Here is a 72,089-nt window from a genome sequence, read left to right as displayed (position 1 = left end):
AGGTCCTTTACATCCCTTGTCAGTTGGATTCCTAGGTATTTTATTCTCTTTGAAGCAATTGTGAATGGGTGTTCACTCATGATTTGGCTTTCTGTCTGTTACTGGTGTATAAGAATGCTTCTGATTTTTGCACATTAATTTTGTATCCTGAGACTTTGCTGAAGTTGCTTATCAGCTTAAGGAGATTTTGGGCTGAGATGATGGGGTTTTCTAAATATACAATCATGTCATCTGCAAACAGGGACAATTTGACTTCCTCTTTTCCTAATTGAATACCCTTTATTTCTTTCTCTTGCCTGATTGCCCTGGCCAGAACTTCCAACACTATGTCGAATAGACGTAGTAGAGAGGGCATCTCTCTCTTGTGCCAGTTTTCAAAGGGAATGCTTCCAGTTTTTGCCCATTCCGTATGATATTGGCTGTGGATTTGTCATAAATAGCTCTTATTATTTTGAGATACATTCCATCAATACTGAATTTATTGAGAGTTTTTAGCATGAAGGGCTGTTGAATTTTGTCAAAGGCCTTTTCTGCATCTATTGAGATAATCATGTGGTTTTTGTCTTTGGTTCTGTTTATATGCTGGATTATGTTTATTGATTTGCGAATGTTGAACCAGCCTTGCATCCCAGGGATGAAGCCAACTTGATCGTGGTGGATAAGCTTTTTGATGTGCTACTTGATTAATCATCTGAGGCGTTTGATGAAGGCAAAGCAAATACAGAATGGGTAGTTTAAAAGAGTTATGAATATCAACAATGACCACACAACCAGTTACTTAAAAGGAAACTTTAATTGTAAGAAATCTTTCCTGCTTATTTTACTATGAATACATTTGCATGTGTATATATCTATGTATTCTTATTTCCTTACACTCTTATTGTCTCACCATGTAACATTAAGAGGTATTCATTTTATATCATAGGGTTCAAGTATTATTAATTTTACATGAAGAGGAAGAGTAAAAATCGCCTTTCTGGAGAATGAGTTAGTGTATTTTTGGTTGTACACAAGATGGTTGTTTGATATTAGGAAGAATTACGACATTTATTTGGAGATTATGGTTTATGAATATGGGTAGGGGTGCCAAGATGACAAAAAGTAGACTTGTGATAGTTATATGTATCAACTTGAGTGGGTTCCAGGGTGTGGTTCTGAGTGTGCTTCTGAGGGTTTTTCTGGATGAGATTAGCATTTAAATGGGTGAATTCAGTAATGTTTTCTCCCGAATGTGGATGGGCATCAACCAATCAGTTTAGAAATTAAATAGTACAAAGCGCAAAGGAAAAACGAATTGGTCCATTTGCTTTCTGCCTTACCTCTTGAGCTGGGACATCTCATCTTCTCCTGACTTTGAACTGAGATTTTCATCATTAGCTTCCCTAGTTCTGAGGATTTTAGACTTGGTCTGTAGTTTGTAAACGGCAGATCATGGAATTTTTAGCCTCCATAATCAGGTGTACCAATTTCTCATCATAATTTCTCTGCATATTTCTCTGTTTCTCTCTATATAAATCTCATATATCATATATAGCAATCATAAATATAAATTAATATAATAAATCACATATATTATATTCATATAAATAATGCACACATACATATGATATATTCAGCCTATTGTTTATGTTTCGCTGAAGAACTTCTATTAATAGAATCACACTAATTAGATTCCTGTATATTCTTTCTAGAGTTTGGTTTACAAATAGAGGTACCTGTAAATACAAATTCCTAGATCCCTTATATTTATGATATAAAACTATCAAATTATACACATTGCTTGTACTTTAATTTTTTCATGTTAACAGTTTTCTCATTCTTATTTATAAGTGCATTGCATTCCATTGACTTTGGTGTGCCATAATATTAAGCCAATAGGCTATTTGTGGTTATTTGAATTGCTTATGACCTCTTCTGATAACGTTTTAATGAATAAATGGTCCCTATTATTATTTTGCCTGTGAATATATCTGTAGAAAAAATCTCAGAAGTAGCTTTGCTGGACCAAAGAAAAAAAAAATGCATGTGTAATTTGAAAGTATGGTGACAAATTGCCCTTTTTGGGGGTTATGCCAATTTATATGCCCACCAGCAATGTATGAGAGTGCCTACTTTTCCACAGCCTTACCAATGGGTTCTGTTGCCAAACTTAAGATTTTTATTAAAATAATAATTTTTTAAAATTGCGTCTTGCTGTTATTTTAATTTGTTCTTCCCATAGGTAACATGTTTACTCATTATAGGGATGTTGACATTTTATTTTTGTAGGTGATCTTTTCATGTCTTATGCTTATAGTTTACTGTGTTATTGGCCTTTTATGAAGACCCATGCTTGGAACATTCTCCAAGATAGACTATAAGCTAGGGCACAAAAGAGCATCAACAATGTTTTAAAACATTAAATCAAATCATGTGTCTTCTCAGATCAAAGTCGAATAAAACCAGAAGTTAGTATCAAGAGAAACATTGGAAAATATACAAATACATGAAAAGTAAACAACAAGCTCCTGAATGACCACTGAGTCATTCAAGAAAATAAGAAGAAAAGTAAAAAAAGGTAAAATATAAAAATGAAAACACAACATACCAAAACCTTTGGGATAAAGCAGATGCAGTGCTAAAAGGGAAGTTTATAGCATTAAATGCCTACATCAAAAAAGCAGAAAGATTACAAATTACCAATCTAATGGCACACCTCAAAGAACTAGAGAAGTGAGAAGAAACCAAACCCCAAATTAGTAGAAGATGAGAAATAACCAAATCAGAGCAGAACTAAATGAAACAGAGACTGAAAAAGAATACAACAAATCAATGAAACAAAAAGTTTAGTGGTAGCAAAATCTCTCAGCATCTGCTTGTCTGTAAAGGATTTTATTTCTCCTTCACTTATGAAGGGAATTTAAAATAGCTGTTTTAAGGAAATGCAAAGAAATTCAAGATAACAAAAGAATTAATAATTCTATCAGATGAATTTAACAAAGATTAAAATAATTAAAGAGAATCAAGCAGAAATGCTGGAGCTGAAAATTGAAATCGACATAATGAAAAATGCATCAGAGTCTCGTAATAACATAATTGATCAAGTAGAAGAAAGAAACAGTGAGCTGGAAGAAAGGCTATTTGAAAATACACAGCCAAAGGAGACAAAAGAGAAAAAAAAAAAAAGACATTGAGGCACACATATAGAATCTAGGAAACATCATTGAAAGAGCAAAGTTAAAAATTAGTGGCTTTGAAGGGGAAGTAGAGAAAAAGATAGGTGTAGAAAGTGTATTCCAAGAGATAAGAACACAGAACTTCCAAAATCTAGAGGAAAATATTGATATCCAACTACAAGAAGGTTATAGAACACTAACCCAATTTAACCAAAGACTACCTCAAGGCATTTAATAATCAAACTTACAGAGATCAGGAATGAAGAAAAAAATCATAAAATCAGCAAGAGAAAAGAGACAAATAGCATTCAATGGATCTCCAAAATGTCTAGTGGAAGACTTTTCAGTGGAAGCCTTACAGGTCAGGAGAGAGTGGCATGACATATTTAAATTGCTGAAGAAAAAAAAGACCCTAGAATAGTACATCTGGCAAAACTATTCTTCAAACCTGAAGGTGAAATAAAGACTTTTTCAGGCAAACAAAAGCTGAGAGATTTCTTAAACACCAGAGCTGTCCTACTTGTAATGTGAGAACTTTAATTAGAAAGAACAGGACATTAATGAGCAATAAGTAATTACCGGAAGATACAAAACTCACTGGTAATAGTAAGTACACAGAAAATCACAGGACATTATAACACTGTAATTGTGGTGTGTTAATTACTTTTGTCCAAAGTAGAAACACTAAATAATTAACCAATCAAAAATAATAACTACAACTTTTCAAGACATAGTACAATAAGATACAAATAGAAACAACAAAAAGATGAAAAGCAGGAGGATGATTTTAAGGTGTAGTGTTTTAATTCGTTTTCTTTGTGTTTTTTTGTTGGTTTGTTTATGCAAACAGTGTTAAGCTGTTATCAGGCTAAAATAATGGATTTTAAGATAGTATTTACAAACTTCAAGGTACCCTAAAACCAGAAAACATACAATAAATACAGAAATAATAAAAAGCAAGAAACTAAATCATATAACCAGAGAAAATCACCTTCACTAAAAGAAATAAAAAAAGGAATAAAAAGATGGAAGACAGGACCACAAAGCAACCAGAAAACAAAGAAAAAAAAGTCAACAGTAAGTCCTTACTTGTCAATAACATTTAATGTAATTGTCTGAACTCTCCAATCAAAAGATATAGAGTGCTGAATGGATAAAAATACAAAACTCATTAATCTGTTGCCCACAAGAAGCACACTTTACCTATAAAGACACACATAAACTAAAAATAAAGGAATTGAAAAAGCTATTTTATGCCAATGGAAAACAGAAAAGAACAGGAATAGCTATATTAATATCAGAGAAAATAGATTTCAAGACAGAAACTATAAGGATAGACAAAAATGTCACTAATGATAAAGGGGTCAATTCAGGAAGAGGGTATAACAATTTTAAATATATATGCACCCAACACTACAGCAACCAGAAATATGGAGCAAATATTATTAAAGCTAAAGATAGAGATAGGCCCCAATACAATAATAACTGGAGACTTCAACACCCCACTTTTAGCACTGGACACATATTCCAGACAGAAAATCAACAAGAAACATCAGAGTTGATCTGTCCTCTTGACCAAATGGATCAAATAAATATTTAAAGAGCATTTTAACCAACAGCTGCAGAATACACATTTTTTTCTTAGCATATAGATTATTATCAAAGGTATACAATATGTTAAGCTACAGAGCAAGTCTTAAAATATTAAAACACATTACAATAACATCAAGCATCTTCTCTGATCTTTGCTGACCACAGTGGAATAAAGCTAAAAATCAATTACAAGAGGAATTTTGGAAAGTAAACAAACATATAAAAATTAAACAATATGATCCTGAAAGACTAGTAGGTCAATGAAAAAACTTAAGAAGACAAGAAAAAACTTAAGAAGAAAAATTGCTTGAAAAAAAAAATGATAATGGAAGCACCACATACCAAAACCTAGGGGATACTGCAAAAGCAGTACTAAGACATAAGGGTATAGCTATAATTGCCTACATGAAAAAAGAAGAAAATTTTCAAATAAAAATATTTAATGGTGCATCTTAAAGAACTAGGAAAGCAAGAGCAAATCAAAGCTAAAATAGATAGAAGAAAAGAAATAAAAAAGATTAGAGAAAAAACAAATGAATTTGAAATGAAAAAAATACAAAACATCAATGAAACTAAATGGTTTTTTTTGAAAAGTTAAACAAAATTTAAAAAACTTTAAGCTAACTAAGAAAAAAGAGAGAAGAGTCAAAGAAATAAAACCAGAGATGAAAAAGGAGACATTTCAACTGCCACTGCAGAAATTCAATGAAGCATTAGTGGCCACTATGTGCAACAATATGCCAATAAATTGGAAAATCTGAAGAAATTGGAAAAATTCCTAGACACATACAACCTACCAAGATTGAACCGGAAAGAAATTCAAAACCTGAATATACCAATAACAAGTAATGAAATAGAAACCATAACAAAAAGTCTCTCTGTAAAGAAAAGCCTGGGGCCCAATGGCTTCACTGCTGAATTCTACCAAAGAAATAATTAATACTGACCCTACTCAACCTATTACAAAAAAACAGAGGACAAAGGGATACTCCCAAACTCATTCTATGAGGCCACAATTAATCTGAAACCAAAGCCATACAAAGACACGCACGCACACATACAAATCTAGAGGGCAATATGTCTAACGAATACTGTTGTAAATATCTTGAACACAATACCAGCACACCAAATTCAATAATACGTTAACAACTTCATTCATCATGAAGAAATAGGATTTATCACTGGGATGCAAGGATGGTTTCACATATGCAAATCAATCAATGTGATAAATCACACCAGGAGAATAAAGAACAAAAACATATGATCATTTAAATGGATATTGAATAAAGCATTTAATCAAATTCAACATCCCTTCATGACAAAAACCATCAAAAAACTGGATATAAAAGGAATATATCTCAACATAATAAAGGCCATGTATGACAGACCCACATCTAGTGTCATGAATGGAAAACAAGTGGAAGGATTTCCTCTAAGATCTGGAAAATCACAAGGACACCCACTTTTACTACTGTTATTTAACATAGTACTGTAAGTCATTGCCAGAACAATTAGACACGAGTAAGAAATAAAGGACATCCAAATTGGAAAGGAAAAAGTCAAATCATCCTTGTTTGCAGATGATATATTTTTTTAATGTGGAGAAACCTAAAAAGACTCCACCAAAAAAAAAAAAAAATTACTAGAAGTGATAAATTCACTAAAATTGCAGGATACAAAATCAACATACATAAATCACTAGCAGTTCTATATGCCAACAAACAACAAGCTGAAAAAGAAATAAAAATGTAACCCCACTTGCATTAGCCACACATAAAATTAAATACCTAGGAATTAACCAAAAAGTAAAAGATCTCTATAATGAAAACTCTAGGACACTGATGAAGGAAATTGAGGAGAATCACATCATATTAAAAAGCTCCTACACAGCAAAGGAAGCAAACAACATAGTAATGGGAAAACTTACAGAATGGGAGAAAATACTTGCAAACTACTCATCTGACAAGGGATTAATAACCAGAATATATAAGAAGCTCAACATAATACTAGAAGTCCTGGTAAGAGCAGCCAGCCAAGGACAATAAATAAAAGGCATCCAAAAAGAAAAAGAAGAATAAATTATTTATGTTTGCAGAAGATATGATTCTATAACTAGAAATCCCTATAGTCTCTGTCCAAAGGCTTTTTGATTGGATAAATAACTCAGCAACGTTTCAGGATTCAAAATAATCAGGTCAAGCACCAAAGGAGTGACAATAAAGCCTGACAACAGTTTGCCACCCAGCAAGAAGTAGCACAGTTGGTTTGGGTTTGCATCGCCACAGTTTCCGAGTTAAAACTACAGGCCACACCGCCTTGCAAACCTTACACGGCCTCTCATTTCATTGTGAGCATATCCACTGGCGGCCCGAGCCGTTTTTTTCAGCTTATCCAAGAACTGGGATCCAAGTCTTCATGAAAAAGGCCCAGGCACAGTATTCACTCTATAAATCCGCTACCTAAGACGGTGAGTGCCAGCGCAGTTTTGTACAAAGTCTCAGTTTCCCATCACTCAGGGTAAAGTACTGGCGCTGCCGGAGGACCTGCCCCAGCAAGATTTTTCTTAAGAGCGAGACGCTATCAGCCCCGCCAGGCGGAAGCAGATTCTCGGCCCCTCTGGAGAGCAGCAAATAGGAGAAGGGAAGCCATTCTAGCGGCATCCTCTTCACGGCAGGCATGGCCAGGCCCTCAAGAGGAGCAGCCACAGTGGGTACCTGGAAACGTCCTGCCCCTTGAGGGAAATTAGGTCTCGTTTGGATTTTGTGGTGTTAGTTAGGGAATTATTTATTTATTTACAAGACAAGGTTTTAACTTCACTCAGACAAGGTGGGAAATGTAGTCCCTACCCCTTCCAAAGCACAGAGAAAAGAAACGAGACTGTTTAAATCGTAAGTCTCCAAGCTGGTGTTTAAGTCATTAAAAAGAAGATATTTGAAGAGAAAAAAATCAGTGTAGAAACATCGGTAGCATTCCTACATGCAAACAACATCCAAACTAAGAGCCAAATCAAGAATGCATTCTCATTCACAATAGGCATAAAAAGAATAAAACACCTAGGAATACAACTGACCAGGTAGGGAAAAGATCTGTAAAATGAGAATTACAAAATACAACTCAAAGAAATCAGAGATTACACAAACAAATGGAGAAACTTTTCATATTCATGAATAAGAAGAATTAATATTGTTAAAATGTCCATACTGCTCAAAGCCATTTACAGATTTAATGCTATTCCTATCAAAGTACCTATTACATTCTTCAGAGAATTAAAAAAAAAAAAAACTATTTTAAAATTCATGTGGAACCAAAAAACAGCTCAAATAGCCAAGGGAATCCTGAACAAAAAGAACAAATCTGGAGGTATCATATTACCTGACTTGAAACTATCATGCAAGGCTAAGTAACCAAAACAGCATGGTACTGGTATAAAAACAGAAGAATAGACCAATGAACAGAACTGAGAGTCCAGAAATAATCCTACACACCCACAATCATTTGATCTTTGTCAAAGTTGACGAGAACAAGCAGTGGGAAAAGGACTCCCTATTCAATAAATTGTTCTCAGATAACTGGCTAGCCACAAGTAGAAGATTGAAACTGAACTCCTTCCTACACCATATACAAAAATCAAGTCAAGATGTATTAAAGATTTACATGTAAAATGTAAAAGTACAAAAATTCTGAAAGAAAACCTAGTAAATGCAATTTTGAATATAGGAACGGTCAAAGATTTCACCAATGAAGATATCAGAGCAATTGCAACCAAAACAGAAATTGACAGATGTAACCTAATTAAGGAGCTTTTGCACAGCAAAAGACACTGTCAACAGAGTAAACAGACAACCTGCAGAACCGGAAAAAATATTTGCAAACTATGCATCCAACAAAAGTCTAACATCCAGAATCTATAAGGAACTTAAATTTACAAGCAAAAACAAACAGCCCCATTAAAAAGTGGGCAAAAGACTTGAGCAGACATTTCTTTAAAGAAGACATACATGCAGCTGACAAAAATATGAATAAATGATCGATAGCACTAATCATTAGAGTAATGCAAATTACAACCACAAAGAGATAACATCTCACACCAGCCAGAATAGCCATCATTAAAAAGTCAATAAATAACAGATGCTGGTGAGGTTGCAGAGAAAAGGAATGATTTTATACTACTTGTGGGAGTGTAAATTTGTTCAGCCTTTGTGGAAAGTATTGTGATTTCTCAAAGAACTCAAAACAGAACTACCTTTCAAATCAGCATTCCAATTATTGGGTATATACCCATAGGAATATAAAACATTCTACCATAAATACACATGCATGCCTATATTAATCACAGCACTATTCACACTAGCAAAGATATGAAATCAACCTAAATGTCCATCAGCTGTAGGTTGGATATAAAATATGTGGTAATATACACCATGGAACACTACACAGCCATACAAAAGAAAGAGATCATGTTCTTTGCAGCAAGATGGTGGTGCTGGAGGCCATTATTATAAGTGAGTTAAACGAAAATGGAAAACTAAATCCTGCATGTTCTCACTTATGAGTGGGAGATAAACATCAAGTATATTTGGACCCAAAGAAGGCAACAACAGACATTGGGGACTACTTGAGAGTGGAGGGTGGGGGGAGAATGAGGATTGAAAAACTACCTATCAGACACTGTGCTCATTATTTGTTGATATGGTTTGGTTGTGTCCCCACCCAAATCTCATCTTGAATTGTAGCTCCCATAATTCCCACATGTCTTGGGAAGGACCCGGTGGAAGGTGATTGAATTATGGGGCAGGTCCTTCTCATGCTGTTCTTGTGATAGTGAATAAGTCTCATGAGATCTGCTGGTTTTATAAATGGGAGTTCCCCTGCACAAGCTCTCTTGCTTGTCACCATGTAAGACCTGTATTTGTTCTTCCTTAGTCTTTGGCCATGATTGTGAGGTTTCCCTGGACATGTGAAACTGTGAGTCCATTAAACCTCTTTCCTTAATATAAATTACCCAGTCTCAGATATGTCTTTATTAGCAATGTGAGAACAGACTAATACAGTAAATTGCTACCAGGAGTGCAGTGCTGCTGTAAAAATACCCAAAAGTGGAATACGGTCACTCTGGGATCATGTCTGAGTAGGACCAGAGGGTATAAGTAAGCTTCATGAGAAGGTACCACAGACCTCCATATCATCTACTGTGCTGGCTCCAGCATCTTTCTTCAGCTTGCACCTATGGCCATCTGAAGGAGGAAAAAATGCCTGAGCTTGGTTTATAAATATTTCAGCTGAGTATGTGGGTTCTAGCTGAAAATGAACAGCACTTGCATTACAGCCAAACTCAGGGGTAGCCTTGAGGAAGCATAGCATCTGACCAGGGTATTAAACTGTAGAGGAGGTATGGCAGTGGGCCCATGACCATGAAGTACATGGTCATACTACATACTACACCATTCAGAAGCAGCCGACTTCACCGAGAGCTTGAATGGCCTACTGAAGTCACAGTGGTGAAGTATTAGGTCAGATGCAATGCTCTGCAAGATGGAGTGCTGTTCGTAAGATGCAGTATAAGAATTAAAACAGATATTTCCATATGGTGTTTTATCCTCAATAGGAAAAACACATATGCCAACAGGGATAGAATCAAGAGTGGCTCCACTTGCCACGACTCTCAAAATGACTCACTGGGAGCCCATGTGCTTCTTGTCACAGCAGCTCTGGGCTCCACAGAGTTATAAGTCCTTATCCCAAAAGGGGGACATAAAGCTTGCCAAGGGACATACAAGCGTCCCATTGAAGGACAAGTTACAGCTGTTGCTAGGGACCTTTGGACTCCTTATACCTAGAAATCAGATGTTGAAAAGAATCACCATTTTGAGAAGGGTAATTCAATCTGATAAGCAGAGGGGAGGTAGAGTTGCTTTTTGCAATGTGGAAAGGAAAAGATATTGGTGGAAGCTACATGATCCATTTGGGCTTCTCTTTGAATCCCTTGCCCAATTTTAACTGTGAATGGAGCCTGAGAAGATTACAATTACTAAGGGTTCAGACCCTTCAGAAATGAAGTTTCAGACTATAACACCAGATAAGACACATAGGAGAATGAGAGGAACTTAAGATGAACAATGTAGGAGACCAGACGGGACCAGCTGTGGCCCTAACATCAACTGGAAGGATAAGGACTGTAGTTTTTCCTCTACCCTTCCTCTTTTAAGTTTTCCCTAATAAGGAGAAGCCCATAGAACTTTTGAGGAGTGAATATGGATAAGGAAACAGATTTGTGCTGTGATGGTCAAGGGAAATTGCCGCTCAGATCTCACTTCAGGGGAGATTGTTTTCTGAGGAGTAGCATCAGCTGACAACCTCTGCTCATTTGAGATTCACCAATATTCAAGCTGCAGCTACACTCCCACTGGACTTCTCCCAGACAATGATAAACACTGTGAGAGTACCAAGGTCTGGGTATTTCTACCCAACACAGATTCCTCTAAAGAGCAGTCTTTGCTCTGGGCTCCCCATTGGCCTGGCTGAGATTTTCCCCAAGCTGCAATACAGCTGAGGCTCTTTTGTTTCCTTTCTCCTTTCATGGATGCCAGCTTGCATGGCAGTCTACAGTCTCTTCTTACCTAGTTCGGCTCTCTCTCCTTTTACCTTTCACAAGTGCTTCACTGAATAAGTCTTTTATACTTGTAATTATGTCCTTGCTTTTGATTCCTGGAGGATTCCTGATGTTCCAAGAGAGAAGACTGGGCAGCATTCAAGGTGTCAAGGGGAAGGGGTGGTGAACAGTGTAGCTGCCGTTTACCAACTGATTTAGAAATATTGTAGTATTTTATCAACCATTATGGCTCATTTAATGTGTACTGGCTGAATATTAGTATTAGTCCTAAACTTCATCTGTTTCTCTAACCTGTCATTGCTCCAAATACCACACCTCCGTTATGGGTAACCACTTTTAATTTTTTATTTTTTATCCTACCAGAGTCTCTTTATGCAAATATAGGCAAATGCAATTATATGTCATCTCTTCCCTTCTTTTAAAAACACTATAAATAACGTAGGATATCCTCTCTTTTGCACATTGATTTTTTTTTTCTCTTAAATTTATATTGAAGCACTTTCCAGGTCACTACATAGATTTCTTATTCTTTTTCACATTCACAAGGCATTCCACTGTGTTGAAGAACTGTCATATATTCAGCAAATCATTTAATCATGTATTGAGTACTAATTAGATGGTTTCTAAACTTTTCTTATAACTTTTTAAAGTATATGTCATATAGACATATGTAAAGTTATTAAATGGCTTAGAAAAATAACACCTCTTTGAGAATTGGATCTGAAATGTTGTCATTTCTGAGAGAAAACTGAAGTCAAGATTATAACCAAAAGGCAGAAAGCAGACTGGGTGAAATGAAGGAGACCTCCATACTTTTCTCTGTCTATTTCTCTCTCTCTTTCCTTCCATACTGGTATCCTGCTCTCAGGAAATAATATGACAAGTATATTCACAGAAATATGTAAAATGATTGAGATATGTGTGTTATTATCTCATGAACATTTTCAGTTTATCAGTAAATAAGTAAATAAAATAAGGAGAAAAGAAATAAAAGTAAATAATTAAGTTTAGAATTCTATATGTGTATGTGTGTAGAGGAGGTAAGGTATTAAAGAAAAAATATTCACTGACACTCATTGAAGATGGTAAGCAGACTTTCTTCAAAGGGGAGCTATCATGATAGGTATAGGGGCCATGGGAATGGGGTATTTCACTGGAGGAGAGAGAATGGGCTCAACTCTGTATATAGCATGAGCAAATAGTAATTTATAGCCAAAGAGGAGGGTGCCAGTCAGTGGATGGAAAATTACTGAGAAGTGACATCGGGGATAAGGGGGGATTCTGGCTATACTGACTTAACAGGATTCCAGGGTGATGAGAAATCACCTGGAAGATGGTGGAGGATAAGAAACCTGATCATATATTGAAGGATCAGTTATTAAGGGTGTAAGACTCTTGCTAAACTGATTTAGCACCTTTTTTGCTAAAACTGATTTTACAAGAGGGAATGCCTAGATAAGCCTAGGAGATGGTTCAGGGGTATGATGAAAGTTTGGCCAAACAAACAATTTTTGTCAGGGGTTAATATCTACGTATAGTTCTCTGTTTCTCTTAAGGGTGTGGAAGATGTACTTCCTCCCTTTCATTCTTTATTTACTTTTATTTTGAATGCTAAGTAAAGGAGAAATTTAATGAAATATGGTAAGAGTTTTGAAGGGGAGTACACTTGAACTCAGACTCAGAAATAGTGTCCAGACTGAAGCTTCAGAACATGGGGGAAAACACTAAATTATTTTGATCTGAATAATTGAGACATTTGATAAATAATAAAAAAACATGTCTATAAATCACTTCTGTAAATTATATGCAAAAAAAGCAGCTCTTGATACTCATGGAAGACTTGTTTTTATTTCAATTCCACAGAGGTAGAAATGCTCATTTGAGAGTAGCTGGTGCTTACTGTGGTAAGGCCATTCTGTGAAACCAAGTGCTCAGTTGTTCTTTAAAGCAGCTTATGAATCCACGGTGCTTCAGGCTGAGGAACAAAGTAGAAAAATGCAAATAAAAAGGAAGGCTTTATTTTTCTATTAATCAAGACATCTATGGTGTGTTAAGAATCACATGAAAGCACAGAATGTCATAGTTGAAAGGGAACTTGGATATAATTTTATTATTTCTTATTAAAAATGCAGATCCCTGGTCTCCACCCCAGACCTACCAAATCAAAATGTCTGAAGATATAATCTAGCCATATGCACATTCAACGAGCTCCCTGAATAATCTTAATGGACATTGAAGGGTGAGAAGTACCGAATGGTAGTCCAATCATCAATGTTTGTACAAGAGCCAAGGCCCCTCAATGTTACACTATTAGTCTAAACTTTCACAACTACATTAATGGATTAAAACTTTTAAAAATAAAAATACAATGTACAAAATGAAAATACATTTAAAATATCTTGTAGTCACCCCAAATTCCACCCACTAACACAATTATTTTTGAATTTGCATTTTAACGCATACTCTTTATCCACAAACATGAAGATTTCTGTTTAGTTGCAATCTTGTAGTATTTTTTCTTGTTTATTCTTCTTAGCCTTATAGTATAAACCTTTCCCTCTAGTTTCCTAGGCTCCATCATTATTATTTCAATGAATGCATACTAATCTGTTTCAGATCTTACTAACCCCCCTCTAATTTTATACATTATACAAATATATACATTAATTTATAAGTATACATAATTTTATACATTATACATTTATACCAAAGATTTTCTCTTATAGACAGTATTGCAATCATGTTCTTTATGCATAGAGTTTGTTTTTTCTTTTTATTTTCTTCTGAAAATTTTTTATTATATTTATAGGAGTGGGATTGTTGAGTCAAATGTTATTTTACCATTTATGACTCTTCCTACATATTCCCATATAGGCCCAGGGGAATGTCAAGCTGGTTTATATTGGTCCCCTTCTGAAGTCAGCAGTGAATAAATGTATTGCTGTCACTGAAGTTTCAACAGTTGTAAGATATATCTTACATATACAATACATATAAAAATTGTATTTTATGTATTGATATAGTTAATATACATAAGATTTATATATATATATATAGTCACATTACTAGGTGCAAAATGATATCTTGGGGTTGCTCTGATTACTAACCATGGTCAATATTTTTTCATGATTTTGCCTCTCATATTTATTTACTCCTGTATAAATTATCTATTTCTATTTCTTGATTTTTTTATTAGACAGATCTTGTTTTCACTCTCAGAAATATGTCTTTTCAAAGCACTCTTGATTCACAGTTCAGTCATTTTTTCTGTATCATTATGAATCCCAAACAATTGAAAGAAAATGTTGGCTTGTTTTATCCTTAAATATATGTGGAATAACTTCTAACTGTATATTACGATTTCGGAAAGGCACTAGAAATGTCACATTCTAGAGCATTTCACATTACCCCAAATTCAAACATTAAAAATTCATTCATTTAGATTTTGAGTTCAAGATCTTTAGAAGCCTTGATTAAACCATAGTTATTATGGAAAGAGTAACCAAAATTAAACTTAACGCCTTAGCGAGGAATCAGATTGATAGCTCAGAGAATGGTAGTGGGTGGTAGAATTTTTTTCCATATAGGAAAGAGTTTGAGTAACGTCTAGAAAATAAGACGTTTTCTATGAAAGACAGAGTTTGGAATTAGAATTTATTATTGACAGTTTGAGGTCAACAGAAAACACCAAATCTCACAGTTGGTGATGAAAGAGTTTCTATGCTTGGCCACAGCAAAGTAGCAACACAGTAACACAGTCAAAAAATAGGAAAAAAATTATTTGCAAAGTGCATACAATTTAAAAACGCATCAAAAAGTTATCATATCATAGGACAAACCAGAACTTCCTCCCACCTATTTTATAATTTAGTGTTTGTTTTTTATTTTATTTTATTTTATTTTTTATTTCCGTCTGTTATTGGGGAGCAGGTGATGTTTGGTTACATGCGTAAGTTTTTTAGTGGTTATTTGTGAGAGTATAAACATTCCAGAAGACAACATTGGAAATACCCTTCTAGACATTGGGCTTAGGCAAGGATTTCATGAACAAGATCCCAAAAGCAAATGAAATAAAAACAAAGACAAATAGCTGGGACTTAATTAAACTACAGAGCTTTTGCATGACAAAAGGAACAGTTAGCAGAGTAAACAAACGATCCACAGAGTGGGAAAGATTCTTGATAATCTATATATCTGACAAAGGAACAATATCCAGAATCTACAACAAATTCAAACAAATCAACAAGGAAAAAAACAAACAATCTCATTAAAAAGTGGGCTAAGAACATGAATAATATTTCTCTAAAAAAAAACTTGTTGTGAAGAGGCATCACAATATTTTCTGTTGCTTTTATTTCCCTTAGCCTGTCATCATGCTTATCATGCCACTTGCCAACTCTTTCTCCCACCATCCACTTTGACTGGCTTCTTGGCTGTAAACTCTTTTCTCCTTCAGTTAGTTTCATCCTTAGGCATCATGCTGTAATATTGCATCTCATAATATAATTTCACAGCCTGGTTCTGCTTTTAACTAGTTGCTAATTTTTGAATATAAACTTCTCCATTGTCTCTGTCAAAATCTTGCTTATCTTTTATAACCAAGCTGAAATATTACTTCACCTTTGTGGTATGAAAAATTTATGAACCGAACATACTTAAATTTGATATTATCTAGCTCCAACTGTGTTCATACAACTGCCGAGAAATTCTTTCATTCATTTTTTGGTAGTCCTCTAACAAATGCCACATTCACTTTTTCAACAAATATTGAATGCCCACTTTCTTGGGAATTTCAAATACATTAGTAAACAAATTAAAGAGTTTTATCATCATGCAGTTTACTTTTTAGCAGAAGATAGATACAATGTACAATCATAATAATAACTGAGCAAATTACATAGATGAGAAAAGAATGTAAATCTTCTTGGTTTTGTATAATATTTTGAGTGTTCCTATTTTCAGAGAAGGCTACTTTCTTTAGAGAGGACAACTAAAACAAAAGCTGCTAGAATTTTTATTCCCTAGGTGAAAATTTTAACTTCTTTGAAAGTAACAGACAAGCTTTTTATATCTTCATTGATTTTAACAGTGCCTGACAGAATATTTGCTCAAGGAATATTTATTGATACATGAAACATAGAAATAAAGATTGATAATTCTCCTAAATATGATAAAATTCCAAACATAAACTCTCAACTTATTACCAAACTTTTAAGTTAATCAGTCAACAAATTAGTTGTTAATCATCTTCTACATGCATAACAATATTCTAAGTGTTACAGTGGTTAGAAAGAATTAGAACACAGTATTAATATCAACCCAACAAATAGAGAGCAAAGTAAGTGTTACAGCGTTTTGAGGGAAAACTGAGCTTTGAAGAAGACAACTGGAGAAGAAGGAGAAACCCACTGCAAGAAAAAAGAGGAGTAATATAAATGAAGGCATAAGGCAGTAATAGTAGTAATAAAGTCTTACATTTGTATAATGATTTGCCATTTATAAAATCCTTTCACACCGTTTTTTAGTATTTGAATCTAAGAACAATTTGTTATACTGGGTAGGTTAGGTACTATATTTCTCATTTGCAGATGACTCTACCAGAATAACAGAAAAGGCTCCAATGGTGGATTAAATTTAAATTAATAATGAATTTAAACATTTTCATTTTTTCTGATCTCATGGAGCTTAGAAATTATTTGAATATAGGAGATAATAGACAAGAGTTAGGATGAAAAAATAGTCTGGGGATATACAGTTTGAAATGTCTACAAAGAAGTGAAAATTTAAGCCACAGTAATAGATTAATGCTTCCAGAGTATATAGAGAAGAGTCGAGGTCTAATAACTGAGTCATAGAAAACAACTTTGAGTTGGATGTAGGAAGAGGAAGAAGTTCAAGAATTGAACATAAAGAAACAGTAGTAGGAGAGGAAAAAGAAAAGTAGGAGCAAGAAAGAAAACCACAATAGTAGAAACTCAGGGAAGTTAAGGGAAGGGACATAGATTTTACAAAGGCAAGAGATCACAAGTTAATGTAGGTACAGACAAGACTGTAATATTCAGTGAGAGGTCATTGCAGGGAACTATTAAAAGAGCACTTTTTAAAAAAGAACTAAAGAAAAGGTACAGAAATGAAGAACTGAAGAGAAAAGTAAGGAAAAAGAGTAGGAAAAAGGCTACAAATATAATATTTAATGTTACAAAGGTAATTGGAAAATATATTAAAAACCAAATATAGGACCCAATTTGAAAGAGAGAATAAGAGAGAATGATGTACACAACCTATATCTTTATCTGTTGTGGAAGAAAACCAAAGGAAAATGTGTAAAATTGAGAAGTAGTCACATAAATATATTATTCAGAGATATGGAAATAACCAGCAAAGGAAATAAAAACAGAAACATATTAGTAGGCACTTATGTCTTTCTGTCTATCTGGGACATTCAGTTACACTGGTACTTGACTGTCACTTTATCAAATACAGTGAGATTGCTTCAAATTAAAACAATGCCAGTATTCTTTTTAATAGATAAAATCAGGTGGCCGGGCGAGGTGGCTGACACCTGTAATCCCAGCACTTTGGGAGGCCGAGGTGGTCAGATCACGAAGTCAAGAGATTGAAACCATCCTGGCTAACACGGTGAAATCCCATCTCTACTAAAAATACAAAAAAATTAGCTGCGCGTGGTGGCGGGCACCTATAGTCCCAGCTACACGGGAGGCTGAGGCAGGAAAATCGCTTGAACCCGGAAAGTGGAGGTTGCAGTGAGCCAAGATCGCGCGAGACTCCATCTCAAAAAAAAAAAAAAAAAAAAAAAATCAGGTAATGACAGTTTCATAAAGAAATGACCTCCCCAGTCATGATTATATATTGTGCAAAGATCTCTAACATGTTTCAAAAACCTTTAGAAATCATTGGTAGCCAATAATTCATGAATCCTTCTAAGAATAATTTCTTGTGGTAATAATTTCCATTCAATGTTACCATTATATTTTTGTGCTCTAGTGTGTCAGTCACTTCTACTATCTGGTTAGCCTCATATCCTATCCGTAGTCCATCAGTGTTACGGGGAGACATATGACCTATATCTTTCAGGCAGGCACAACTAAGAAATGACAAATTCATCCCACTATGCTAGCCATACAATTTGAAATTACAGCTCATCTAGTTCAATTTTTCATTTTAGAGATGAGAAATCAGGCTCAGAATAAGAGAGGGATTTACTTGCTTTATTTTATTATGAAGCAACATGTATCCCAGAAAAAAAAAAAAAAAAAAAAAAAAAGCATAAAGTGAACCAAGTTCGACAGTTCTTATGTGTTTTGCTTCAATTTGCGTTTTGACTGATTTCACCTGAAATAACTACTTCCTTGAAGTGCTTTCCAGTTTAATACAAAACAACAACAACAACAACAACAACACCCACTTTCCTTGAATAAGAACAATGAATCAACTTGCAGCCTCCTTAGTTTAGGTTTTCTGATTATTTAGTCTGTCTTCTTTTGACTCCTAATTAACTATAGAAACTGAAAGATAAGCTTTTTAATCAATTGCCAAGTATGGAGCATAATATCATGTAGCCTCTGCATGCTCAGAAAATGATAATTCCTCCTGGAAAATGAAATATGCTATCAATTAATTAATTTTATTGAGGAGAGAGTGGCAGTTAAAAATATTGATTGGTTTATTTGTTGAATTAAACATGTTCTAATACATTGGTTTCTTTTACATTGTGCTCATATAACTTGGATGAAATTAAAAGCCACATGCATTGTTATTTGAGGGATGTTGATAGGAGTGGTGCTCCCTGAATATGCATAATAAAATAGCAGATAATATACTAAACACATTACATGTTTCATTGTCCTATAGGTAAGGTCTTATTAATATCCCATTTTATACTTGAGAAAAAATAATATTCCAAGTGATTAAGAAAGATACTTTTGGGGAAAAGTATCCTGCTAGTAAGTGATAGAGCAAGGATTTAAATCCAAACTGTTTGACTCCAAAGCTGTATGCAGTAGCCACTAGATTATACAACCTGCATGGGACTTTCGATTTTTCAAATAATGTATTTAATTCTTTTGGGAAAGACATTAGGACATCTCCTTTGTTAACTCATTTCAGTACAATAAAACCTTGATTGTCACAATGCTCAATTTGGACACTGATGACAGTTTATTATTTACTAAGGACTAGTTTTTGTTTGTTTTAGTCCCTGTTAAAACTACTCTGTGGAGAAGATAATTTTCACTAATACAGACAGCCAAGAAACAACCAAAGAAATTATAGATGTATTTGACTATGTAAAAATTTAGCATTTGTGCACAGCAAAATACACTGCAAAATAATTACTAGGCATGAAAGTTAGGGAAAATACAACAAGGAAGACAGATGAAGGAGTAATACCTATAATATGCAAAGATACTTTAATAAATGCAGGAAACATAAATAACCCATGTGAAAAATGGTCAAAGAATACAAAGAAATAATTCTCAAAACATCAAACTTATGGTACGACAAACATTCAAAAGATATTTAAACTAACTAGCATTCAGGATAATCCAAATTAAAGTACCAAGGAGATATCATTATACATCCATTAAAATGGCAAAAGTTAGGAGGAGCTGTAACAACTATTGCTGACCAAGATGCAAAGAAATATGTATTATTTCTTTATTTTTAAATAAAACAATAAGAAAACCTCACTTCCTCCTCTCCCAGCTGCCAGACACTTTCTCTCCTGCTCCCAGATGCCACCACTGTGTGTGTGTGTGTGTGTGTTTGTGTGTGTGTGTGTGTATGTGTCTGTGTGTGTTTGTTTGTGTGTGTGTATGTGTCTGTGTGTATTTGAATGTTTGATATGGTAAAGTGAACCTTAGAGAGAAGTATGGAATGAAACATAGTAAGTTGTTGGTAAGTGGTACCTAGAGAGGAGAAAAAAGTGAGGGGTGAAAGTGGGAATGAGTAGAGAGATAACCAAAAATAAAAAACTTAAAAGATGTAAAGAAAACAAATTCAGAATGTGTGGAATTGACAGATAAAATTCTGTGTGTGTTTTCATAAGCAAGTTGGAAATAAGAACAATAACATTAAATGTATGTCTAATGACTTATATGGATGACCATGGTATTGTCAAGTGAGAAAATAAGTTGTACTTTACTACATGTGCATGATTGTATTTTGGTCAAAACAAATTATGTAATTGTCTCTCTCTCTCTCTCTCTCTCTCTCTCTCTCTCTCTCTCTCTCTCCCTCCCTCCCTCCTTACATTTGCTTATACAAGGAAATGGTGTAAGAGAGAAAAATGGATCCCAGGCTGCTAACATTGTTTACCTCAAGAAGATAAGAAAGTAGGGAGATATGGCATCAGAAAGTGGACATAAGGATCTAAATGATTAGCTTTTCTTTACATATTTTTTTTTGTTTCTGTTTTTGTATTTGTATTTTTGTTGAAGATTATATATACACATACAGAATGGAAATCAAAACACCCTAAACATAACACCCTACTTTTCTACCTTAGCAGCTGGAATATAAAGAATTCTTCACTTATGTTTGAGAATATTGTTAAGATTTATAAACATAATATAAAATGTAAATAATCTTAATCCAGGAGTGTAAACAGTGCTGACCCTGAAACACAGCACTACTTATGTGGTTCTTATGTGCTGCTGTGAGAATCACTAGGACTCCAGGGGAGGAGAAAAGGAGAAAAGCCATCATTCTTCAAGCCCATATTAAAAAACAAACAAACAAACAAACAAACAAAGGAGAAAACTCCATAAGATTCAATAACAAAGTTTGTTCATAAGTTCCCCATACACAATTGAGCAGGATACATAGGTATTCTCTTCCAGACATCCAATTAGAATGTAAAGTGCATTTTTGTGACTCCCCCAACTTAAAAAAATACTTGTTTTAATGACATATCTAGAGCAAAAATGCTTGGAAAAAGGGATATCCGAATCTCGACTACTGTGATATGTAGCTCTTTAGAGGGACTAAATTCTCAACCAACTAAATATAACATAGGTGCTGTTTTTGAATCTGTGGAGATATATATATATTTTTATTGTATTATAATAATTATTATAATTATTATATATATTATATTTACATATATACCAAATATATATTATATATATATTTTTCATATATATATATATGAAAAAACAGGCAAGATTCACTGCCTGCATAGAACCTGAATTCTGATGACCAACATAATTAACAAACAAAAGAATAAAATATAATTTTATATAAAGATAAATTCAATGAAGCCAAAAAATGTATGACGCAGTGTTTGGAGGGTGACTGGATAGTGGTGGAGGAGAGGGTAACATAAAGTAATGTAGTCAGGGAAGGCTTCTCTAAAGAGAACACTTAAGCTGAAAAATTAAATAATGAAAAAGAATAGACATGCAAAGATCTGTGGGAGGAACATTCCAATCAATGGAAACAGCACATGAAAAGGCTTAGCAAGAAAACAATCTTGGTGTTTATGAGAAACAAAAAGAATTCCAGTTTGGTTAGATGACAAGAGAAAAAACAAAAAGTGCTACATGATTATGGAGAAAAATGGGTACGGGCTAAAGATTGTAGACACTGGAAGCTAGACTAAGAAATTTTATTCTGCCAGACATGGTGGCTTACACCTACAATCTCAGCACTTTGGGAAGACAAGGCTGGAAGATTGCTTGAGCACAGGAGTTCAAGACCAACCTGGGCAACATAATGAGTTAATGGATAGCTAGATGCTAATGATGGTGATGATTGGAGCAATGAAGGTGGTAGTAATGGAGATAAGGAAAGTGGACTCATTCAGGATATATTTTGGAGGTAGAGTAAACAAGTCTTGCTGATTGATTACCTGTGGAGAGTGAGAAAAAGAAGTGAGAAAGATATTATGTCCAGGCTTAAAAAAATCAACTGGCTGGATGGTGGTGCCATCTGATAAGATGAAGAAGGCTAAGGGAGGAATAGAACTTAGTGTGGGATTAAAAGTATTATTTAAACATTTTAAGTTTGAGATGCCCAGTAGATACTATAGTGGAGATTTCAAGTAAGTGGCTGGAGAGATTTTGGAGCTCAATGGGAAGGTCATAACTGGAGATATTAATTTTGTAATCATCAATACATAGATAATATTTAAAACCATTCAACACTATAAACTCACAAAGAGAGTATTGTAAATAGAGAGTGTCCAGAACGAAGAAAGGATCATTCCAATTTTTAATAATGAGGCAGAGAAGGATACAATAAAGGCGGTTAAAAGCTACCACATGTAGAAATAAAAACAGGAGAGCACAGAGTCATAGAAGTGAAGTAATGCAAGTGTTTCCAGACAGAGAGGTTAGTTTAAATGCTGTTGAATTATGAAATAACCTGAAGAGGGAGGAAAAGCCTGTTGATATGGCCACAAGAAGGTATTTGGTAATCTTTAAAGGAAAAGTTTCAGTGGAGTAGTAGAGATAGAAAAGCCTAACTGAATGGTGAGAATGCATATGGAAGTTTATTAAAGAGACTTGGCATGAATTGTACAAGCCTAGAACATATCCTGAAAGATGTTTTTTAAAATTAAAATTAATCCTTGTACTCAATTTTTTTTTTCTTATATGTTACTTACTTTTCCTAAAAACTGCCTGTGGAAAAGAGCCTAGCTATTTCAGAGTCTTTCTTCTTATTTATCTTAAAAATTATTCTCCAGTGTACTTTTATTTCTTATAAGTATTGTCACACTAGTGGCTAGCCATTCATTAACTCAATCTGGTGGAGAGAGAAGATATCACCTAGAGCAAGGGGGTCATTAATCAACTCTGAGTCTCAAAGCAGAGTTTTGGGGTCTTCTAGGAGAAAGCTAGACTTGAAACCCAGGCTTTCTGAGAGTGATACAAGGTGTTTTTATCTTCCAAAAAATATTAATATATAAGGAGTAAATTGATGTATGTATGTAAAGTTTTATTATAAACCAAAGATAGAAAATATTTGGAATATAAGATAAAATAGATCTCTCTGAGCCTAAAAGAGGAAATATAAATTTCCTGAGTTAGAAGAACAAGAAGGTGACAAGGAGGAGAAATGAGGAGAAGAAAGGGAGGAGGAAATTAATGAAAATGAGAAGCTTAGGGTCAAGAACTAGCCATATCTACAGATGCCCTGAGTTTAAAAGGTCAGAGGGCAGCAGCCCTACCATGCTTAGAATAAACAATGAATACCATGCAAGCATAGGAAACAAAGGTTGATGCCCAGAAATCATGTAAATTAGTTACTCCCAACCAAAAATTGTAGAGACAGAAAGGGAGGAAACATGTGGAATAGGGACTTGATATGGTTTGGCTGTGTCTCCACCCAAATCTCATCTTGAATTGTAACCTCCATAATTCACACATGTTGTGGGAGGAGCCCAGTGGAAAGTGATTGAATTATGGAGGCGGGTCTTTCCTACACTGTTCTTGTGATAGTGAAGATTCTCAAAAGATCTGATGGTTTTAAAAACATGAGCTTCTCTGCACAAGCTCTCTTTGCCTGCTGTCATCCAAGTAAGATGTGACTTGCTCCTCCTTGCCTTCTGCCATGATTGTGAGGCCTCCCCAGACACATGGAACTGTGAGTCCAATTAAACCTCTTTCTTTTGTAAATTGCTCAGTCTCAGGTATATCTTTATCAGCAGTGTAAGCACTAATCCAGAACTCCTATGTCTAATGTAAGATGTCTATTTAAGCTTTCCCTTACAATCAGACTATTTGGGGAAGGGATTGAAGGGAAAGTCTCCTGGATGAGAGAAGTATTAGCTTTAAGTTGGCAGAGTATTTACCTCCAAATAGACAAAGTTAACATGAGACTTATAAATTAGAGAAGATATATTTATTTCTGAAAAGTTAACTTTTGTTTCCTGATATCAGTTATAATGAGGGCTCATAAAAACTGCACTTGAGATATGGATTAAATAATTTATTATTTTTTTTGCACAGCTGAATCTTGGCATGTATTCCACCTGCTACGTATGCATTTTGGTTAATCTAGCTTTTACTGTATTCATCAACTTCTCAGGAAATGTCTTTATATCTCGCTTAAATCTGCCCCTGTAGAAGTTTTAGTCAATTTTAATTTTTGTTCTTTTCCAAGCATAAAACTTAACCACTTTCTTTTTTTTGCAAAATGACCTTCTTTATACATAACTTCACATGTTTTCTTAAATCACAAGTCATTTCTCTCTTCTCTAGTCAAAATAATTTCTATTCTCTTAAATTTATAACTTTTTTGCGATATTCTGCATCCTTGTGAGGTATTCTTTATTTTTCTTACCTTTGAGTTAAAAAGTTGTCAATATTCTAGTAAAAGATAACTATTATTTGGAGAAAACAGAAATTCAGACTCTAAAAATGTCTTTCATTTTATATCCATTTTAGTCTAAAAATAAAACAATAGTAAACTTACCAAAGGAGCATATCTCGGTTTTGGAGGTGGAGGAGGCATCTTGCACCGACAAAGACGTTTGACTTTTGGTGATGGTAGAGAATACTCACAAGCAGGGAGTGGTGGTCTTTCTCTTGATGGAGGAACTCTACCTATACTTGCCTTTTCCCCTTTTTCCTTGAATGTAGTCTTTTTGGATGACATTCTGAATCCTCTCCTTAATTCCAGTCCTTCCAGCTTTGAATTTGCAGATATGCCATACGATTCATCAATTTTCTTCTTAGCCCCAGGTTTATATAGTGCCTCTTCAGATTCAGTATCTGAACTTTTGATTTGTGTAGATGTTTTAAAGCCTGTCTTGGAAGATTCATCAAATTCAGCATCAGTAGATTCTGTGTCCTTCCTTGCATCCTTCTTGACATCTTTCTTTGAACCTTTCCTTTCCTTCTTTGAGTCTTTCTTTTCTTTCTTTAACTCCAAATCAGATTCAGTTTCAGTAGATTCCGCATTTTTCTTTGCATCCTTCTTTCTGTCATCTTTCTTTGAATCTTTCCTTCCCTTCTTTTCATCCTTTTTACCCTTTTTTGAATCTCCTTTTGGTTCAGAGTCAGCATCAGTAGATTCTTCATCACTCTTGACAGACTTTTTATTGTCTGTCTTTGAACCTTTTTTATTCTTTTTTTCATCTTTCTGACTTTTCTTTGACTCCAATTCAGATTCAGAATCAGTAGAGACTGTACTTTTCTTCGCATCCTTTTTCTTGTCATCTTTCTTTGAAGCCTTCTTTGACTTTCTTGAATCTTCGTTTGCATCCTTTGCGTCTCCTGATTCAGTATCAGTAGACTCTGGGTAATTCTTTGTGTCCTTTTTCTTGTCATCTTTCTTTAAATTTTTCTTATCCTTCTTTGTATCTTTCCTTGCATCCTTTGAGTCTCCAGATTCAGCATCAGTAGAATCTGTGTCCTTCTTTACATCCTTTTTCTTGTCATCTTTCTTGGCATTTTTCTTATCTTTCTTTGAATCTTTCTTAACATCCTTTGAGTCTTCAGATTCAGCATCAGAGCTTTTCTTTGCACTCTTTTTTGTGTCCTTCTTTGCAGGCTTCTTTGAATTATTCTGTGAATAATTCCTTAAGCATGTATCAAAATTTATGGATTCATCATCAGACTCTCCCACTAACATGAGGAAATCAGCATTTAAACTATTTTCTGAGCAAATCTCTGATATGGCATCATTACTAGTCCTTGACCTCTTCAAATCTTTCTTTGGATTGTTCTTTGTATATATGAATTTAGTGTTCGTCTTCTTGGAATTCTTTGAATCTTTCTTATCTTTTTGTGAATAATTTTTTGAGACTGTCTTAGAATTTTGGGATTCTGGATTTGTTTCTGAATTGGGTTTTGACTTCTTAGATGGTTCATTTTCATGTGATGATTTTAAGGGAGTTTTATCTGCCTCGTTTTGTCTTTTAGTTTTCTCATCTTCTACTGTTTGCTTGGATTCTGGATTTGTTGCATATGAGTCTCTTTTTTTCTTGGAATCTTTCTTCAAAGGTGTTCCTCTTTTTTCATCTTTGGAGTTCTTATATTCTGCTTTTTTAAGATGGGTTTTGGAAGTATAAAGATGTCTGAATGGAGTCTGTTCCCTGGCAGCTGTGTAAATAGGTGGTCGTTGCAAAATTTTTCTTAAAGAATGCCTTATCCATACATGAGCTGGTTTCTGGCCTTCCTCTAGTTTTCTTTGGTCATGCCTCTGAAAAGACTGGTTAGAATAATAATACACATTTGTGAATGAGTTATATCTTTCTATATTGAAACATAAAAAGTTTATATTTTTACTAACCATCTGTTTAAACTTAGGTTTTTTTTCTCTCTTTCAAGGTTGTGTGTGTGTGTGTGTGTGTGTGTGTGTGTGTGTGTGTGTGTGAAAGAGAGAGACAGAAAGAGAGAGATAACTCCACTTTGGAAATAAAATGACTTTAGAGGGAACTTTATGATTCCATTAATGATTCTTATTGATATTAGAGCAGGACCACAGTGATCTATGACATTCCAGGACTTGTCCTCAAAAACCAACAGTAGACTTTTGGGAATTCTATATGGGGAGAATCTTTTGGAAAAAACTGAACACTGTCTATTCCCAAGTTAAATCAGAAATAAACTGATCCACTTGAAGTTTGTCATGACAGTTCCTGTAATAGTTGTAAAACCCTAGCTTAATTTCTACTCCTGCTTTTAAAGTGCCTTGTAAAATTGAGATTCTGTGACCCCAACTGCACCGCACAAAAAGAAACAAAGACATAAACTGAATGAAATAAACAGATGCTTGATTCACATTAACTTGTGCAGCAGTGGTGTAATTTATTTTCAACTCTCACCCAAATATTTGCCAAATCTAGTTAGTTGTCATAAATAACCGTAAAGACTGATTTTAGAATTGCTTCTTATTTTCCCTCAACTATTCAGTAGAGGTGCCAACAAGCAAATGGTAATATGGAATTAAAAGATAACCTGAAGAGAAGCATGAAAGCTGGATCACTACAGATGTAATAAATTACCCTCGAATAAATGCATTGACTCTAACTTCGCTCTGGGAGATGCTTTAAAATTGCTTGATATCATAATAGGTGATCTATACATGCTTGTTTTTCCTTTTGCTAATTGATAGGATAACTCCACTTTAGAGAAACAGTAGAAAACTTGAATCTCTTAATATCGAGTCTCCTGAATTTCATATTTTGTAAAATAAGGAGACCTTGAAACCTCATCAAGATCAGTTTCTGCTCTAATATATAAATTTTAACTGCTTTTTGCAGTTGGTAAACATGCCTGATAGAACTTGCCAGGTGCAGTATTAGGTTCTCCAGCTTGCTTAGATAATGTCTTTGATGTGGATAATTATGTAGAAATATGAGCTTAATCTAAAGCAGTAGGGGCAGTCTGTTGTACAGAAAATTACAAATTAAAAAAAAATCTTCCAACAGGTAGTAAAAGTCAAGTTACAAAGGTCTTATATTTATATATGCTTTACCAACTTAGATTTTGTTTTTAAAAATGACTTTTTGTATACTTACAGTAACTGTTATTTGTGATTTCAAAGGTCTTGATTTATCATTTGTACCTCTCTGGGGTGGTTTGGGAAATGTCAAAGCAAAGTGTTTTTGATTCCATGATTTTCTGCTTGATTCACTGACTAAATTAGAAAGGATAATAAACAACTTGGAGTTAATGTCAGATGTTCCACAGACCTGAAATATTCTTGAAAAAGAAACATATTATTTAAATTAAACTAAGTTATAAATTAACATATAGATTTTTTCTCAGAGTTCCTACTTTATTTGCATAGCAATCAGAGAAAATAAAAACTATTTTTCTTATTTATCATTGAATTTTATTAAAAATAAATTTGTAATTTTATTTTCTACATTAAACTAATTTTCACAGATACTTAAATCATGATGGTAAAATAATAGAATCAGACAGTAGGAATAGAAAATAGAGATTTACTGTTTCCTTGAAAATATCTACATCATCTCCTCTATCCTGGCTTTTTTTTCTTTATGTCACTTTAGTTAGATTGCAGACAATAAAATTTCTTCTATAGTCTTCATAATAACTAGCACGATGTTGACAACAGTCAGTAAAAGTCTTGATTGGTTACATCTGAGTGTTTCTTTTAGCACGTCTTTGACCTCAGTGGCATCCCAAACTGCAGGAATTAGGGCCCTAGGTGGAAATACTGCATTCCATTCTGGAGATTCTATTTAAAGAAGGACATACACACTTGAGGACAACCAGAATAGTGTGATCAGGAAGATCAAACTATCTGAAAACTATGTCAAAAGTGGAACTGGTAACGAAACTCAACATAGCTCTCTTGGGGACGGAGAGACTAATCAGAGATATGGTTACTATCTTTAGATTTTTAAAGAGCTGCTATATTGGTGAAAAGTAGTCATAGTAATAATAGCATAACTGCAACCACTAACACTCGTGTAGTGTTTACTATGTGCCAGACTGTGTTCTAAGCATTTTAGTAAACTTGTTTAATCTCTATAACAATGCTTTGAATTAGGTAATATAATTGTCTCCATTTTACAGATGTGGAAAAATAAAGCACAGAGATGGGGAGAGGTTAAATTAATTGCTCCAAATCGTAAAGCTAGTAAGTAGCAGAGTTGATTTGAACCTAGGTGCTTTGGGCCCAGAGCCCATGCTCTTAATCACAATGTTATAGACTTCTTTTATACGTATCCTGAGGAGTGGGCTAGAACCAATAGGTAATAGTTATAGCAGTGCAGGCAGATTTCAGCTCAGTATATTAAAGTAAACGTTCCTAAAGTTGCAGCTGTTTAACAAATGGGTTGTTCATTAACTATTTCCATCTCTCTGACTATATTTGCCCTCTTTACTGTAATTATGAATTCTAAAAACAAGGGAATCTTACACAAGTAAAATTGGTTTGTATTATGAAGGAGAGCAAACTAAATCTTTCTTCAAAACCAGTGAGTGCAAATCTACATCAAGGCCAGAAATATACACACACATATACACCAACCAACATACACATACAAATATCACGCATACATGCTTTTATAAAATTTTTACAAAAATTCATAGCAGTTTCTGCTTTATCACATTTACTGGAATACACTAGTCATTAGTTCCTAAAATTATTTTCCAATCTAAGAAAAATTAAACTTCATTAACTAAATTCTTACTTGGAATGGAATTGTCATATGTTCTGATGTTTACTTCTAGTCTATTAAAAGAAGAAAATGCTTTAATTAAATTTGTATTATGGACAATAAATAATACATTTTTAAGTAAACTATCCTTTATTTCTAAGAAACAAAGCCCAATGCTATGTTTAAGCAGTTATTTGGAACTGTCTTATTGTCACTCATTATTATAACAAATTCTTCAATCATAACACTTCAAAAACTTGTATTCATTCTCTTATCTCCATTATTTAAGAATGTCTATCTTTAATCCATATTAGTCTCCCTATTCAAAATCAATTGTATTTTTACCAGACATTTAAAAACCTGAAATAAAAATACTAACTTAATTAAGTAATCTGTTACTTAATAACAAATAAGTAAATTGAACGAGTTCAGCCTCAAAATATTCTCTAGTGCAAAATTCTAAGTCAGAATTTTCTTAGTTCACTGAAAAAGTTCTGAAGTAAACTCACATTTTAATGTTTTCACAAATTACATCAAATCACTAATCATGTCTTATAGGGGCACATATAAGTGTTGATCTGGATTTTGAATTGTCTCTCCACACAGGGATAATTGATCCACGATATTCTCCATTTGGAAGGTGCCCATTTGATTTGGTACTAATCAGTATTGTCTACCAAAAATAAACATGGCATAATGTGTTTTGAAAGTGTTACTTCCTTATTAGCTAGAATGGTAAATTCAACCATTGCTACAGCTAAGGTTGTGCTTATATAAACGCATGTCCCAGTAAGCTTGTCCAACCCGTGGCCTGCAGGCCACATGTGGCCCAGAAGGGGTTTGAATGAAACTCAGCACAAATTTGTAAACTTTCTTAAAACATTATGAGTTTTTTTGTTGTTGTTGTTGTTGTTTTTTTTTTTTTTTTTTTTTTTTTTTTTTGCTATTTGTTTTTTTAGTTGATCAGCTATCATTAGTGTTAGTGTATTATATGTGTGGCCCAAGAGAATTCTTCTTCTAATATGGTTCAGGGAAGCTGAATGATTACACACCCCTGCCTTAGGGCTTTACTTTTTTGACTTACCTAAATCATCAGGTATTAAAACACAAAACAAAAATAAGTCAAAATGATAAAATGTATTTTTTATTTTATTTATTTTCTTTTTAGTGTTCTATATTTTTATTTATTTATTTTTTCATTATTATACTTTAAGTTCTAGGGTACATGTGCACAACGTGCAGGTTTGTTACATACGTATACATGTGCCATGTTGGTGTGCTGCACCCATCAACTCATCAGTACCCATCAACTCGTCATTTACATCAGGTATAACTCCCAATACAATCCCTTCCCCCTCCCCGCTCCCCATAATAGGCCCCAGTGTGTGATGTTCCCCTTCCCATGTCCAAGTGATCTCATTGTTCAATTCCCACCTATGAGTGAGAACACGCAGTGTTTGGTTTTCTGTTCTTGCAATAGTTTGCTGAGAATGATGGTTTCCAGCTGCATCCATGTCCCTACAAAGGACACAAACTCATCCTTTTTTATGGCTGCATAGTATTCCATGGTGTATATGTGCCACATTTTCTTAATCCAGTCTGTTAATGATGGACATTTGGGTTGATTCCAAGTCTTTGCTATTGTGAATAGTGTCGCAATAGACATACGTGTGCATGTGTCTTTATAGCAGCATGATTTATAATCCTTTCGGTATATACCCAGTAACGCGATGGTTGGGTCATATGGTATTTCTAGTTCTAGATCCTTGAGGAATCGCCATACTGTTTTCCACAATGGTTGAACTAGTTTACAATCCCACCATCAGTGTAAAAGTGTTCCTATTTTTCCACATCCTCTCCAGCACCTGTTGTTTCTTGACTTTTTAATGATTGCCATCCTAACTGGTGTGAGATGGTATCTCATTGTGGTTTTGATTTGCATTTCTCTGATGGTCAGTGATGATGAGCATTTTTTCATGTGTCTGTTGGCTATATGAATGTCTTCTTTTGACAAATGTCTGTTCATATTCTTTGCCCACTTTTTGATGGGGTTGTTTGTTTTTTTCTTGTAAATTTGTTTGAGTTCTTTGTAGGTTCTGGATATTAGCCCTTTATCGATAAAATGTATTTATATATGATGCAAATCTATTTTCATTTTCTAAAGTAAAGCTCTAGTGCCCAGCACAAAACCTGACACACACTCGTCATTAAATAACAACTGACATACTTATTTAGAAAGAACTTTGGAGACACTGAGCAATAAAATATCTAGTCCAGTAATTCGTAACTGGACGTAAACATCAAAATTAATTCAGAAGTTTTAAAAACATAAACACATCTGAGAACTGCTCTCAGAACCATGAATCAAAATTTCTGGGTTGAGTCAATAAAGTCTGTATTTAAAACTGTCTTCGATGATTTTGATACTCAGCTCTGTTTAAGAACTACTGCTCTGAATTGTTTTGAAAAAGAAAACTTTATAGATTTCTGAAATAGTTCAAGTTTGTGCTTTTGGTTTTTCCAAAGGTAATTGATCAATGACCCCCTATTTGTCTGTAGTGAAACCCCTTCATTCAATAGGGTAGCTAGAAGATGTTACGACATGTATCCCTGGAAATTTAGCAGTTTAGTAGTCGGCCATGATGACTTGATCACTGCTTTTATACTCTAAGAAAAAGACTACACCTGCATTGATTTTTACTTTCTTCCCACAGTCTAAAGTAGCATTTTCTAAACTTCATTTTTCAAACATTTTATCAGTAAACAATTTTGAACACATCAACTTAATATGTGTGTGAATAGTTCATAGTCTATTGTAATGGTATATATTATAAATTATTTACTATATATTATATATTAAAATAAGACATTTCAAAATATGAAGTGAAACATGTAAATTCAAGTTTCAATATATTATTTCTTTTTTTTTAAAATTTATTTATTATTATTATACTTTAAGTTCTAGGGTACATGTGCATAACGTGCAGGTTTGTTACATATGTATACTTGTGCCATGTTGCTGTGCTGCACCCATCAACTCGTCAGCATCCATCAACTCGTCATTTACATCAGGTATAACTCCCAATACAAGCCCTCCCCCCTCCCCCCTCCCCATGATAGGCCCCGGTGTGTGATGTTCCCCTTCCCGAGTCCAAGTGATCTCATTGTTCAGTTCCCACCTATGAGTGAGAACATGCGGTGTTTGGTTTCCTGTTCTTGTGATAGTTTGCTAAGAATGATGGTTTCCAGCTGCATCCATGTCCCTACAAAGGACACAAACTCATCCTTTTTGATGGCTGCATAGTATTCCATGGTGTATATGTGCCACATTTTCTTAATCCAATCTGTCACTGATGGACATTTGGGTTGATTCCAAGTCTTTGCTATTGTGAATAGTGCCGCAATAAACATACATGTGCATGTGTCTTTATAGCAGCATAATTTATAATCCTTTGGGTATATACCCAGTAATGGGATGGCTGGGTCATATGGTACGTCTAGTTCTAGATCCTTGAGGAATCTCCATACTGTTTTCCATAATGGTTGAGCTAGTTTACAATCCCACCAACAGTGTAAAAGTGTTCCTATTTCTCCACATCCTCTCCAGCACCTGTTGTTTCCTGACTTTTTAATGATTGCCATTCTAACTAGTGTGAGATGGTATCTCATTGTGGTTTTGATTTGCATTTCTCTGATGGCCAGTGATGATGAGCATTTTTTCATGTGTCTGTTGGCTGTATGAATGTCTTCTTTTGAGAAATGTCTGTTCATATGCTTTGCCCACTTTTTGATGGGGTGGTTTGTTTTTTTCTTGTAAATTTGTTTGAGTTCTTTGTAGGTTCTGGATATTAGCCCTTTGTCAGATGAGTAGATTGCAAAAATTTTCTCCCATTCTGTAGGTTGCCTGTTCACTCTGATGGTAGTTTCTTTTGCTGTGCAGAAGCTCTTTAGTTTAATTAGATCCCATTTGTCAATTTTGGCTTTTGCTGCCGTTGCTTTTGGTGTTTTAGACATGAAATCTTTTCCCATGCCTATGTCCTGAATGGTACTACCTAGGTTTTCCTCTAGGATTTTTATGGTATTAGGTCTAACATTTAAGTCTCTTTCATATAAGGAGTAAGGAAAGGATCCAGTTTCAGCTTTCTACTTATGGCTAGCCAATTTTCCCAGCACCATTTATTAAATAGGGAATCCTTTCCCCGTTTCTTGTTTCTCTCAGGTTTGTCAAAGATCAGATGGCTGTAGATGTGTGGTCTTATTTCTGAGGACTCTGTTCTGTTCCATTGGTCTATATCTCTGTTTTGGTACCAGGACCATGCTGTTTTGGTTACTGTAGCCTTGTAGTATAGTTTGAAGTTAGGTAGCGTGATGCCTCCAGCTTTGTTCTTTTGACTTAGGATTGTCTTGGAGATGCGGGCTCTTTTTTGGTTCCATATGAACTTTAAAGCAGTTTTTTCCAATTCTGTGAAGAAACTCATTGGTAGCTTCATGGGGATGGCATTGAATCTATAAATTACCTTGGGCAGTATGGCCATTTTAACGATATTGATTCTTCCTATCCATGAGCATGGTATGTTCTTCCATTGGTTTGTGTCCTCTTTGATTTCACTGAGCAGTGGTTTGTAGTTCTCCTTGAAGAGGTCCTTTACATCCCTTGTAAGTTGGATTCCTACGTATTTTATTCTCTTTGAAGCAATTGTGAATGGAAGTTCATTCCTGATTTGGCTCTCTGTTTGTCTGTTACTGGTGTATAAGAATGCCTGTGATTTTTGCACATTAATTTTGTATCCTGAGACTTTGCTGAAGTTGCTTATCAGCTTAAGGAGATTTTGGGCTGAGACAATGGGGTTTTCTAAATATACAATCATGTCATCTGCAAACAGGGACAGTTTGACTTCTTCTTTTCCTAACTGAATACCCTTGATTTCTTTCTCTTGCCTAATTGCCCTAGCCAGAACTTCCAATACTATGTTGAACAGGAGTGGTGAGAGAGGGCATCCCTGTCTTGTGCCAGTTTTCAAAGGGAATTTTTCCAGTTTTTGCTCATTCAGTATGATATTGGTTGTGGGTTTGTCATAAATAGCTCTTATGATTTTGAGGTACGTTCCATCAATACCGAATTTATTGAGCGTTTTTAGCATGAAGGGCTGTTGAATTTTGTCAAAAGCCTTTTCTGCATCAATTGAGATAATCATGTGGTTCTTGTCTTTGGTTCTGTTTATATGCTGGATTATGTTTATTGATTTGCAAATTTTGAACCAGCCTTGCATCCCAGGGATGAAGCCCACTTGATCATGGTGGATAAGCTTTTTGATGTGTTGCTGAATCCGGTTTGCCAGTATTTTATTGAGGATTTTTGCATCGATGTTCATCAGGGATATTGGTCTAAAATTCTCTTTTTTTGTTGTGTCTCTGCCAGGCTTTGGTATCAGGAAGATGTTGGCCTCATAAAATGAGTTAGGGAGGATTCTCTCTTTTTCTATTGATTGGAATAGTTTCAGAAGGAATGGTACCAACTCCTCCTTGTACCTATGGTAGAATTCAGCTGTGAATCCATCTGGTCCTGGACTTTTTTTTGGTTGGTAGGCTATTAATTATTGCCTCAATTTCAGAGCCTGCTATTGGTCTATTCAGGGATTCAACTTCTTCCTGGTTTAGTCTTGGAAGAGTGTAAGTGTCCAGGAAATTATCCATTTCTTCTTAAGAAATTATGCAGGGGCGGAGCAAGATGGCCAAATAGGAACAGCTCCAGTCTCCAACTCCCAGCGCGAGCGACACAGAAGACCGATGATTTCTGCATTTTCAACTGAGGTACTGGGTTCATCTCTCTAGGGAGTGCCGGATGATCGGTGCTGGTCAGCTGCTGCAGCCCGACCAGCGAGAGCTGAAGCAGGGCGAGGCATTGCCTCACCTGCGAAGCACAAGGGGGAAGGGAATCCCTTTTCCTAGTCAGGGGAACTGAGACACACAACACCTGGAAAATCGGGTAACTCCCACCCCAATACTGCGCTTTAAGCAAACAGGCACACCAGGAGATCATATCCCACACCTGGCCGGGAGGGTCCCACGCCCACGGAGCCTCCCTCATTGCTAGCACAGCAGTCTGCGATCTAATCACAAGGCAGCAGGGAGGCTGGGGGAGGGGCGCCCGCAATTGCTGAGGCTTAAGTAGGTAAACAAAGCTGCTGGGAATCTCGAACTGGGTGGAGCTCACAGCAGCTCAAGGAAACCTGCCTGTCTCTGTAGACTCCACCTCTGGGGACAGGGCACAGTAAAAATAACAAAAACAGCAGAAACCTCTGAGACGCAAACGACTCTGTCTGACAGCTTTGAAGAGAGCAGTGGATCTCCCAACACGGAGGTTGAGATCTGAGAAGGGACAGACCCCCTTCTCAAGTGGGTCCCTGACCCCTGAGTAGCCTAACTGGGAGACATCCCCCACTAGGGGCAGTCTGACACCCCACACCTCACAGGGTGGAGTACACCCCTGAGAGGAAGTTCCGAAGCAAGAATCAGACAGGTACACTCGCTGTTCAGAAATATTCTATCTTCTGCAGCCTCTGCTTCTGATACCCAGGCAAACAGGGTCTGGAGTGGACCTCAAGCAATCTCCAACAGACCTACAGCTGAGGGTCCTGACTGTTAGAAGGAAAACTATCAAACAGGAAGGACACCTACACCAAAACCCCATCAGTACATCACCATCATCAAAGACCAGAGGCAGATAAAACCACAAAGATGGGGAAAAAGCAGGGCAGAAAAGCTGGAAATTCAAAAAATAAGAGCACATCTCCCCCGGCAAAGGAGCGCAGCTCATCGCCAGCAACAGATCAAAGCTGGACGGAGAATGACTTTGACGAGATGAGAGAAGAAGGCTTCAGTCCATCAAACTTCTCAGAGCTAAAGGAGGAATTACGTACCCAGCGCAAAGAAACTAAAAATCTTGAAAAAAAAGTGGAAGAATTGATGGCTAGAGTAATTAATGCAGAGAAGGTCCTAAACGAAATGAAAGAGATGAAAACCATGACACGAGAAATACGTGACAAATGCACAAGCTTCAGTAACCGACTCGATCCACTGGAAGAAAGAGTATCAGCGATTGAGGATCAAATGAAAGAAATGAAGCGAGAAGAGAAACCAAAAGAAAAAAGAAGAAAAAGAAATGAACAAAGCTTGCAAGAAGTATGGGATTATGTATAATGACCAAATCTACGTCTGATTGGGGTGCCTGAAAGTGAGGTCTAAGATGGAACCAAGTTGGAAAACACTCTTCAGGATATCATCCAGGAGAACTTCCCCAACCTAGTAGGGCAGGCCAACATTCAAATCCAGGAAATACAGAGAACGCCACAAAGATACTCCTCGAGAAGAGCAACTCCAAGACACATAATTGCCAGATTCACCAAAGTTGAAATGAAGGAAAAAATCTTAAGGGCAGCCAGAGAGAAAGGTCGGGTTACCCACAAAGGGAAGCCCATCAGACTAACAGCAGATCTCTCGGCAGAAACTCTACAAGCCAGAAGAGAGTGGGGGCCAATATTCAACATTCTTAAAGAAAAGAATTTTCAACCCAGAATTTCATATCCAGCCAAACTAAGTTTCATAAGAGAAGGAGAAATAAAATCCTTTACAGATAAGCAAATGCTTAGAGATTTTGTCACCACTAGGCCTGCCTTACAAGAGACCCTGAAGGAAGCACTCAACATGGAAAGGAACAACCGGTACCAGCCATTGCAAAAGCATGCCAAAATGTAAAGACCATCGAGGCTAGGAAGAAACTGCATCAACTAACGAGCAAAATAACCAGTTAATATCATAATGGCAGGATCAAGTTCACACATAACAATCTTAACCTTAAATGTAAATGGACTAAATGCTCCAATTAAAAGACATAGACTGGCAAACTGGATAAAGAGTCAAGACCCATCAGTCTGCTGTATTCAGGAGACCCATCTCACATGCAGAGACATACATAGGCTCAAAACAAAGGGATGGAGGAAGATTTACCAAGCAAATGGAGAACAAAAAAAAGCAGGGGTTGCAATACTAGTCTCTGATAAAACATACTTTAAACCATCAAAGATCAAAAGAGACAAAGAAGGCCATTACATAATGGTAAAGGGATCAATTCAACAGGAAGAGCTAACTATCCTAAATATATATGCACCCAATACAGGAGCACCCAGATTCATAAAGCAAGTCCTTAGAGACTTACAAAGAGACTTAGACTCCCATACAATAATAATGGGAGACTTCAACACTCCACTGTCAACATTAGACAGATCAACGAGACAGAAAGTTATCAAGGATATCCAGGAATTGAACTCGTCTCTGCAACAAGCAGACCTAATAGACATCCATAGGACTCTCCACCCCAAATCAACAGAATATACATTCTTCTCAGCACCACATCGTACTTACTCCAAAATTGACCACGTAATTGGAAGTAAAGCACTCCTCAGCAAATGTACAAGAACAGAAATTCTAACAAACTGTCTCTCAGACCACAGTGCAATCAAACTAGAACTCAGGACTAAGAAACTCAATCAAAACCACTCAACTACATGGAAACTGAACAACCTGCTCCTCAATGACTACTGGGTACATAACGAAATGAAGGCAGAAATAAAGATGTTCTTTGAAACCAATGAGAACAAAGATACAACATACCAGAATCTCTGGGACACATTTAAAGCAGTGTGTAGAGGGAAATTTATAGCACTAAATGCCCACAAGAGAAAGCAGGAAAGATCTAAAATTGACACTCTAACATCGCAATTAAAAGAACTAGAGAAGCAAGAGCAAACACATTCGAAAGCTAGCAGAAGGCAAGAAATAACTAAGATCAGAGCAGAACTGAAGGAGATAGAGACACAAAAAACCCTCCTAAAAATCAATGAATCCAGGAGTTGGTTTTTTGAAAAGATCAACAAAATTGACAGACCACTAGCAAGACTAATAAAGAAGAAAAGAGAGAAGAATCAAATCGATGCAATTAAAAATGATAAAGGGGATATCACCACCGACCCCACAGAAATACAAACTACCATCAGAGAATACTATAAACACCTCTACGCAAATAAACTGGAAAATCTAGAAGAAATGGTTAATATATTATTTCTACACTTCAGTTGTCTTGCACATACATCTCAGTTGGGATATCACTAGAAAAGGCAACAAAGAACCAGTCAGAAAAGGGATAATTTAGCCAAATATTATGAAATGCCTGCTTTATATAGAAAATATTTCAGTCTCAAATTATTGGAAATTGAAACATAGTTAAACTTCTGAGCAGTTTTCTTCATTTTCTAAGTGTAGTCTTAGTTATTATTTGTTTTATAAGTGGATATGTACATGCTCCTTATATATGTAGGTGATGGTAACCTATCTCTTGATATAAAGGAGAAAATTAGTGATATAAGCCAACAGTGTAACTACATAGTTAAAGTTATAAAAGAAAATAACTCCCAACTCAAGATTTTAGCACAACACAAATATCCTTTAAAAATTAAGATAAAATAATCACATGTTTGTTTGTTTGTTTGTTTACTTTCATCTTAGGTTCATGGGTATACATACAGGTTTGCTACACAGGTAAACTCTTGTCACAGGAGTATGTTATACAGATTATTTTATCACCCAGATACTAAGTGTAGTACCCAAGAGTTATTTTTTTTTTGTCCTCTCTCTCTTCCCACCCTCCACACGCTAATAGGCCCCAGAGTCTTTTATCCCCTCTGTTTTCATGTTATCATTTAGTTCCCACTTATAAGAGATAACATGCAGTATTTGGTTTTCTGTTTCTTTGTTACTTTGCTAAGGATAATGGCTTGCAGCTCCATTCATGTTCCCACAAAAGACATGATCTGATTCCATTTTTATGGTTGCGTAGTATTCCATGCGGTATACGTACAATATTTTCTTTATGCAGTCTACCATTGATGGACATCTAGATTGATTCCATGTTTTTGCTAATGTGAATAGTGCTGCACATGTATTTGTGATAGAATGATTTATATTCCTGTGATAGAATGATTTATATATCCAGTAATGGGTATAAAACCATTGCTGGGTTGAATGCTAGTTCTGTTTTTAGCTTTTTGAGGAATTGCCACACTGCTTTCCACAATGGTTGAAGTAATTTACACTCCCACCAACAGTGTATATAACCTTTTCCTTTTCTTCACAACCTCATCAGCATCTGTTATTTTTTGGCTTTTTAATAATAGCCATTCTCACCAGTGTGAGATGGTATCTTACTTTGATTTTGGTTTGCCTTTCTCTAATGATTAATGATGTTGAGTTTTTCATATGCTTGTTGGCCATCTGTATGTCTTCTTTTAAGAACTGTCTGTTTATGTCCTTTGCCCAATTTTAAGTGGGGTTATTAGTTTTTTTTTCTTGTACATTTGTTGAAGTTCCTTTTAGATGCCGCATATTAGACTTTTGTCCATACATTGCAAACATTTTCTCCTATTCTTAAGGTTGTCTGTTTACTCTGTTGGTAGTCTATTTTGCTATGCAGAAGCTATTTAGTTTAATTATTACAAAAGTAATTGTGATTTTTGTCATTACTTTAAAGGGCAAAAACCACAATTACTTCTGCAGCAACCTAATAGGTCTCATTCATCAGTTTTTGCTTTTGTTGTGATTGCTTTTGGCGTGTTTGTCATGAAATCTTTGCCAGTTACTACAACCAAAATGATATCACCTAGGTTGCCTTTCAGGGTTTTTTATAATTTTGAGTTTCACATTAAAAGCTTTAATTCATCTTGAGTTGATTTTTTATATGGTGTAAGAAAGAGGTGCAGTTCCAATTTTCTGTATATGTCTAGTCAGTTATCTCAGAACCATTTATTGAATAGGGCGTCCTTTCTCAATTGCTGGTTTTTGTTAGCTTTACGGAAGTTCAGATGGTTGCATGTGTGTGGCCTTATTTCTGGACTCTATGTGTTCCGTATATCTATGTATCTGTTTTGTATTAGTACCATGCTGTTTTGTATTTTGGTTACTGTAGTCCTGTAGTATAGTTTAAAGTTGGCTAACATTATGTCTCCAGCTTTGGGTTTGTGTGTGTGGGCGTGTGTGTATGTGTATGCACGTGTGTGTGTGTGGGGGGAGAGTTTTTTGTTTGTGTTTTTTGCTTAGGATTGCCTTGGGTATTTGGGCTTTATATTTGGTTTTATATAAAATTTAAATAGTTTTTTTCTGGTTTTATGAAGAATGTCATTGGTAGTTTGATAGAAATAGCATTGAATTTGTAAATTGCTATGGACAGTATGGCCATTTTAATAATATTGATTCTTCCTATTCATGAGTATAGAGTGTTTTCCACTTGTTTGTGTTATCTCTGATTTCTTTGATCAGTGTTTGTAATTCTCATGGTAGAGCTTTTTAACCTCCCTGATTAGTTGTAGGCCTATGTATTTTATTCTTTTTCTGGCAATTGTGAATTGTATTACTTTTCTGATTTGGCTCTTAGCTTGACTGTTATTGGTTGATAGAAATGCTAGTCATTTTTGCATATTGATTTTGTGTCCTGAAATTTTTCTGAAGTTGTTTATCAGCTTAAGGATCTTTTGGGCTGAGACTACAGAGTTTTCTAGGTATAGAATCATGTCAGCTGCAAATAGGAATAGTTTACTTCCTCTATTTCAATTTATTGCTTTCATTTATTTCTCTTGTCTGATTTCCCTGGCCAGGACATCCAATACTATGTTGAATATGAGCATTGAGAGAAGGAATCCTTGTCTTATGCTGGCTTTCAAGGAGAAAGCTTCCAGCTATTCCCTATTCAGTATGATGTTGGCTATGTTTTTGTCATAGACGACTCTTATTATTTTGAGGTGTGTTCCTTCAATACCTAGTTTATTGGGAGTTTTTAACATGAAGGGGTGTTAAATTTTATTGATAGCCTGTTGTTCATCTATTGAGATAATCATGTGGTTTTTGTCTTTAGTTCTGTTTATGTGATGAGTCACATTTGTTAATTTGCATATATTGAACCAAACTTATATACCAGGGATGAAGTCTACTTAATCATGATGGACTAGATTTTTTGACATGCTGCTGGATTTAGTTTGCAAGTTTTTTTTTTTTTTTTTTTTTTTTTTTTTAATGTTTGCATCAATGCTCATCAAGAACATTGGCCTGAAGTTTTCTCTTTCTGTTGTGTCTTTTCCAGGTTTTGGTATCAGGATGATCCTGGCCTTATAGAATGAGTTGAGGAAAAGTCCCTCCTCCTCAATTTTTTTTAGAATACTTTCAGTAGGAATGGTTCCAGCTCTTCTTTGTATATCTGGTCAAATATGGCTGTGAATACATCGGGTCCTGAGCTTTTTTGTCAGTGGTGATATGCCCCTTATCATTTCTGATTGTGTCTATTTGATTCTTCTCTATATTCTTCTTTATTAGTCTAGTTGGCAGTTGATCTATTTTATTATATTATTAAAGTATCTTTTTAAAATTATTATTATTAATATTATTTTATTATTAAATAAATAAATAAATAAAGAGCTCTGGATTCCTTGATTTTTTGAAGGGCTTTTTTTTGTGTCTCTATCTCCTTCAGTTCTACTCTGATCTTAGTTATTTCTCGTCTTCTGCTAGCTTTGGGGTTTGTTTGCTCTTGGTTCTCTAGTTATTTTAGTTGTGATGTTAGGGTGTTTATTTGAGATCTTTCCAGCTTTTGATGTGGGCATTAAGTGCTATAAGTTTCTCTCTTAACCCTGCTTTACCTGTGTACCAGAGATTCTAGTACATTGTCTCTGATCTCATTGGTTTCAAAGAACTTCTTGCTTTCTGCCTTAATTTTATTATTTACCCGGTATTCATTCAGGAGCAGGTTCAATTTCCATGTAGTTGTGTGGTTTTGGTGAGTCTTTTAGTTCTAATTTGATTACGCTGTGGTCTGAGAGACTGTTTGTTATGTTTTCAGTTATTTTGAATTTGCTGAGGAGTATTTCATTTCCAAATATGTGATAGATTTTAGAGTAAGTGCCATGTGGAACAGAGATAAATGCATATTCTGTTGGTTTTGGATGCAGAGTTCTGTAGGTATCTACCAGGTCAACTTGATCCAGAGCTGAGTTCAAGTCCTGAATAGCTTTGTTAATTTTCTGTCTTGATGATCTGTCTAATATTAACAGTGACTGTTAATGTCTCCCACTTTTATTGTTTGGGAGTCTAAGTTTCTTTTTAGGTCTCTAAACACTTTTTTTTTTTAAATTTGGGTGCTCCTGTATTGGGTATATACATATATGTAGAATAGTTAGCTCTTTTTGGATCCTTTGTCATTATGTAATGTCCTGTTTGTCTTTTATGATCTTTGTTGAGTTAAAGTCTATTATGTCAGAAACTAAGACAGCAACATCTACTATTTTTCTGCTTTCCATTTGCTTGGTAGATTTTCCTCCATCCCTTTTGTTGAGCATATGTGTGTCTTTGCACAGGAGCTGGTTCTCTTGAAAACGGAACACCAATGATTCTTGACTTTATCCAACTTGCTATTTTGTGTTTCTTCATTGGGACATTTAGCCCATTTACATTTAAGGTTAATATTGTCGTGTGTGTATTATATCCTATCACCATAATGCTAGCTGGTTACTTTGCAGACTTGTTGTGGTAGTCGCTTCATAGTGTTATTGGTCTGTGTACTTCAGTGTGTTTTTGTAGTGGCTGGTAACAATTTTTCCTTCCCATATTTAGTGCTTCCCTCAGGAGCTCTTGCAAGGCAGGCCTGGTGGTGATGAATTCCCTCAGTATTTGCTTGTCTGTAAAAGATTTTATTTCTCTTTTGCTCATGAAGCTTCATTTGGCCAGATATGGTATTCAGGGTTTAAAATTTTTTCTTTAAGAATGGTGAATATTGGCCCCAATCTTTTCTGGCTTGTGGCATTTCTGCTGAGAGCTCTGCTGTGATTCTGATGGACTTCCCTTTGTAGATGACCTGACCTTTCTCTCTGGCTGTCCTTAACATTATTTTTTTCTTTATTTTAACCTTGGAGAATCTGATGATTGTGTCTTGAGGTTGATCTTTCATAGAGTATCTTACTGGGGTTCTCTGGATTTCCCGAATTTGAATGTTGGCATGCTTTGTTAAGCTGGGGAAGTTTTCCTGGATGAGATCCTGAAGTATTTTATCCAGCTTGGTTTCAATCTCCCTGTCTTCTTTAGGTACCCCAATCAGTCTCAGGTTTCATCTTTTTACATAATCCCACAATTCCCAGAGGTTTTGTTTGTTCCTTTCATTCTTTTTTCTTTAATCTTGTCTGTCTTTCTCATTTCAGCAAGATAGCCTTGAATTTCTAAAATTCTTTCCTCCATTTTGTCTGTCTGGCTACTGATACTTGTGGTTGCATTGTGAAGTTCTTATGTTGTGTTTTTCAGATTTATTAGGTCATTTATATTTCTCTCTAAACAGTTATTCTGGTTAACAGCTCTTGTAATGTTTTATCATGGTTCTTAGCTTCTTTGCATTGAGATAGAACATGCTCCTTCAGCTCAGTGAAGTTTGCTGTTATCCACATTCTGAAGCCTATTTCTGTTAGTTAATCCATCTCAGCCTCAGCCCAGTTCTATGACTTTGCTGACAAGGTGTTGTCATCATTTGGAGGAGAAAAGGCACTCTGGATTTTTGAGGTTTCAGTTTTTTATTTATTCTTTTCTTATCTTCTTGAGTTTATCTAGTTTCAATCTTTGAGGATGCTGATATTTGGATAGGGTTTTTGTAGGGACTTTTTTGTTCATTCTGTTGTTGTTAATTACTGTTATTTTTCTTTTAACAGTCAGGCCTCTTTTCTGTAGGGCTGCTGTGGTTTGCTGGGGGTCCACTCCAGGTCCTATTGGTCTGGGCCTCTCCCGCCCCTGGAGGTGTCACCACTGGAGGCAGTAGAACAGCAAAGATGGCTGGTCTGCTACTTCTTCTGGGAGCTGCATCCCACAGGGTAACCAGCCTGACACCAGAGGGAATGCTCCTGAAAAGGTGTCTAACGACCCATTGTGGGAGTCTCACACAGTCAGGAAGCATGGGATCACAGACCCACTTAACACAGCACTCTGACTGCCACTTGGCAGAGAGGGTGCCCTGTATTGGGGAGAATCCCACTCTTCTGGACTGTCTGAATTTCTCAGAGCCAGCAGGGGAAAAACTAAGTCCACTGATCCGTAGAGACTGTGGCCACTGCTCCCCTCAGGGGATCTGCCCCAGGGGGATCAGAGTTTTGTCCATAACCCCCTGTCTGGAGTTGCTGAAATTCCTGCAGGGAGGGCTTACCCAGTGAGGAAGAGTGGGTCTGCGTCCAGCCAAAAGAGGCAGTCTGGCCGTGATCTGTCACAGCCACTGTGCTGTGCTGTGGGAAATTTCTCTTGGTCTAAACCACTCAGTCTCCCTGGCACCAACCAGGGGACTGGAGCTGCAGTGATGGCTGCCACCCCTCTGGCAAGGAGCTCAGTCATCTTAGGCAGCAGGTAGCCACAGCGATGGCTGTCACCCACCCTTCCAGGAGCTCAGTCATCTTAGGCAGTCTGCAGCCATGTGGCCTCTGAGAATCTGCACAGTTCTGTGCTTGGGATCCAAGGCCCTGGTGGCATGGGATCATGAGGGAATCTCCTGATATTTGGGTTGCATAGATCTGTGGAAGAAGTGTGGTTTCCTTAGTGGGGTTGCACACTCACTACTTCCCTTGGGTGGGTGGGAACTCCCCTTGCCTCATGCAGCTCCCAGGTAGGCTATCACTCCACCCTGCTTGTATACACTCTCCATGGGTCCTGCCAACTGCCTAATCAGTCCCAGTGAGAGAGAACCTGGAAACCTTAGTTGCTGGTGCAGGATTCAGTCTCCATTTTTGTTCTTGGTGGGACCCTTCAACCGTAGCTATTTCTAGGTGGCTACTTAGCCCCTCCCTGATGTAATGCTCTTATTTTTTATCTTTGTTAGTTTAAAGTCTGTTTTATCTGAAATTAGGGTTACAACCCCAGCTTTTTGTCTGATTTCCATTTGCTTAGTTTATTTTCCTTCATCCCTAATTTTGAGCCTATGGATGTCATTGCATGTAAGAAGCATCTCTTAAAAACATCATACCATTGGGTCTTTTTTTTTTTTTTTTTTTGAGACAGAGTCTCGCTCTGTCGCCCAGGCTGGAGTGCAGTGGCCGGATCTCAGCTCACTGCAAGCTCCGCCTCCCAGGTTTAAGTCATTCTCCTGCCTCAGCCTCTTGAGTAGCTGGGACTACAGGCGCCCGCCACCTTGCCCAGCTAGTTTTTTGTATTTTTAGTAGAGACGAGGTTTCACCGTGTTAGCCAGGATGGTCTCGATCTCCTGACCTCGTGATCCGCCCGTCTCGGCCTCCCAAAGTGCTGGGATTACAGGCTTGAGCCACCGCGCCCGGCCAAGGGTCTTGCTTTTTTATATAGCTTTCTAGTCTCTGTCTTTTAAATTGGGCATTTAGTCATTTACATTTAAAGTTAATATTGATATATGTGGATTTGATCCTGACATGGTGTTGTTAGCTGGTCATTATGTTGACTTGCTTATGTGGTTATTTTATGGTGTCACTGATATATGTATTTAAGTGTGTTTTTGTGTTCATTGGTAATGTTTTCTTCTTTTCACATTTAGAGTTGTTTTCAAGATCTCTTGTAAGGCATGTCAGGCGGTAATGTACTTCATCAGCATTTGCTTATCTGAGAAGGATCTTATTTCTCCTTTGCTTCAGAAGCTTCATTTGGCTGGATGTGAAATTCTTGGTTGAAGTTTTTTTTTTTTTTTTTTCTTTAAAAATGTCAAATATAGTGTCACAATCTCTTCTGGGTTTTAGGGTTTATACTGAGAGTTCCACTGTTAGCCTGATGGGGTTTTCTTAGTAGGTTACCTGCCCTTTCTCTCTAGCTATCTTTAACATTCTTAAAAAAAGATATTTTTAAACAAATAAAAACCATGATAATTTCATTGCAAGCAGAAAGCACTAAAGGAAATATTAATGAGATTTCTCTAGGCAGGAAAATATGACCTGAGATGATCCTCATTTAACACAAGATAAAATAAAGACCATCAAAAGAGCAAGTATAGAATATAAATATTATTTACAAATAATAGTAATTATAATCTACTAAGTTTGGAATACATAAGTGTATAATAATAATAGTGTAACAATGTGGGTGGAATAAATTGAATTAAAGTGCAAGGTGCTTACATTTTTTGAGAACTAATGGAAATATTAATTCATACTAAACTATAAGATGTCAAAGATTAATCTAATCCCTGGAATAACAACAAATTAATAATAAAATAATGTATAAATGATAATACAGAGGAAAATGTAATGAAAAAATATAAAACTAAAAGTAGTACTGTATAAACTCACAATTAGTTGGAGCTTTAGCATACCTATCTTAATAACTAATCAAACAAAAATAAAATGTATATCAAAGGAGATATAGAAAACTTGAATAACGAAGTTTGACATCCTATAAAAACACTACATCAAACAATTGCATTATATATATTTTTTTCAAATTCACATAGAACATTTAACAAGAGTGACCACATACTGGGCCATGAAGCAAGTCACAACAAGTATCAATGTATTGAGTTTATATGGAATGTAATTGCAGACCTGCCCCAGTAAAACCGGGCACCATGCAGGACCTCATGGCCGTAGGCTCCAGACTGCCTGGCAGACTCAGTCTCCAGGTTTGCCCCCACTGCAGATGAGGCTGAAACCTGCAGACTCAAGGCCAACACCCATAGAGGCGTCCAGGCCTATCTCAGTGCCAGACTAGCCCCCAGAGCTCTGGCTTGTTCTATAGACTCAGATTTCAGGCCTGCTCAAAGCTCCAGTCCTGCCCTACTGCCAGGCTGGCTGCCACAGCTCTAGTCACCAGGCTGGCACTTGAAAATCCCAAGTCCAGGCAGCCACCAAAGCCTTAAGCATCAGACTGTCCACAGGAGACTACCAACATAGACCAAAATTTCAAGCCTGCCACAGCCTTATGATTGGCCCCCACAGTCCTAAAATATGGGCTGGCACTTGCAAATCCAGGCTCCACACCAACCCCCATGCCCTCAGGCCCCTGGTGGGCACCCATGGACCCAACCTCCAGGTTGGCCCCAATACCCAGGCTTAAGACCTGCTCAGTGCCAGGCTTAGTCTTAATAATTAAAAGTCTTAATAATTAATAACTTACCGACACAGTGAATGCCAGGTCCAAATGTCTTCATTGATCCTTTCTTCCAAATTCCTAAAAAAAGATTGTTTACATACTCATTCAGAGAATAGAAAAGGAGGAAATATTTATAAATTTTTTTACGAAGGGAGCATAACCTAGATACCAACACCTGATAAATTCTTTAACACAAAGTAGAATTATAGGCCTACATCTTTTATAAACGTTTATGCCAAAATTCTTTTTTCTTATTTTTTTTTTGATACAGGATATCTTTCTGTCACCCAGACTGCAGTACAGTGGCATGATCATTGCTCATGGCAACTCTTTTAACTCGTGGGCTCAAGTGATCCTCCTGCTTTACTCTCCCAAGTAGCTAGGAGTACAGGTGCACACTTCAATACCTGGCTGATTTTTGTTTATTTTTTATTTTTTTGTAGAGACAGGATCTGATTATGTTGTCTAGACTGGTCTCAAATTCTTGGCCTCAAGCAATCCTCCTACCTTGTCCTCCCATGGCACTGGAATTACTACCATGAGACACCGTGTCAAGCTGATGCCAAAATCATGAAACATTTTTGGAAAATTTAATACATAGAAAGGATATTATATCACAACCAAATGGAGATTATTTCAGGTTGGTTTAACATATGAAATTGACTACATTAAGACAGTAAAGAAGAAAAAAACTATATGATCATTTCATCATGTAGGAAACAAAATTTGATGATAATATCTAACACTATTTATAATAAATTTTTAGCATGAAGAAGAAAAAAATTATATTATCATCTCAACATTGAGAAAAAATATTTGATAATATCTTACACTTATTTATGTAAATCTTTAACAAACAAGGAATAGACAAGAACTACCTTAATCTAATAATGGGAACCTATAGAAAACCTACAACAAATGTATTACTCTATAGTGAAAAGTTGGAACGTTTTCTCTGACCTCAGAAACAAGAAAAAGATGTTCACTAGTATAATTTTAATTTAACATGGTGATGGAAATTTTAGTGCGATCAGAAGAAAGATGAGGCAAGTAAAAATAAGTTAAAAATCATAAGAAGAGAAAAAAGAAGAAATAAAACTGTCACTATTTAAAGGGAGCATGACTGTTTACATAGAACATTCAAAATATCTATAGGGACACTATTAAAATTAATGAGTGAATTTAGTAAGATTGTTAGAGACAAAGATAAAATGTAATAATAGTCATTCTGACTGGTGTGAGACTGTATCTCATTGTGGTTTTGATTTGCATTTCTGTATTGATCAGTGATGTTGAGCTTTTAGCTATTTTTAAAAATTCAGAAAATAGATGTTGGCAAGGTTGTGGAGAAAAAGGAATGCTTATACACTGTTGGCAGGAGTATAAATTAGTTCAACCATTGTGAAAGAAATGTGACAATTCCTTAAAGACTTAGAGGAAGAAATACAAATTGACCCAGCAATCCCATTACTGGGTATATACCTAAAGGAATAGAAATCATTCTGTTATAAAGATAAATGCATGCTTATGTTCATTGCAACACTACTCACAATAGCAAAGACATGAAATGAACACAAATGCCCATCAACGGTAGACTGGATTTAAAAACTGTGGTACATATCCACTATGGAATACTATGTAGCTATAAAAATGAATGAGATCATGTTCTTTGCAGGGCTATGGATGGAGTTGGGAGCTATTATCCTCAGCATACTAGAGCAGGAACAGAAAACCAAACACCACATGTTCTTACTTATAAATGGGAGCTGAATGATGAGAACACATGGACACATAGAGTGGAGCAACACACACTAGGGTCTATCAGAAGATGGAGGGTAGGAGGAGGGAGAGGATCATAAAAAATAACTAATGGGCACCAGACTTAATACCTGAGTGATTAAATAATCTGTACAGTGAACCCCCATGACACAAGTTTACCTATATACCAAATGTGAACATGTACTCCTGAGCTTTAAAAGTTAACAAAAAGATAAACTATAATTACCTTTCTATATACCATGAAAAAACATTTAGAAAATATTCTAGTAGTACCATTTATGCAATCAAATAAAAAATAGCAAATACCTAGAAATAAATATAAAAATATATACGTACAATAGCTTTATACTGAATAGTAGAAACTAATATTAAGATACATTTTTAAAAAATACACAAATAGAAATATATAACATGTTAGAGTATGAAAGACTCAGTAATACAAAATATAGCAAATTCAAGTATTAATTCAGTGTAATCCCAATAATTTTTAAAATGTTTTTGTGATTACTGTCTAGTGATTCTACCATTTATATGGAAATAAAAGATTCAAGAATATACAAGACAATTTGGAAGTAAAATAACATGAAAGATATATAATGCCACATATTAATATACCAAGTTATTTTAAAGTGACAGTAATTAAGATAATGGAACATAGATACAGAGACAAATAACTAATGAAGTTGAATGGAAAGCAAAATAAGAGACCTATATAGATACAGTCACACAAATTATACCAAAGTTTTCATGCACTGGAGAAAAATGGGGTTTTCAATAATGATTTTAATCAATTAAGTATCTACAAGGGGAAAAGTGTGATTCTTGACCACCATTTCACAATAAGTACCAGAATCAATCTCAGATAGACTGAAGACCTAAAGCTGAACTGTAAAATAATAAAAGTTCTATGAGGTAACAAAGGAGGATATCTTAACGATAGTAGAGTAGACAAATATTTATTAAACTGGGCATAAAATCTATAACCATAATGAAATATAGTGATATATTGAACTCCCATTATCCAGTTATTACAAACTGTACAAGTTTTTCCTTCTCTAATAATTGTAGAAGAAAGAGAAAATAGATAAATAAATAAATAAATAAATAAATAAATAAATAAAATACACATTTCTTTGAACATCATGACAAAGATTCTTTAGAGAAATAGTATGGTTATGACAACAATATGAATAATAGGTAATATTTTCATTGTGCTTTTATAGAATTTCAGTGTTCATAATAAACTTTCAAATATGTAATGTTTTAATGTAGTTGAATAATTATATTTGCTTGAAAATGATCTGGGGTGAAATCTTGCTCTTAAAATCTTGTATTCCTTTTCAGTTTATGCACTCTCTATTTCAAATTTACTCTTTATAAAGATAACTTTCTTCTTGTCCTATTGTTTTTGCACCATTTATGTTTAATTCATCACTTTTCTTTAATTTCCTGATAATCAAATGAATTTAATCCTCAAACTTAGACAAGAAATTATGCTGTAGTTTTCACTAAATTATTCATTTAACAATTGAATATTAAGTATTGTTGAGGCTGAACAATAAAAAAAATCCAAACTTTAATTTCTAGGACCTGTGCATGTTATCGTATGTGGCAAATAGGACTTTGCATAAGCGGTTAAATTGAGAGTCTTGAGACTGGGAGGTTATCTGGATTGTTCAAGAGGGCACAAAATGTAATCACCAAAACTATTATAAGAGGAAGAAAAGAGGGTCAGAGGAGGAGAAAGCAAAGTGATTATGAAAGCAGAGATTGGAGTGGTGCACTTTGAAGGAGGAAGAATGGGGGCTAGCCAAAAATTCTGAGTAGCCACTAAAAGGTAAAAAAAGCAAGGAAATAGATTTTGCCCTCAAAGTTTAGAAGAAATCAGCCTTGCTAACACCTTGATTTTAGCCCAGTGAAATAGATTTTAGATTTCAGACCTCCACAACTGTAAAACTATGTTGTTTCAGCTACTATGTTTGTGACAATTTTCCACAACAACAATAGAAAATTAATGCAAATGTTGGTACCAGGAGTGGTTGTTGCTGTAATATATATTCAAAGATGTAGAAGTAGTTTTGGAATTGGGCATTGGAAAGAGGTTAAAATAATTTTAAGGAGTGTGATGGAAAAAGCCTTTGATTGCCTTGAATAAAACTGCTAGAAAATATGGATGTTGAAGACTTTGTTGGTGAAAACTCAGAGAAAGTGAGGAACATTGTAGAAGAAAGCCTACATCATCTTTGAGAATACATAAATCATCATAAAAAGACTTGATGAAATATGGATTTTAAAGATGTTGCTGGTGAGAACTCAGGAGGTAGTGAAAAACATGTTATTGAAGACTGGGGAAAGATAATTCCATCTGTATAGTGGCAGAAACAGCTGAACTATGTTCTACAGTTATGTGAAGAACATAAGTAATGAACTAGGATATTCAGTTGAGGAGATTTTCAAGGAAAGCATTGAATGTATAATGCAGTTTCTTCTTGCTGCCTATAGTAAAATGACAAGGAAAATAAATATAATTAAGGAAAGAATTGCTATGCAAACAATCACCAGGACTTAATTATTTGGGAAATTCTCACTTTACACAGATTTTAAAAGACGATAAATTAAGGTTCACTGTCAGGGAAGTGTTCTCCAGAGAGAGTGCTGAGTGGGGCTGGACAATATTTTGCTAGTGCTGGAAGATAAAGCATGTTACTTAAGGATCTGATCAACCATCTCAGCAAAAGTCAGGTATATAGACTAAATGTATAAAAATATTTTCTTTATAAACATCTGTGAAGGAAACTTTTTTTTAATGGCTGGTATGCTCATAATATACACAAGAGAAGCACAAGTTTCTGAGAATGTTATACCAGCAACACTGAGAGTTTGGGATGAAAAGGGACGAGAGAGGAAGGATGAAAGAATTAAACTGATAAATCTATACAGGCAGGAATCAGGCAGGCAGAGCGACTCAGTTGCAAACATGTGCTATCCTTTAAAAAAAACGATGGCTAACTCTGAGGATAGAGCTAAAAGCCCAGGGGTGGAGCCATGGGCCAAGGTAGTGGAATCTCAAGCCGCAGTAGATTATTCACAGACATTGATATCTAACAGAGTTTACTCAGTTTGACTTAGAAATTGCTTGAGGCCAATGATTCGATTTTTTTTGGTTTGTTTTATTTTCCCATTTTATGGAGTTAAAATGTCTATGATTATTCTTCTGTCCATGTTCAATCATTGTATTTTTGGAGCAGAAAATGTGTTTTTTAATTTTACAGTTCTACAGATATAGGGTAATTTCACCCCAGGATGGAACACATACAGAATCTCACTATACCTGATTTAGATGATTTACACTATAGCAACTGGGACTTTAGAGCTGATGATATTTGCATATGATATTGGACTTGAGTTAATACTGAAATGAGGTGATAGTTTTGTAGATGTTAGTTTAGCTTTGAGTGACTGTATTTGCATGTGGGATAGAAATGAATATTTGGGGTTCAGGACAGACTGTAGTAGGCTGAATAATATACTCTAAAGATATCAATTTTCTAATCCCTTATCGGGGAAACCCACCCCCGATATTCAACGTGGGTCCTTTTCTATTTTCCCTAAGTGTTGACTGGTCTGAGAAATAAAGGGAAAGAGTACAAAAGAGAGAAATTTTAAAGCTGGGTGTCCAGGGGAGACATCACATGTCGGCAGGTTCCATGATGCCTCCTGAGCTGTAAAACCAGCAAGTTTTTATTAGCAATTTTCAAAAGGGAGGCAGTGTATGAATAGGGTGTTGGTCACAGAGATCATATGCTTCAGGGGCGACAAAAGATCACAAGGCAGGAGGTCAGGGCGAGATCACAAGGTCAGGGCGAAACTAGAATCACTAATGAACTTCCATGTCCAGCTGTGCACGCATTGTCACTGATAAACAAGGTTCAAGTGCAGAGAACTGGTCTGACTACAATTTGTCAGGCTGGAATTTCCTAATCCTAGCAAGCCTGGGGGTGCTGCAGGAGACTAGGGTGTGTTTCAACCCTATTTACATCTGCATAAGGCAGACACTGCCAGGCCGCCCATTTTAGAGGCCCTGCCCTGGGAATATATTCTTTTCCCAGGGCTGTTAATTATTAATATCCAGCGATATTTATCTTACCCGTTTTTGGTAATAAGAGAAATATGGCTCTGTTCCGCCAGGCCCACAGACAGTCAGACTTTAAAGTTATCTCCTTTGTTCCCTGAAAATCGCTGTTATCATGTGCTTAAATTGCTAGATTTCATATTCAAATACACATGCTCTACAAACAATTTGTGCAGTTAACACAGTCATCACAGGGTCCTGAAGCGACATTCATCCTCCACTTACAAAGATGACGGGATTAAGAGATTAAAGTTAAGACAGGCGTAAGAAATTATAAAAGTATTAATTTGGGGAACTAATAAATGTCCATGAATCTTCACAATTTATGTTCTTCTGTAGTGCTTTCAGCCGATTCCTTCCTTCAGGGTCCCTGACTTCCCGCAACAATCCTGGAAGTTGTGAAAGTTATCTTACATGGCAAATGACAATTTGCAGGTGCGATTAAAATCTTAGATTATCCCGGTGGGTCCTAAGTATTATTACAATTGTGTATATAAGAAATAGGTAAAAGAAGATTTGATTACAGAAGAAATGCAATATGATGACATTGCAGAGATCAGAATGATGCAGTCAAAAACCAAGAAATGCTAGCAGCCACGAGAAGCAAAAAAAGGCAAGGAATAAAATCACTTCTGATGCCTTCAGAAAGAATCAGCCCTTCCAATAACTTGATTTTAGCTCTGAATGATTCATTTTGTACTTACGTCTTCCAGAAATGTAAGGGATTAAATTTCTATCATTTTAATCCACAAAGTATATGGTAATTTGTTACAGAGACAATATGAAACTAATCAAGGTAACATGCACAGAGGTTTTAGCAATAATCTAAATAAGAGATCAAAATGGTTTAGAGTTGATGGCAGAAATGATGTTGGGACTAAATTCTAGATATATTTTAAAGGTAATCCCTATAGGATTTGGTGATGTACTGGATGTTCACTGCTAGAGAAAGAAGGCAATTGAGGATGACGCCGAAGGTATGTTGGGGTGTGTGTGTGTGTGTGTGTGTGTGTGTGTATGCATGTGTTTGTTTGCTTAAACAACTGAGTGAATAGTAGTGCCAATTTCTGAGATGCAGAATACTTATGGATGAGCAGGTTTAAAAGGGGTACAAAATAATATTTTCGTTTTGCTCATATTAAGTTTGAGATACATATTAGACATCTAAGTGGAATTGTCAATAAATTGGTTGTACATATAAATCTGAAAATTAGAGGTGTGGTCTGGAACTGAGATATAAATTTAGAATTCATCAGCATTTAGATGGGATATAAAATCATTGGACTGGATGATATTGTATACTAAATGCTTGTAGATAAGAAAAAAAGAAGTCCGAGGTCTAAGTTTTTGGGCTATTCAACATTTATAGATTGAAGAGGTGAAGAGAAACCAGCAACAGAGGCTGATAAGGAATAGTAATATAATAGAAGGGAAACCAAGAAAGCAGAGTGACATGATAACCAAGAGAAGAATATTTCATGAAAGGGGTCAGTTGTATCAAGTGCTGCTAGTGGAACTGTAGATATGAAAGCCATTCCATGGAATGGTAAGGACAAAATCTGAAATAAGTCTGGGAGAGAAAAGAAAGTAGTAATAGTGATTATCTCCGTTAATGGATCTAGGAATCTAGTATAGGAGAGTGAATTTTGCCAACTCTCCTTTTGTTCTTTTTGAATTATCCACCATATATATGCATTCAATTTTTCAATTAAAATATAGTTTAAAAAGAGATTGTTAGTTGGAGAAAAGGAAGTGAAGATAACTAATATGAATAATTCTTTCCAAGAGATTTTCTATACAAAGATGATGGAAAATGGGGTGGGGGCTGGAAGAGGCTGTGAAGGAAAAGGGATTTTTTAAGTGGAAATGGGATTTTTTAAATGGTAGGAGTGCTAATTTTTTTTTGAACACTGATGGGACAAAATCTACAAAGAGTTAAGAAAAAATGATGTTATAGAAGAATATGAGTTAACAAAAAAGCTATACGCATAAATAGTGAAGAAAATTCAATCCTGTGTTATGAGTTGACTTACGTCCCCCAAATTTATATTCAAGTTCTAACATCTGGTACTTGTGAATATTACTTTATTTGGAATTGGATCTTTGCAGGAGTAATCAAATAAAGATGAGATCATACTGAATTAAGTTGTGCCCTAATCTAGTGACTAGTGTTCTTACAAGAAAAGAAAATCTTTTTCTTATCAGAACAAAGGGAGAAAGAGACATAGACAAAAAGTGGATGCCATGTGATGATGAAGGCAGATATTGGTGCAATGCATCTACAAGCCACACAATACCAGGAACTGCCAGAAACTAGGAGAGAGAGGCACGGAACAGAGTCTCCCTTAGAACCTCTAGAGTAAACCAATCCTGCTGATACCTTGATTTTGGACTTGTAGTCTCCAGAACTGTGAGACAATATATAATGGTTTAAGCCAATCAGTTTCTGGTAGTTTCTTACAGTAGCCTTCGGAAACTAGTATGCCTAGTTAGAGGAGTTAAATGTAACAAGAAGAAAGCATCTGCTCTAATAGGACTGAAGGTGGGGTACTGGGGTAAAGATGAACGCAGAATACTGCCAGGTAGCATTAATGGACCACTTGAAATTTGTCATTTTATATTTAAATTGAAGATAATGATTATGGTTACACAGTTTTTTTTTCTCATGCACATTTATCTTGCAGAGGTGTGGGGCATAATTAGAGGTTTAAATTTGTTAAAAATTAAGCTTTTTTCAGCAAAGATGTCCAAAAAGAGAGTGGGGTAAAGGGAGCTGAGGATATACTCAAGGAAATATTTGTGCTAATTCACCATGAGCCTGTAAAAATCTAAGATGGGAAAAGATTTATGACAGGCAACAGAAGAAAAGCCACAGAAGGGTCATTAGCAAGGAACAGGGAAAAGGCAGTAGAATCAATGATCAGTCTTAGAGGTAGAATTGCTGAAATGAGATTATTAGAGGTACCTGACGTATCAGTTGGAGAGTGGAATGTTTGAATTTGAGATTTTGGATGGATATGTGCAGTAGTAAACCACTAAATTAGGATGTAAGACAAAATAACTGGAGAAGAGAAAGTTAAATAATTAAAATGTTAGATATGAGATTGATCATCTAACAGTAAAATTACTAGAAATTAAGACAAAGGTACTTTTGGAGAAAGTGATAGCCAGACTGAAAATCATCACAAAATGAAGCAGAGTACTAGGAGTTAGGTCGTGAATACCACAAGGAAAGGTCACAGGTGATATAAGTTGATGACATGAGATTCAAAGTTGGCTATTTTTGGAAGTAAGAAAGGAGAATGACCTGGAAATAGCATTGAGGAATAAAGCCGACATCTATTGCGTTTTTGGGTTCAGTGGTAGGAGAGGATGTAGGAAGGAAAACATCAACCGCTCTTGAAGGCTGCAGGAAAAGCAATGAATTTGAGAGAGAGTTGGGTTTCAGATACAGCAAGAGGACAGAGTTATCATTCAGATAGGAGGCAGAGGAGGACATACAGGGTGTTGCTGATGACAGTGAGTTTCAAAGAGATAATGCCTAATGGTGACATAAACCTGAGGTCTTTGTGATCTAAGAGAGAAGATCATGCGTAGGCAGCATCAAGCTAGAAATGTCTTTGTAAAAGTGCTAGTGATTTGAGAAGCTCACTTTGGGGAGCTCAATTTTAATCTCTGGATCAAATCTCCTTCATTTCTCTTTCTTTCTTTCTTTCTTTCTTTCTTTCTTTCTTTCTTTCTTTCTTTCTTTCTGTCTGTCTGTCTGTCTGTCTGTCTGTCTGTCTGTCTGTCTCTCTCTCTCTGTCGCCCAGGCTGGAGTGCAGTGGCGCGATCTCCATTCTCTGCAAGCTCCGCCCCCTGGGTTCATGCCATTCTCCTGCCTCAGCCTCCCGAGTAGCTGGTACTACAAGCGCCTGCCACCACACCTGGCTAATTTTTTTGTATTTTTAGTAGAGACGGGGTTTCACCATGTTAGCCAGGATAGTCTAGATCTCCTGACATCGTGGTCCGCAAAGTGCTGGGATTACAGGAGAGAGCCACCGCGCCTGGCCCACTCTTTTTCTTTCTTTCAAACTTACTGAATTTTCATTTTCTAAAAGTAATACACGCTAATACAAAAAAATATAAACATTACAGATATATATCATTTAAAGAGGGAAAATGTCTGCAATTCCTTTCTATGGAATAATTCTCCAAAGTTTGAATTTCTGAGTGAAATATTTTCTGAATTAGCTTTTTGCTATTGAATTTGTGCACTTTTTAATGTTTACTGGCAATTAAGATTTTTTCCTATAAATTGCCTGGTCATATACCCCATATTTTTATTCCACATTAATTGTATTTTTTTTTCATAGACTTTACAAGTGTTTTATATTAGGTTGTACCATAAGAAATTTCCATTTTTTAGGTCAAAATAGTTTAATACAAGCAATCTCATATATTTCAATTTAATATACATGGGATATTATCTGGTAGTTGTAAGTTAGCATGGCTTACATTATCTTAATTTTTAAATTACTTTCAGAAATATTCTTTAAGAGGAGATTGATTTTTAAAATAAAAAACAACACTACAGCAACTAAAGGCTTCAGAAAAACTGTTTAATTCCATGTGAATAATACTTTATCTTCTACTTAATGATGTCTTTAAAAAATAAACTCTATACTTTCTTGGACATAATACTGTATTTATCAGAAAAATAGAATGGTCTAATTTTACCTACACATACATTTAAGTTTACCAAACTAGCATACATAGTCTTACTACATTGTACCCTGCTTTACATTTTAAAGTGCTTTCACATTAGTTTATTCTTTCCATGATTCCTAAAACAAGATGTAGTAATAAGAAACTGAGACTCAGAGAGATAAAACAGTCAAGATTCACAGGTATTTTGTATAAAAGACTGCACACGTGAAATTTCAAAGCAAAACATCTAAGATATTATTGAAAATTTCATATCTCTGTTTAAAATACAATTTCTAATTTATAAATAAAACGACTACGAAAGAAACATTCTTTACAGTTAAACATATACATTTGTAACCAAATTGACATATTGATTATTTGAAATACTAAAAAGAATTAAAAAGAGGACTTACAACCTTGGAAGAGACATTTCCCCTGCCTGTATGTTGCCTGGACTTGAGCATAGTAAGTTGAAACTGGTGATGTTGAGTGATGACATCATAAAGGGATTGTGAATAAAATAAATTTAAAGGGGACAGAGCAGTCATATTTTAAAGTGCACAGGTGCTTTTGAAACCTATTCTTAAATTGTGGGAGTGTTCACACTCAACTTTTTAAAGCTTGAACTGAATTAGTCAGTATTCATTAATTGAATCTACCTGTTTGGCTTATTGAATAATTATTTCTTATCAGCCTATTTTAACACTAGGTTTGAATGTGCATGGGTGCATAAAGATGTGTTTATGTGTGTGTATTTGTGTGTGGAAAAGAGATATATGTACTGAAAGGAAAATAGAAGAATGTAAATTTTCCTCTAAAATGAGCAGTGGTAGCTTACTACATTTTCTTCACTTTTAGGCTTTTCTCCTTTACAACATTTTCGTACATTTATAGTGGTATTTCCACAAAAGAACTTGAAGATATCTTATTCTTAGATATGTAAATTCAGCAAAAGTAAACTCTCTATTAAACTACTATTGACAAATCTGAAAAACAGTTTTCACCCAAAGCTTAAAACAACTCTTATTATGTACAGAGATGTGTTAGAACAAGTTATAAACAGCTACTTGGTATATAAAACTCATAAACGTGAATGATTCATTATAGATAAGAAACATTTCAAGGCAGGTAGGAATTGTATACAGGTAAAATCGTCCATATGTGTTTTAGTTAACAGTGACCATATTTCTAGCCACAGGAGAAAAAACAATTCACTAGTCCTTATTTTTCACCACTTTTTGTCATTGAATCTTTATTTCATTTTTGAAAGTTTATATATCTTATATAATAATGATATTTTATTTTTTAATGAAAAATGTGATCCAAGACACCAAGATAATTTTTACCTGAGCAGTACAAAGCAGTATATCTCATAACTTTTTCATTGACCAAACTAATTTCACAAGCTAGTGAAATAGCATTGTCTTAAGGAAAGTAATATAAAGCCATTTAATTTATAAGTAAAAATGCACCACTATTATGTATTTGAAAGCAATGTTAACTATGAGTTAAAGGCCATAAAAATGTAATTTCACTCCTCTGGCAGAGTAAATTCATTCCTAAGTAAATTAATATTTAGCACAAAGTCATTCATTACAGTGCTACATAAATATTAAAATCTAGAAATACTGTAAATGTTCGAAACTAGGGAATGGTTTCAGTAAATCACTACATTTTCATGACAGTAGGAATCATGTTCATTTTGCTCATCATCATATACTTAACATTTACTTGAAAAAATGGAACGTGAAACTATTCGTACAGTTTGATATATATCATATAAAGCAAATAAACTTGTTGTAAACATTGATGTAAACACACAAAAATGGTAATAATTAGATTATAGATAATTTTCCACATATAATGTTTTGCATTTGAAAATTTCTACAAGTAGAGTGACATCAGCAAGATGCCAAAATAGGTGGTCGTAGGCTTCACTCCACCACAGAAATATCAATTAGCAACTAAAGAAAATGAAATTTAAAAGAATAACTTAGTTAAAACCTCAAAATGTGGGAATTATCCTGAGTCAACTGCATGCTCAATGAAACAGAATAAAAATCTGCATTGAAATGGTAGCAGAAACAGTTCAACTCTGAGCATATCACTCCTCAAACAGCTCCAGGTTGGCACAGCACCACACAGAGAGGATTCCACAGGGTTTATGGTTTCTACAGTGGGAAAAGATGACCAGGGAGGTTGACATCCAGCTTCCCTGGCATTGTGAGACACTTCTCAGGAGGCCTACTCAGTTTTCACCTTATGGGAGACAGGGAATATAGAGGGAAAATGCGTAAGTAGACCACTTGGGGTCAGGTAGAAATCAAGAAAGGAGACAGAGCCCAAGGAAGCCAGTGAACAGATTTGGGTGGTAGCTCAGTGTACCAGCTAGCAGTGGTGCTCAATCGAGCTGAAGTAAGAATTAATCAGCACAATGACAACATTTGAAATTACTAAATCAGAAGAACAAAAAGAAAAAAGAATTTAAAAAAAATGGAGAAAGTCTATGGGAATTATGGGACACCATTAAGACACAGTCGGTGCCTTGTAGGAATTTAAGAAGTAAAAAAAAAAAAAAAAAAAAAAAAAGTGTCAGAAAGGATTCTTTTTTAAATAACGGTACCAGCTAGCAACATACCCCACCCACTAAAGAAGTGAAAAGTGCTACCTGGCTTGAATCCCTAGATGGCCAGCCTTTAGGTCCATCCTCAAACCCTCTCCTGGGGCCCCACCCAGAAAGGCAGACAATCACCACAGCAAATTTTTACAAAAGTGATGCACTAGTTGTGCCATAGCTGAAGATTTAATTCGTGCTCCAAGTGGCCTCAAAGCACACCCACAAATGTTACCCAGAAATGGAAGAAAATGTCAAGCATGCATTTCTACTGAGCTTAATAGCTATTCTATTTGTTTTTATCTACTTAACCTCAGGTCCATTTCTGCAACCCTGATCAACTGCTGAACTAAAAAAGCAGTGCTTTCTAGCCAGAGAATATATCCAGTGGCCCAGGCAAATCAGAAGTAATTACATCGCCCATCCAGCAGGTTAAGCTAATTGCAGAGTTTAACCAGTGGTTTTGCTGGATAGTGGAGCCTAGCCACCTACACTATCAGAATTCAGACCAAAGGCAGCAGCCTAAAAATCTAGAAAACCCAAAAGAAAACTCTGTCTTTTCAGGGTAATTACTAGCTGTCCCATTCAGAATCATAAGCTAGCTAAATAGTGAAGGCCTATCCTTGCCAAATAACACCTGCAAAAGTCAGAAGAGGTGGTTGTCTCCACAAATACACAAACAACAACGACAGAGGGACATGAGGATTACAAAGCCTCAGGAGATCATGACACCTCCAAAGGAAACTAGCAAAGTGACAAAAATAAACAACAAAAAGGAAAGTCTATGAAATATCAGAAAAAATTCAGAATAATCTAGTTTTAAAAAGGTTCATTGAGCTTCAGAATATATAAAATTTTTTTTTTAAATCAGAAATAATACATAAAAATAAAAACTTTGAGAAAAATTGGAAACAATAAAGAACAAATAAAAAACCCTAGAGGGAAAATATAAAATGACAAAATTGAAAATTTAAAGAGAAAGCTTCAAAACCCACCTCAAATAAGCTGAATAAATAATCAATCATCATAAAGATGATTTGAAATTAGTCAAAAGAGCAAAAAACAAAAAACAATAAAAAAGTATGGAGAACGATTATGGAAATTATTGGACACCATCAAAAGACAAACCTATGCCTAGTAAGCATTTAAGAAGTTAAAAAAAAGAGAAAAAAGTGTCAGAAAAGATATGTTTCAAAATAATGAATGAGTGGGATTATGTATTTAAAATGCTAAAGAAAAAAAAACGTCAGCCAAGTATACACTACCTAGCAAATCTATATTGCAGAAATGAGAGAGAAATAAAATATTTCCCAGGCAAACAAAATGTCAGAGAATTAATCACCACTATGCCTGCCATACAGAAATTGCTAAAAAAATTTTTGAAATGGAAAGAAAAGGCTGCTAACTAATAACATAAAACTTACAAAAGCACAAAACTCAATGGTGTAAGTAATACAGCACCATATTTCTAATATTCTAGGACTGTAATGGATATTTATAGAATAATTCCTTGTATGGTTATTAAAGAACAAAATTATTAATAAAAACTATAGTTAAAATAATTTGTCAAAACATACTACAAAATGATGTAAATGATGCAAATAATGTTAATTCTAGCATTAAACATATAAAATGAGAAGGAAAGTTAAAGTGTAGAGTTGTATACATTAAAATTAAGTGGCTATCAGCTTGAAATAAACCAATATTAGTGTAAAATATTCTATGTATACTTCATGGTGACCAAAACCCAAAAATATATACTAGATGTACAAAAGAAAAATAGAAAGGATTATATTCCTACTACAGGAAAGTGTCAAGCCACAAAAGACAGCAAAAGAGGAAGAAAGCAAGCATTTAAAAATAACCAGAAAACAACAAATGGTTGTTGTTTTTACCTATTAATAATTTCCTTGAGTGTAAATAGATTAAATTATCCAATAAAATATGTAGAGTTATTGAATGAATAAACAATAACAAGAATAAATTATATTTTGTCTACAAGAGACTTACTTTGCTTTTAAAGACACCAAAAAACTGGAAGTGAAGGGTGTAAATAGATATTCCACACAAATGGGAACCAAAAGAGAGTAGAGATAGTAATACTTATATCAGACAAAATAAAATTTAAGTCAAAAAGTATGACAAAGAAAGGCATTACATCATGATAAAAAGGTCAATTCATCAACATAATACAAATTATATATGTGTGTGTGTATATATACATGTGTGTATGTATATATGTGTATATATAGATATGTTTTATATATATATATATATATATATATATATATATATATATATATATAATCCAACAGTGGAACATCTACATATATAAAGTGAATATTAAAGGATATGAAGGGACATACATATTGTGAAACAATAATAATAGGGGACTTCAATACACCATTTTCAATTATGGAACTATCATCCAAACAGAAAATTAGTAAGGAAACACTGGATTTGAACAACACTCTAGACCAAATGAGCTTAACAGACATATACAGAATATTTCAGCTAACATCATAGAATACACATTCTTCTCAAGCACATAGAGAACATTTACCAGAATAGATCTTATGTTAGCCTACAAGCCAAGTCTTAGCAAGTTAATCTCTTTGAACAACAATTGTATGAATCCAGAAACAAGTAACAGGTGGAATTTTGGAGTATTCACAAATACATGAAAATTAAACAATATACTTTCAATTAGCCAATAGGTCAATGAACAAATTAAAAGGTAAACTAAAAAAGTCTTGAGACAAACAAAAATGGTAACACAACACAATAAAACTTATGAATGTCACGAATGCAGTTTTAAGAGAAAAGTTTATAGTAAAAAATGCCTACATCAAAAAGGAGAAATATATAAACAATATCATTTCTCAAAGTTATAGAGAAAGAAGGAAAATAAATTGAGCTCACTGTTAGCAGAATAAAATATGTAATAATGATCAGAGCAGACACAGAAGATATAAAGACTTGAGAAACAATGCAAAATGTCAAGAAAACTGTGAGTTAGTTTGCTGAAAAGATAAACCAAATAAACAAACCTTCAGGTAGACTAACAAAGAACAAATATGAAAGATGCGAATAAGTAAATGCAAAAATGGAGAAGGAGACATTAAAACTGATACCACAGAAATATAAAGCCAGAACACACCAAAAACTAGTAATGAGATCAAATACATAATAAAAAGTCTCCCATCAAAGAAAAGTCCAACAATGAATGGCTTTATTGTTGAATTCTACCAAACATTGAAGAAGAAGTAATACACAGATTGTAATCATATTATCCAGATAAAAATATAAAGAAAAGGGAATCCTTTCAAACTGTTTTTATAAGGCCAACATTACTGTGATACCAAAGCCAAATGGAAAGAAAACTACAGATAAATACTTTTAATGTACACAAATGGAAAAATCCTCAACAAAATACTAGCAAACTGAATTCAACAGTGCACTAAAATGATCATTTACAATGATCTAGTAGGATTTATCCCTGGAATGCACGGATGACTCAACATTCACAAATCAATAAATGTGCTACACCACATTAAGAGAATGAAAAACAAAAATCATATGATCATCCCAAGACAGAAAGAGAAAGCATTTGATGAAATTTATTTTTTGTGTAAAGTGACTTAAAAATTAGATATAGATCAAATGTACTTCAAAACAATAAAGTTCATAATTAATAATGCCAAAGCTAATATTTTACTTACTGGTTAACCATTGGAATTTTTCACCCTAAGACCTAGAGCGAGACAAGTATGCTCACTTACTGTATCTGCTCAATATAGAATTGGAAATCCTTGACAGAGCAATAAGGTAAGAGAAAGAAGTAAAAGGCATCCAAATTGACAAAGAAATAAAAATATTGCTATTCACTGATGACATGGTCTTACATGTGGAAAACTCTGAAGATTCTACCAAAAATACTGTTAAAACCAATGAACACATTCAGTACAGTTTCAGGATACAAAATCAAAATCAATATGCAAAAATCAGTAGCATTTCTTTACATTAACCATAAACTTTATTAATAAAAAAGAAATATGGAGAACAATTACATTTATAATAGTTACAGAAAAAAAGCAAAACACTTATAAATAAATTTAACAAAGGAAGTGAATGACCTGTACACTAAAAACTATAGAACATTAATCAAAATGATAAAGGATGCAAATGAATGTAAAGTTATTCTGTGTACATGAATTTGAAGGATTAATATTGTTTAAATGTCCATGCTACGCAAAGCTATCTACAGATTCAATGCAATCCTTATTATATTACAATACTATTTTCACAGACATATTAAAATATTCTAAAATGCGTATAAAACTACAAAAACCCCAGAATAGCCAAGGCAATTATGAGCAAAATACAAAAGCTGTGGGCTTCACATTCCTGATTTCCAACTATGCTGCACAGTAACAGCAATTAAAACAGCATGGTACTGTCATAAACAGATACATCAAACAAGGAAACAGAATAGAGATCCTGTAAATAAACTCCCTCATGTATGATCAATTGATATTTAACAAACATGTCGAGAATATGCAATGTTAAAAAACGATCTTTTCAATAAATGGCATTGAGAAAACTGGATATCCATATGCAAGATAATTAAATTGAACTCTTGTTTCACAACATATTCAAAAATCAATTCAAAATGGATTAAGGATGTAAACATAATAACTGAATCTTTAAAACCACTAGAAGAAAACAGAGAGGGAGGCAAGCTACATGATATTGGTCTGGGCACCGTTTTTTTTTGTTTTTAGATTTGACCTCAATAGGGCAATAGCAAAATGAAAAATAAACAAATGGGATTACATCAAATTAAAAGCTTCTGCACAACAAAAGGGACAATGAACAGATTGAAATATAACACCTACAGATTGGAAGCAAATACTTGCAAGCCATGCATCTGATAAAGAATTAATATATATACATATAATATATATATAGTGTGTGTGTATATATATAGATAGAGAGAGTATGAGTTCTGTCCCTCTGAGAGAGAGAGAGAGAGAGAGAGAGAGAGAGAGAGAGAGAGAGAGAGAGAATGAATTAGTTCTGTCCCTCTAGAGAACCCTGACTAGTATACCTGCCTAAGTAACTCTGCTATTTGGGATCTCCAGTTGGACTGGGCTTCAGGCTGGGCTCCAAGGTTAGTCAGAGTCACCACTCAGAACAAGTGAGACCTGGCCTATGCTCCTCAGAAATTCACAATTGAAGATTGCCTCCCTAAGTGGGCACCCCAGAGTTTGGGGTGTGATTTTGGCTGAGTTGAGCTGCTATTTGATCTCTTTTGTTGAGCTAGTGTAGCTTCTATGCTTCTCCAAAATGCAAAGAGGTGAGGATCTTCCTGCCTGAGTTGGGTTATTGAGATAAGTTTTTAGTTGATTTGAGACATTTTTAGACTCCTGGGAAAGCATGTACACCTACCGTGTTTCTCCAAAATGCATGGACATGAGCATTTTTCTGCCTTAACAGGGTCATTGTGGTGGGCTCTGAGGCTGGATGTGGAGCCTAGTCACCTGCGGAATTAAACAAAATTGAACTTCCCACTGTGCTTCGGGAAACAACCAGCTCAGCTTTATGGGTGAGCTTTGCAGTTGGTTGGTGTAGCCAATCGGGCACCACAATGGGCAGGAACACGAAAATACCACCAAGATCTGCATACCGGTTACTGTGAGCTCCACCGTCTTAGATTTTATCCAACGTTGTGTGACTTAGCAGTGTCATTAACCCCAGTGTCCCTAGTGAAGTGAAGCCAGAGTGGGCTTCCAGGGAAGTGTGCTGGAATTCTAGGGAAGGCGTGTATGTACTTCTACTTCTTTCTCTGGGTAGATAGCCTTAGGAGAATCCTCTTTATCTTGAATTGTCTCAATTTGGGGGAGGGGGAGAGGAGGCATAATAAAAATGAGGCTACTCTAACCCTCATAATTTGGTTTTCATTTATTTCTATGGACCATACAGAGCCTCAGGTTTGTTTTCAAGTATTGGGGTTTACAAAAAGATATTCTTATTCTGATCTGTGGGTATTTGCTAGGTGAACTTTCTGTGGCATGAAATAGAACCTGAAACTTTCTACTCCACCATCTTGCTGAAATAACTAATTTGATGCTATAGTGATTGTGATTTTTTCATCATTTTATTTTTGTATAGTTCATTATTAATGCAGAAAAAAGCAACTGATTTTTGAACGTTGATTTTGTATCCTACAATATTACTGAATGTGTTTACGAATTCTAACAGATGATTTTGGTGGAGCATTTAGGGTTTTCTATGTATATATATTAATAATACCATGTCATTTGCAAATTGAGACAGTTGCACTTCTTTCTTTCTAATTTGGATGGCTTGTAATTTTTTTTATTGCCTAATTTCTCTGGCTGAGACTTCCAAAACTATGTTCAGTAGAAGTGGAGGGAGTAGGTTTTATTGCCTTGTTCTTTTTCTTGGAGGAAAAGCTTTGAGGTTTTCACCGAATATAATGTGAAAACTGCAGGTTTTTCATATATTGCTTTTATTGTGTTGAGGTAAATTCTTTCAAAACTTAGACTGTTGAGAGATTTTATTATGAAAGTGCATTAAATTTTTGAAATGTTCTTTTCTGAATGTTTTGAAATAATCTTGTAATCTTTATCCTTCTTTCTGTTAATGTGGGGTATTACCCTTATTGACTTACGTATGTTAAAGCATCCTTGCAGCCTAAGGATAAATAGCACTTGCTCATGATGTATTGCTCTTCTAATATGCTGTTGCATTAGTTTGCTAGTATTTTGTTTAAGATTTTTGGATCAATATTCATCAGAAATATTGACTTGTAATTATGTTTTCTTGTACTGTCTTTGTCTGACTTTCGCATAATGGTAACTCTGACTTAATAAAATGGGTTTGAAAATATGTCCCCTTCAATTTTTTAGAAGAGTTTATGAAAGTTTGTTGTTAACTTCTCTTTAAATGTTTGGTAGAATTCACCAATGAAGCCATCTGGTGTTGAGCTTTTCATTGCTGAGGGGTTTATGATTAGTAATCACATCTCCTTAATCATTATTATCCTGTTCAAATTTTCTATGTTTTAATGACTCAGTCTTGTTACACTCTGGGTTTCTAGAATTTTATCTACTTCTTCTAGATTATCCATTTGTTGGCATATAATTGTTTGTAGTTTTCTCATAATTTTTTGAATTTATGCGGTTTTAGTTGTAATGTCTCCTTTTTCACTCTTCTCCCTTCAATTTTTAGTCTAGCTGAAACTTTGTAAATTTAATCTTTTAAAAACAACAACTGTTTTTTTTTTTTGCTATTTCCTGTTGTTTTTCTATTTTGAATTTTATTTATTTTTGCTTTTTTCATTTGTTTTCAATTTTTATTTTTAGTTCAGTAATACATGTATGGGATGCACAGGTTTGTTACATAGCTAAACATGTGCCATGGTGGTTTGCTGCATAGACCATTCCATCACCTGTATATTAAGAGCAGCATCCATTAGCTATTCTTCCTGATGTTCTCCCTCACACCACTATCCCTTTCGACAGGCCCCAGTGTGTGTTGTGCCTCTCCATGTGTCTACGTATTCTCATCATTCAGCTCCTACTTACAAGTAAGAACACATAGTTTTTAATTTTCTATTCATGCATTAGTTTGCTGAAGGCAATGGCTTCTAACTCCACCCTTGGCCCTGCAAAAGACATAATATAATTTCTTTTATGGCTGCAGAGTATTCCGTATATATGTACATGTACTAAATTTTCTACATGTAGTCTATCCAATGATAGACTACATGGATATTTAGATTGTTTCCATATCTTTGCTATTGTGAATACTGCTGCAATTAATATACAAATGCATGTATCTTTGTAATAGAATGAATTATATTCCTTTGGGGATATACTCAGTAATGGGATTGCTGGGTCAAATGGTATTTCTGCCTCTAGGTCTTTGAGGAGTCATCACACTGACTTCTACAATGGATGAACTAATTTACACTTTCACGAACAAACTAAAAAAGTTTTTCTATTTTTTTTTTTCTCGGCAACCCTGCCAGCATCTGTTGTGTTTTGACTTTTTAATAATTGCCATTCTGACTGGCATGAGACGGTATCTCATCATGGTTTTGACTTGCATTTTTCTAATGATCAGTGATGTTGATCTTTTTTTCATGTTTGCTGGCACATGTATGTCTTCTTTTGGGAAGTGTCTATTCATGTTTTTTGCCCACTTTTTAATAGGGTTGTTAGTTTATTTATTGTAAATTCCTGTAAGTGCCCTGTAGACTCTGGATATTATACCTTTGTCAAATTGATAAATTGAAGAAATTTTCTCCCTTTCTGTAGGTTATCTGTTCACTCTGATGATAGTTTCTTTTGTTGTGCAGAGGTTTTTTTAGTTTAATCAGATATCATCAGTCTATTATTGCTTTTGTTGCAATTGCTTTTGGGTTTTTGTCATAAAATCTTTGCTCATGCCTATGTTCTGAATGGTATTGCCTAGATTTTCTTCCAGGGCTTTTATAGTTTTAGGGTTTACATTTAAGTTTTTGATCCAATTTGAGTAAATTTTTGTCTACGTTATAAGAAAGGGTCCATTTTCTATTTTTTCTCTCACTGGATTCAGTCCCCTTCCTACAGATATATAGGAATGGGTTTCCCTCCTAGCCAGGGATCCGGGGGCTGGAGTATGTAAAACTCCTGGGTCTCTGTGTGTCCTGAGTGTCTGTTCTGCCAAGAATTGACACAGCTCTGTGTATCAGACCCAAAGCCTGGTGGTGTTGCCTCACTAGGGAATCTCCTGATCCATGGGTTGCAAAAATCCATGGAAGAAATGTGGTTTTTCTGGGTGGAGTTGCATAATCACTCATTGGTGCCCTTGGTTTGGGATGGGGGTTCCTTTGGTTCCATGATGCTCTTGGGTGAGCCGTTGCTCCCCCTCCTATGTTTCTACATTCTAATTGGGCCGAAATTTTCGCCTAGTCAGTCCCAATGTGAGAACCTGGATATTTCAGTCGAAGGTGCTGAAATTACTCACCCCTTTTCATTCCTCTCCGGTGAGGGCCACAGACTGCAGCTGCTTCTAAATGGCCATCTTGAATCTGATCAATTTAATCTTTATTATACTTTTCTTCTGTGAACTTTGGGATTAGTTTGTTATTTTTTTGTAGTTCCTAGTGAGTTTATGTTTTTTTAAATTTATATCTTTCAATTTTTTACATGTATTTGTCTATTACTGTAAACTCTGCTTTGGCTGCCTCAGTGAAGTTTCTTAGAGATTTTGGATATTAGACACTTGTCAGGTGTGTAGATTACAAATATATTCTATTATTCTGTAGGTTGTCTCTTTATTGATAGTTTCTTTTGCTCTTCAGGAGGTCTTTAATTAGGTTCCATCAGTCAATTTTATTTTTTGTTGAAGACTTAGTAATGAATTGTTTCTCAAAGCCGGTGTCCAAAATTGTGCTTTCTAGGTTTTCTTCTAGCATTCTTATAATTTGAGGTCTTACATCTAAATTTTTAATCTATCTTGAGTTAATTTTTGTTTACAGTGAAAGGTAGTGGTACAGTTTTCTTCTTCTGCATATGGATGGCCAGGATTCCAGTGACATTTGTTGAATAGGGGATCTTTGCCTCATTGCTTATTTTTGTTGACTTTGTCTAAGATCAAATGGCTGTAGGTGCATGGCTTTATTTCTGGATTCTCTACTTCATTCTATTTGTCTATCTCTTTGTTCTTGTACCAGTACCATGCTGTTTTGCTTATTGTAGCCTTATAGCATGGTTTAAAATCTGGTAATGTAATCTTTCTGTCTGTGTTCCTTTTGCTTATAATTGCTTTGAAAAATTGGGATTCTTTTAAATTCCATTCTAACCTTAGAATAGCCTTTTCTAGGTCTGTGAAAAAATGACATTGGTTGTTTGATAGGAATAGTGTTGAATCTGCAATTTGCTTTGAGAAGTGTGGTCACTTTACTAATATTGATTCTTCCAATCCATTAGCACGAATGTTTTTCCATTCGTTTGTGTAATATGTATTTTTTTTTCAGCAGCGTCTTTTAGTTCTTCTTGTAGTTAACTTTCACCTCACTGGGTAGCGGCATTCCCACGTATTTTATTCTTTTTGTGGCAATTGTGAATAAGATTGTATTCTTGATTTGGCTCTCAGCTTGTATCTTATTGCTGTATAATGATGCTCCTTACTTTTATATAAATTTTGTATCTTGAAACTTTACTGAAATAGTTTATCAACTACAATAGACTTTTGATGAAATCTTAAGGTTTTCTAGATACAGATTTATATCATCAGGGAGAAGAGACAGTTTAACTTCTTTTTCTCCTATTTGTATGCATTTTATTTTTTTTATCTTACCTGATTGCTGCAGCTAGTACATCTAGTACTATGTTGAAGAAGAATGATGAGAGTGAGCACCCTTGTTTTGTCATAGCTCTCAAAGGGAATGAATTCTTTCGGTAATTGTCCATTCAATATAGTGTTGGCTGCATGTTTATCATAGATGGCTCTTATTTGGAGGTATGTCCATTTGATGCCTATTTTTTTGATGAATTTTATCATAAAGTCGTGTTGTATTTTATTGAAGGCTCTTTCTTCATCTATTGAGATTTTACACATATTTATATTTATATATAAATATATACCTTTTATATATGTTGAATATATATTCTCTATATAGAAATTATTCTCTATATAGAAATATATATTGAAATATATAATTCAGTTTATGTGATGAATTTCATATATTGATTTACATATGTTAAAACAACCTTGGGGTGAATTAACTTTTTGATATTCTTTTGAATTTGGCTTGGTAGTTCACTGTTGAGCATTTTTGTGTCTATGTTTATCTGGCATATTTGACTGTAATTTTATTTTATTGTTGTGCCTTTTCTAGGTTTTTTTTTTCTATAAGAGTGGTGCTTCATAGAATGAGTTAGAAAGAAATCTTTCCTCAAATTTTTGGTATAATGTCAGTAGAACTAGTGCAAGTTTTTCATACATCTGTTAGATTTCACCTGTGAATTTATCTGGTCTGGGGCTTTCTTTTGATGGGTAAGTTGCATATTACTTATTCAACTTTGGAACTAAATATTGGTCATTTCAGGGTTTCAATTTGCTCTTTATTCAATCTTGGGAGATAGTGTTTTTCTGGAAATTTTTCCATTACCTCTAGCTTTTCCAGTTTATGGGCATAGAGATGACTCATAATAGTCTCAGAGGATCTTTTTTCT

General features: G+C 35.1%; 1 protein-coding gene across 2 annotated transcripts; it reads right to left on the bottom strand.

Moving 5' to 3' along the window:
• Positions 1–13,184: 13,184 nt before the first annotated feature.
• CYLC1 (cylicin 1) lies at positions 13,185–58,690 on the bottom strand. Of its 2 annotated transcripts, XM_045383435.2 has the most exons (6): positions 58,637–58,688; positions 47,648–47,701; positions 29,495–29,535; positions 27,848–27,966; positions 24,796–26,535; positions 13,185–13,333 (listed from the first exon to the last, which is right to left on the bottom strand). In XM_045383435.2, exons 1-6 carry the CDS (start codon positions 58,651–58,653, stop codon positions 13,301–13,303), a joined length of 2,004 nt encoding a protein of 667 aa, XP_045239370.1. In that variant the 5' UTR covers positions 58,654–58,688; the 3' UTR covers positions 13,185–13,300. The 2 variants fall into 2 exon arrangements, with proteins under 2 accessions (XP_045239370.1, XP_045239371.1); XM_045383436.2 differs by lacking the exon at positions 47,648–47,701 and having other exon boundaries at positions 24,796–26,526; positions 58,637–58,690.
• Positions 58,691–72,089: the final 13,399 nt, after the last annotated feature.

This window comes from Macaca fascicularis, chromosome X (genome assembly GCF_037993035.2).
Source record: "Macaca fascicularis isolate 582-1 chromosome X, T2T-MFA8v1.1".
NCBI lineage: Eukaryota > Metazoa > Chordata > Mammalia > Primates > Cercopithecidae > Macaca > Macaca fascicularis.
The sequence above is the reverse complement of the archived record's forward strand: the minus strand, read 5'-3'. Positions and strand labels throughout refer to the sequence as shown.

Bases quoted from the DNA above. Each gene is read 5' to 3' on its own strand.
- CYLC1 (XM_045383435.2), bottom strand. The intron at 27,967-29,494 runs GTAAGAATTTAG...TTTCTAATTTAG, and splicing joins ATATGACAATTCCATTCCAA to TCAGTGAATCAAGCAGAAAA. The intron at 26,536-27,847 runs GTAAGTATACAA...TATTCTAACCAG, and splicing joins AATCACAAATAACAGTTACT to TCTTTTCAGAGGCATGACCA.